The 72,089-nt window shown below is 35.7% G+C and overlaps 3 protein-coding genes and 1 non-coding gene across 4 annotated transcripts; 1 reads left to right on the top strand and 3 right to left on the bottom strand.

Annotated features, from left to right (window-relative positions):
- Nucleotides 1-25,532: 25,532 nt before the first annotated feature.
- On the bottom strand, nt 25,533-27,242 carry LOC132623314 (probable carbohydrate esterase At4g34215). Its single transcript, XM_060338053.1, has 2 exons — nt 26,512-27,242; nt 25,533-25,860 (listed from the first exon to the last, which is right to left on the bottom strand). Exons 1-2 carry the CDS (start codon nt 27,169-27,171, stop codon nt 25,600-25,602), a joined length of 921 nt encoding a protein of 306 aa, XP_060194036.1. The 5' UTR covers nt 27,172-27,242; the 3' UTR covers nt 25,533-25,599.
- Nucleotides 27,243-34,581: 7,339 nt separating this feature from the next.
- On the bottom strand, nt 34,582-34,653 carry TRNAP-UGG (transfer RNA proline (anticodon UGG)). The gene has a single exon. It is a non-coding gene; the product is annotated as a tRNA-Pro (tRNA).
- A 13,833-nt stretch (nt 34,654-48,486) lies between these two features.
- On the top strand, nt 48,487-49,919 carry LOC132627816 (transcription factor MYB44-like). The gene has a single exon (XM_060343403.1). It carries the CDS (start codon nt 48,604-48,606, stop codon nt 49,543-49,545), a length of 942 nt encoding a protein of 313 aa, XP_060199386.1. The 5' UTR covers nt 48,487-48,603; the 3' UTR covers nt 49,546-49,919.
- Nucleotides 49,920-60,366: 10,447 nt separating this feature from the next.
- On the bottom strand, nt 60,367-63,530 carry LOC132627815 (putative receptor protein kinase ZmPK1). Its single transcript, XM_060343402.1, has 2 exons — nt 62,634-63,530; nt 60,367-62,268 (listed from the first exon to the last, which is right to left on the bottom strand). Exons 1-2 carry the CDS (start codon nt 63,274-63,276, stop codon nt 60,506-60,508), a joined length of 2,406 nt encoding a protein of 801 aa, XP_060199385.1. The 5' UTR covers nt 63,277-63,530; the 3' UTR covers nt 60,367-60,505.
- Between the last annotated feature and the right edge of the window lie 8,559 nt (nt 63,531-72,089).

The following is a 72,089-nucleotide window of genomic DNA, read 5'->3' as shown; positions in this document are numbered from 1 at the left end:
ACTAAAGTATACTGGATCGGATCCAGTGCATGAAGAGGATGACTTCGGGATGCCCAGATCCTTTGTCATGCCGGATGACTCGGACGCGACCAAGTCAACTATGGAGGAGCTGGAGCAGATCATCTTGTTCGAGTTCTTACCGGACAGAAAGGTATACCTGGGCACGTGGCTTACCCCGGAGCTCAGGCATAAATTAATTGAGTTTCTTCAAGCTAACGCCGATTGCTTTGCATGGTCACATATAGACATGACAGGTATATCATCGGAAATAGCGTCACACAAACTCAGCTTGGACGGAAAATTTCCCCCGGTGAAGCAAAAAAGAAGGCCCATGGCAGAGCCAAAACACGTTTTCATGAAAGACGAGGTAACAAAGCTTTTGAATATAGGTTCCATCCGGGAGGTGAAATACCCGGATTGGCTCGCTAACGTGGTGGTGGTGCCCAAGAAAGGTAATAAATTTCGAATGTGTGTCGATTATAAGGATTTAAACAAGGCATGCTCGAAGGATTCATTTCCATTGCCTCATATCGATAGAATGATCGATGCGACGGCCAGACATGAAATGTTAAGTTTCCTCGATGCTTACTCCGGGTACAACCAAATCCGGATGCACCCGGAGGATCAACAGAAAAAGTCCTTCATCACCCGTTATGGGACTTACTGTTATAACGTCATGCCTTTCGGGTTAAAAAATGCCGGTGCAACTTACCAACGCCTAGTTAATGGGATGTTCGAAGAACAAATAGGGAAAACAATGGAAGTTTATGTTGACGACATGGTTGTTAAGTCCCTGGAAACAGAGGACCATTTAAAACATTTGCAGGAAACCTTCGATGTGCTTCGTAGATACAACATGAAGCTCAACCCGGAAAAGTGTGCTTTCGGGGTGAAGTCCGGTAAATTTCTGGGTTTCATGGTGTCGAACCGGGGAATTGAGATCAACCCGGACAAGATCAAGGCCATTGAGGATATCGAGGTCGTGAACAACATAAAGGGGGTACAGAAGCTCACCGGGAGGATAGCGGCGCTGAGCCGTTTCATATCGATATCCTCGGACAAGAGCCACCGGTTCTTCTCTTTGCTCAGAAAGAAGAACGACTTCGTTTGGACACCAGAGTGCCAAGAAGCCCTAAGGGAGTTGAAGAAGTATTTGTCCAGCCCCCTTTTGCTACACACACCGAAGACCGATGAGCCACGTTTCCTCTACCTAGCAGTCTCCGAAATGGCGGTAAGCGGAGTTTTGGTCCGAGAAGAATCAGGTACGCAATTCCCTATCTATTATGTAAGTAGAACTTTGGGGGATGCGGAGACCCGTTATCCCCATTTGGAGAAGTTGGCATTAGCACTGGTAAGCGCTTCCAGAAAGTTCAAACCCTATTTTCAATGCCACCCCATATGTGTAGTAACCACTTACCCTTTAAAAAACATCATGCATAAACCAGAGTTATCCGGTAGATTAACAAAATGGGCTGTAGAAATTAGCGGGTACGACATCGAGTACAAGCCTCGGACGACCATCAAATCCCAAATCTTGGCTGATTTTGTGACAGACTTTACCCCGACCATGGTCCCCGAGGTCGAGAAGGAACTTTTGCTGACCTCGGGAAAGACCACGGGCATTTGGTCTTTACACACGGACGGGGCCTCGAATCTTAGAGGTTCCGGACTAGGGATCGTCCTTAGGACCCCGGCCGGGGATGTCATCCGACAGTCCGTTAGAACTGCTAGATTGACTAACAATGAAGCCGAGTATGAGGCTGTGATTGCAGGTTTGGAGTTGGCTCGAAGCATGGGGTCCGAAACGATCGAGGCAAAGTGCGACTCGCTTTTGGTCGTGAACCAGGTGAGCGGCATATTCGAGGTAAAGGATGAACGGATGCAGCGGTACCGCGAAAAAACTCAAGTGGTACTTCATTAATTTAAAGGACTGACCATGCAGCACATACCGTGGGAACAGAACAGCGAACCCGATGCACTAGCAAACATGGGATCCTCGGTCGAGGGGGAGGAAATCAGCCTCGGGGCAACGGTGCACTTATCAAACACGGCCATAGAAACCGGGCACGCCGAAATATACACGATGGGCTTGACCTGGGATTGGCGCAACAAGTACATTGACTACTTGCGTGATGGTAAACTCCCAAATGACCCGAAGGAGTCACAATCATTACGGACCAAGGCCGCTCGCTTTTGCTTGGTGGACGGTCAACTGTATCGACGATCTTTCCTCGGTCCTCTGGCTAAGTGTTTGGGCCCCGGTGAAACGGAATACGTGATAAGAGAGGTACACGAGGGAACCTGCGGCAACCACTCCGGTGCGGAAGCTTTGGTTCGAAAAATTATCAGGGCCGGTTATTACTGGAATCAGATGGACGAAGACGCGAAAAGTTTTGTATGAAGATGCGACGGGTGTCAGAAGCACGCTCCGATGATTCACCAGCCCGGGGAGTTGCTGCATTCGGTGACCTCACCTTGGCCTTTCATGAAGTGAGGAATGGACATTGTGGGTTCGTTGCCTCAAGCACCAGGTAAGGCCCGTTTTATTTTGTTTATGACTGACTATTTTTCTAAATGGGTTGAAGCGCAGGCTTTCGAAAAATATGGGATCACATCATCTGCCGTTTCGGCATCCCCTCCGAGATAACCTGTGATAATGGCCCCCAGTTTGTGGGTGGCAAGGTAAACAGTTTCCTCGAGGGGTTGATGTTGACACCCAATTTTGTCCCTCCTTTATTTAATTTACCCGGGTTTTTAAATTTACTAACGAGCTAAATACTTTATTTTTCGCGATATTTTCACTACTTTTATTTTCAATATTATGAGCATTACTTTATCACAAATTTTTAAAAACAGTTAGTCATTGTTTCGTTTTCGGGTTCCGATTCGTTAAATTAATTACAAGACAACACTTTGCAAAATATTTATTTTTTACATATTAATTATTTATTGTCTTTACATAATATATATTTTACCAGTTACTAAATTAGAAGCCCGAAGATAATTAAATAGCGGAGGAAGGACCAACAAATTAATGGCCCAAAATACCAATACAATATTATTCCCTATCCAAATAAATAACCTACATTTTTATACCCAACCCACATTTTAAACCCCACATTTTCAGACCATGTTTAAATTAATGGGCCAGCCCAAACGGACCAGCCCATTACCCGCGACCCGACCCAGTCCAATTCTCTTTTCTTTACCCTAATCCCATTTCTCCTTCTTTCTTTCGACTTCCGCCTCCTTCATCGTCTTCTCCCTTTTCTCTTTTCTCTCCGCCTCATCTCTCCCTTCATCTCTTTCGCCGCCGCTCCTCCTCTCTCCCCTTCCTCTCTCTTCATCGTCGTTCTCTTCCTCCCCTTCACCCTAAACCCTAGCCGCCGCACTCACACCCCATTGTTTTCTCCGTCACTTCTCCTTCTCTCTGACACCTCCACACGCCTGTTCCCCACGTTCTCCCCACCACACCTCTGCCATCCTCTCTGTCTCCATTTCACCTTGTCCCCCACGCTTCGTTCTGCCATCCCCACCCCTGTCCTTAATCTCTCTCATACGCTCCTCTCTTTCTTGAATACAAATGAAATCTATAAATACAAGGCAAGTGAATCGTTTAAAGGGGGGATTTTCTCAGGTTTCGGAGGAGACACAAGTTTCCTGTCCTTAAGTCTTGAGCTTCATTTCTACTCTAGTCTTGATTTTCTTTTAAAATCAGAAAAAAAAAACCTTTTTGTTGAAAATATAAGGATCTGGAACCCAAAATTCCCTACAACACAAGTTTTAATCGATAAAAAGCAGCCAACAATTTACTCCATTTTTTTATTTTGGAATTTTAGTTACTTTAATCGAGTTCGAATCGATTCATAACGAAAGAGTAGATTCGACGACCTCGACATCCCAGTTCATTGCGCACAAAACAGGTAAACTTCGATACCTTTATTACTTCGAGTCTTTAATTTCTGCTTTGGTTAAATTTTTAGCTGGTGCTGCTATTTTTATGTTATGTAGTTTCTTTGTCGTCATATTATTTTCTGATGTTTTGGGAGCTGTTAGGATAAAACGTTAATCGCCAAAATGAATTTGAAAGAGGTATACTGTAATTTGGATGTTTAGATTGAATTCCCAAAACTTAGAACCCACTTAGAACCAAATATACATATGGTATACAATGAGCTATCAAGATAAGGCGAAGGTATATATTCGATATACGTCTGATATACACACTATGGTGTGTATATCGTAGGTATATCACGTATACGACAAGAACAGGCTGACATTGTCTCTCTTTTACTCTATCTGTTCAAAGAATATATCCTGCCATGAATGTAATCTACTTTAAGTTAGCAGTTGCATTTCTTATTTAGTTATATATGTGGCATGTTCTGTTAGGTAAGTGTGATAGGCATCAACACATTTAGATACAATTCTTGTCTTAATAGGTATTGGAAATCAAATTGGTTAGTCTAGTATCATACTTAGATGGAAATCTGATTTAGCTGTTCAGATGATTGTCTCGGAATGATTGTTTGAGTATTGGTTTAGACTACATGGGTTGTTCGACATAACTGCCCCCCTAGACTAGGAGACTATGCAGAATGTCATTCGGATTACGTGCACTCTTAATGTGATCAGTGATGTTTAATAATCTAAAGGGACCTCCGAGGATTGTTATGATGGTTTTGTTTAGAATTATGATAGCTTGAATACTTTGATCACAGAATTTTGCTGACGCTGTTTAGGTAAACTGAAGTGCTCATGAAGAATTTAGCTTATAAAGTTTGGTTTCACTTGTTCTTGAATACCCTGATCTGAAACTTATCTGCACTGTTCTTAGCTTAACACTGCCTATTTCACTATCATGTTAATTTGTATGAACTATTGCTGAGCTAAATAAGGAAGTTGGATTAGGATGAATCTAGATTTAGTAAAGTCTGAGGCCTGCTTGCAAAAGTCTTATAATGTGACTAGGTTGTTTGGATGTGACTAAATAAGGCTTAACTGGTTTCAAAGCACATGCTAGTTTATCTTAGTAAGTCGGCATCTGAGTCTAATAAGGTGAAAAGGTCTGAATGAGTTAGGATACCATCCTAATATGTACCATGTTTGAGCTTCTACTGAAATAGTCAAGAAAGGAAACCACTTAGGTTAATATGAACCTTGTATGCATTAGGTGATTGAAAGGGTTGAACCCTGATAATTCAAATCGAAATCTGAATGATTGACTTGGAACTTATATGTGAGCATGAACATCCAGTTGTCTCTCTATATGTATGCTTGTGTTAGAGCTCATCTAATGTTGGTATTCTGCTTCTGAGAATCTGACCATACTGGACTGAAGTTTAAAGGGTCAGTACTGCAAAAAATGAATTCATAATTAAGTTTTTTTTTTACTGTTGTTCTGTGTGTGTTCCTCCTAGAAGTAGCATCTAAACCTTACATGATTCCTCTGTTTCCAGCCCCTTTAACTGAATGGATAACTATGCTTCTGTCCAATAATTGATCAGTGAGGTGTGGCTAAATAAATATACTCAATTTTGATACATATAGAATGCCACCGTATATAGCTTTCTTCCTGTAAGCAAATTTAATACTCTAAATGGGTAAATGGTTGATTTTTGCCTCTCTCTGTTAATGGTTTGAGGTTCGTTTGACTATATTCATATATCGTTATCCTGGAAACTGGATTTACTCTACTATTTTGGTTGCTTAAACATAATTTTAAGCCTGGACTTGTTTCCTCTTAACTGTTTTTATTGGTATTGAGCCGTATTGCTCATTTTATATATCTCTATCTGCCACCAGTTCGGCAACGAGGTTATTTTGGGCTACCATTATTTACGCAATGTTTTCCTTGGTCTCTTCACATGCTTGCTTATTCGGTCGTCATGTTGTCTTAACGGAACAGTTGCACCCCACCTAGACTACCACTCTAAGTATTCGTTTCGTTGATAGTATGTAAAGTACACCTAGTATACACAAATGTACTCGATCTACATGGTCCACTGGTCTGTTTGAATTTGCATTATACATGTTGGGTCTTATTTGTTAGTTATATACTAATACCTTTTTCTTTTTTCTTTTTTATGCATGATATCTCGAGTCAAAGGGGACTCGTCACCTCCCGCATTTGGCATTGGGCTAAAAGCCCAACACCCCTCCTCTCGAATCAGCCCATAACAGCAGTCAATCCGCAGCCAACAGGGGAAATAAAAATCTGGGCCTAAGCCCAATAACGTGAACAACTCCAGCAGTTGGGCCCTAATAAATAGGCCAATCCCATTTGTTCCTTTACTCTCTTCCTTAATTTTATTGTTGTGTATTTTGTTTGATTTGTATGACTAACATTCTGTTTATTAATTTAAATAAACTTTAGCAAATTAGTGAGTTTAGTTTAATAATGGGTAGTTAATTCAAAGAGAAAACTAACAATTAACTCCATTAGTCTATGTCGAAATTATTTACTATCCATAATATTTATCTTTTAGAATAATTGATTTTCAAAGTATCGTGACTATAGATTTCGACTAAGGGGATCAAATTACACTTACTATTCTAGAAGTTTAAAACGCTCCAAATTTTACACTAACTTAGCTTATTCTAAGAAATAAAAGGGAAAATTAGTTTCAACGGATAACTTTCCACTTTAATTCCTTCCAAACACTTGAAATACGTATTTGTCTAAAACAAACTTTAAAACTTTTATTAAATAACCTTTTTTAAATTTTAGTCATTTTCTTCAAACACTTATAAACATTACATGTCTCGTTTTCTTTTAGTTTATTTTTTTACTAGAACTCTTTTATGCAACTATTACCTTTCCACAAGTATTACACTTTCGTTTAAAATTTTAACAACATTTATAAATCGTATTTCAAAATAGTATTAAAAGTATTCTTTTATACAAATTATTATTATTTTACAAGTTCTATTTTAAATAGCATTTTTACATATTTATCTATAACTTTAGCCATACTTACAAAATTACCTTCCTTTTCTATAATACTATATTTACATCTAGCCTAATTAATTTTAAGTCCGGTCGGTTAACCATTGTTAATGGGTCTTAAAGGGTGCCTAATACCTTCCCTTTAGACTAATTGAACCCTTACCCATAATCTTAAGTTTCGCAGACCTTAAACAGAGTTAACTTTAAACATAACTTTAATAAACTTTGGGTGTCCTAATTCACCATAAATAATTAGGTGGCGACTCCTTAAAACAAACACAAAAAACAGGAATCTCCAATATGTCGTACTTCTACTTTAACTCCCGGGTTAAAAAGGGGTGTGACAGCTTGGCGACTCTGCTGGGGAATCACTTAGGTTCTAACCATAACAGACTTAGTTTAAATAGGCTTTGTGTGTTTATTTGGAATCACTTTATTTATTTGTTAACTATTTTTTACATGCTATTAATTGTTGGTTTGATATAAACTATTTCTTTTGATATAAACTGTTTATGTGTTACTGCTTCGATAAATTGTCATTCCGTTCATATTTCCTCCACTTTTGGAAATCTCACACTATCACACGTACACGCGAGGTGTGCTTAGCGCACCCGCAAATTTCTTCGTAGAATCCAAATCTTAGGAGAGTTGGCGCGTGCGCGGGGGTGCCCGAGTAACGGGGACCGCGTAGCCTTCTCACTCGAGTTGTCCGCTCGGGAACCTTGCGTCTAGTGAACCCACTCCTAGTCAACCTAGGATAGAGCTAAACCAACACCTTTATTTAAGAGCATACATTTCATATCCTAGGAGGTTTAATGCCCTTGGTGTATTAAGCCCATTAGACGACTTTACCCAAACGTCCAAGCGGGTTCACGACCCCGAGCGACACACCAATCATACTTTATGCGCATGTTTGAAGGATAACTGTGCCTAAATATTGACTATTTGCTCTAATTAATTAAACTTTAGAAAGGAGGGGGTGACTAACATTTCTATGACAGGTATGCATCGGAATATAACAAATGACGAAGATCAAGGGTATCACAAATGGAGCTAGAAGTTAGACATAGAAATTTTATTTACTTTATTTAGATTAGGAAATACTTTATGTTGTATTCATTTGACATGTAATAAATATTACATTATCTTGTACTTTATTTTGGGAAATAGGATTCGTTTAATCAAAGCAACGGGATGACGTATTATGGTACACTTTACCCTTCAAACAAACGTTAGGCCTACCTCTGGCACAAAGAGGTCACATGCATGTTAGGACACGTTGTTGCTTGATATGCTTGTTTGACAACTTGTTTGACTCCATTTGATGAATTATTTGCTACATGACTTACTTGACTTTACGTGATAATGACTTTACCTAAATATGTTCATGAGATTAACATCGTTTATACTGTATGTCTATTTTATCTTATTCCCGAACAGAGAGTTGATTCGTGTTGACGCTCGATGGCCGACCATCCTTACATCACGAGGTCAAAGACGTCATCGTTACCTGAACGTAGTTGGGCTGTCCAAGGAAATGAAATTACTATGTCTGATCCGGCCGCATCTGTTCCAACTGGTGTAGAAAACCTCGTGATCGCTAGCGATCCGCCTGAAACTTCTGAACATGGAACTGCTATTCAACGGGATGAACATATCGCCCGCCTGACTCAAGAAATTGAGAATCTACGTGGAGAACTAAATCGGGTTAGGGACTTGACCAATTTATCCATCACGCTCCAAAATTCACCTTCTGAACCTAGCAATACTGCACCAGAACCACCTCGTTTCCCATCACTCGAATCCCCAGTTCCTGAGCATTTTCCTCCCCAAAACAATGCACCTACCAACAACAACTTACCTCCGATCACCCCCGCAAATCCACAAAATCCAACATCCGTCTATACTCCCCCACAAAGTCAACCAACCACTTACACTAGCTATACTCCTCCACAAAATCAACCACCCACCTACACTACCTATGCTACTCATAATCCACCACCCGTCAACCCACCAAGTCAATCGCTAGTTCATACTCCCTATGTTCCTTTACCCACCAACACTAATCCACTACCCACGACCACTCCTCTAAACCCACCAAATCAACCACCTATAAACACCAATTATAACACACCACCTCTTGTCCAAAACACCCCCATCGTCCAAACTTATCCAACCCAGCATATACACGGGGCACACTTTGTCACCCCTAATGCACAATGCGTTCCTCCGGTATATGCCGCAGAAACACAAGCCTTTACCAATCCAATAACGGTCAGGTTCCAACCCGAGGTAGATCAATACGAGGAAATGGAAAAGGATGCAAAGGCAGGGGCAGATAACATACTGCTAAAAGAAATCCACAGTCTCAAAGAAGCAATGAGGAACCTTCAAGTCGCTAGAGGAACTAAGAGTGTAGAATATGAGGATCTCTGTGTCCAACCTGACGTCGATTTACCCGTAGGCTACAAACCGCCAAAATTTGATACATTCAATGGAACAGGCGACCCTCATACACACTTAAGGGCTTATTGTGACAAACTGGTTGGAGTGGGCAGAGACCAGAGCATAAGGATGAAGCTCTTCATAAGAAGCTTATCTGGCGAAGCACTTACTTGGTATACACAACAGGATGTCCGTAAATGGCGTGGTTGGAGTGACATGGCGCAAGACTTTATGGACAGGTTCAGTTTTAACACCGATATCACACCAGATAGAGTTTACATGACTAAGTTAACCAGGAAGTCAACTGAGACGTTCCGCGAATATGCGTTACGTTGGAGGTCAGAAGCAGCCAGGGTTCAACCTCCGATGAATGATAGGGAAATGACTGCTACCTTCATTGAATGCCAGGCTGGCATATTTTACGAGAAAATGATAGGTATGATGGGACAAAAATTCACAGAAGTTGTTCGAATGGGAGAAGCCTTGGAAGAAGGAATCAAATCGGGGAAAATTCAAGATCTTATTGCTTTACAAGCAATGAACAAAGCTATACAATCTGGTTCTATCAACGGGATTAAAAAGAAGAAGGAAGATGTCGCTGCAGTCATGAACGCTCAAGGACATGAGCCGAGCCAAGCCATTCCATACTTTAACCACCCACAACAAACTTTCTACCCTTACCACTACCCTGAACACTACCAAGCTCCACTACCTCCTTACCCCGTTTACAACACCCAAGCAAACTACTACCAACCCCGAGCGCCTCCGCATCAAAACCCACGCCCGTATCAACCCAACCAAGCTCCAACTTACCAAAATCGACCACATACTATACCTAGAGCCCGTCCAAACCCTGACACCAAAAACACCCGTAATTACACTCAGATCGCTGAACCCTTGGCTCAATTGTTCGAAAGAATGAAAGCAGCAGGCATAATACAACCGATTGAAGGAAAAATTCCCGAGCCTATCCCAAAATGGTTTGATGGTTCCAAAAGCTGCGCATACCACTCTGGAGTTGTTGGGCACGCCACTGAAGATTGCTATGGGCTTAAAAACAAAATCGAAGCCCTGATTAAGGAAGGAGTAATTCAGCTCGCTGAAGCTAAGCCCAATGTGGTCAACAATCCTTTGCCTGCTCACGGAAATGCCAAGATTTAGAGGAGTCCAGTGCGGAAAGAGTCAGATCAACAACTTTGTCGCTCTCGTGGGAACAATCCAATACAACTACTCGCAACACCAAGGCACTGACAATATGGGGCGCCGAACCAGGAAAGACTCTGAAGAATTGGACTTGTACTCCGTCCTCGATCCGTCGGGAGCCTTGGTAGCATGAACATGTAGTGAACTTGTTTTCTTTTATTGATGCTTGAACCGTACTCAAAATTTTGTTTGTTTTGCTTCACCTTGTGGAAGCTTGAATTGCAAAACTATGAATGCATTTCTGATTTTTCTTAATCATCTATTTTCTACTTTATTTATCAAAACTGTCAACTCTACGATTGTGACATGAAATGTACGAATAGACAACACATATTCCGAGAGAGTAACAAAGAAACTAGGGGGACAAGACAAGATTCCACTCACAAGAATTGAAATAGCCGATAGGTGATAACATAAGCCTAAAAGCTAGCAATTCAAGAAGAAATCAAAGTACGACATTAGGTTAGACAACCTAGTTTGCAACCTTTCCTTTAGGTGCGAACTACGCTTGACCTGATTCCTCGGTGGATACGTAGGCAGCCCACATAGGGACTCGGTCATACTAGGTTAGAATGTTTGCCTATTTACATGCGTACGAACTACGTTCTGACCTGATTCTCATGGTGAGATACGTAGGCAGCCCACATAGGGTTCGGTTGTGCTATAACAGAAAAATCAAAAAAAAAATCCTTATACAAGGAGAACTATGCTTAGCCTGATTCCCTCGGTGGGATTCGTAGACTATTAACATACAGATCCGCCACACCTAGATATAAAATCCAACAAATCTTTTACCATTTATATAATAGAACTACGCTGACCTGATTCCCTTGGTGGGATACGTAGGCAATCCATATCGGGTTCGGTCCCTTTATTAGAAAACTCAGACCACTTTATGTATTTTACGAACTACGTTCTGACCTGATTCCTCAGCGGATACGTAGGCAACCCATATAAGGTTCGGTCACACCGCAACATAAATTTAGTACACCCTTCAGAACCAAAACTGGGGCATATTTTTTTGAAAAAAAATATAGACGAAAGAACGGTTGGACATCGACAAGATTAAGGCTATCAGACAGGAAGTATTACAGACCAATTACTTTAGAAGCGTCACAATCTAAAGTTGGCAGAATATTTTACAACTTACATATGTATACGTTTACATATATATCTTTCCTTACATACATACATTTACATATACATATTTCACAACCTATATACATATAGTCACATTTCCTTATACATATACCTACATATCGACCTTTCAAATCAAATACTTTCTTGCAATTGATTCACTACTGTTCACCTACCGAGGCTTGAATGGAGATCACAAGATCCAAACAAACAAGACGAATGGAGCGCCAACCACGTCAAGCTTCGAGTCAACACGAATCAACTTCCCCCCTCCCAAACTAAGAATTTTTCTTTGAGTGCAGGAATTAAAAGACCGTGAGATCAACAGTCAAGTCTATCACGACCGAAAAGCATCATCTGGCTCAATATGGCCTCGCCTCAAAAGCCAAACGGCTTTATTTCTAAACTCTATTTTTAATTTTATTTTATCAGAACAACTTTATGACTTCATTAACGAATATACCTGTTTTGTAGGTTAAAGACGAATCAAATCAGGATTACGCGTCATTAATTCAGCCTGTTGCGATAGCGTCGACTTCATCAGCCAAACGGCTATGCTATCACTTTACTACATACTCTATTACCTTCTTTATCTGCTTTAACCATTTTGCCTGAACTTTACAGGAATCAACATTGAGTCTCCGAAGACAACCGGAGGGATTTACCATCAAATCTCCGAAGACAACCGGAGACATCACATGGCTATACGGCCTCATACGCACAAGCCGGACGGCTACACTATGACTTTACCCTCTATTTTATCATTTACTCTACCAACTTTAACAACTTTACCCTGAACTTTACAGGAATTATCATTGGGTCCCCGAAGACAACCGGAGACACAACATCAAGTCCCCGAAGACAACCGGAGACACAACATCAAGTCCCCGAAGACAACTGGAGACATAGCATCAAGTCCCCGAAGACAACCGGGGGCATCATTCGGCTATACAGCCTTACATGCATAAGCCAGACGGCTACACTATGACTTTACTCTCTACTTTATCATTCACTTTACCAACTTTAACGATTTTACCCTGAACTTTACAGGAATTATCATTGGAGCCTCCGAAGACAACCGGAGACATCATCCACTTTACAACTTTATCCTGGACTTTACGGGAATCATCATCAAATCTCTGAAGACAACCAGAGACATCGCATGGCCACACGGCCTCATACGCATAAGCCAGACGGCTACACTTTGACTTTACTCTCTACTTTATCATTTACTTTACCAACTTTAACAATTTTACCCTGAACTTTACAGGAATTATCATTGAGCCTCCGAAGACAACCGGAGACATCGTTTGGCTATACAGCCTCATCAGCATATCATTGAGTCCCGACAACCATCGGAGACATCACCCGGCTATACGGCCTCACCCGCATAAGCCAAACGGCTACACGCTTATTTTACTCCTTACTTCATTCCTTTATTTCATCATCTACCTTACCACTTTAATGAATTTACCTTAAAATTCGCAGATATCATTTAACATCGAGTCCCGGAAGACAGCCGGAGACCTTATCACTATCATCTGCAAATGCAACTGGAAATATTATCACATCCTCAGCATACGCATCACGCATTCATTCAAGTCCCTGAAGACAATCAGAGACAACATTAGCCACACGGCTTCACTTTCATTCCCACACTCATATTTACTATCATTTTACACTCTTTACAGTTTTACACTTTCAACTCTATTACTAATTTTGACATGAATTTCAGTTTTGGCAGAAAACACAGCCTGCAGGGACGCAACACAACGTGGAACTTTATCTTACGCAGTGAACTGGGGCAAATTTGCTGAAAGAGGAATATCAAACTCATAAGCAAGGGTCACGAATCTACTCTCGAACTCAATTCCGCCTATGTCCACAAACACGTGATACGTAGGTTAATTTCTCTTTCACATCTCCTGCTAAAACTCTACTAAATCTACTCTTTTCACATTCTCATATTCCTTTCTACACCCCCAGCGTTTCCATAACTCAACACTGGGGCATCTTTGAAGAATTTACGCCGTGTCTAGTAGAGTCCTGCTTATGGGCGTATTGCACGCCACGTTTATAATTAAGATACTATAAGCCTATGTTCCGTTCTCGTCACCTGTGCACTACCCTTACAAAGTTATAAATCCATTCTCTCTACAGGTTTGGCCACGATTCTTTCCATACCATCATATTTTCCATCAATTTTCCTAAACCGTACTTTCTTACAAACTCATATTCGTCAGTCCAAACAAAATTGGCTACTACGTCAACTTCTTCGCCCGAAGACTCTTACATCATCTCCGGTCGAAGAGGGGCATCTGTTGACACCCAATTTTGTCCCTCCTTTATTTAATTTACCCGGGTTTTTAAATTTACTAACGAGCTAAATACTTTATTTTTCGCGATATTTTCACTACTTTTATTTTCAATATTATGAGCATTACTTTATCACAAATTTTTAAAAACAGTTAGTCATTGTTTCGTTTTCGGGTTCCGATTCGTTAAATTAATTACAAGACAACACTTTGCAAAATATTTATTTTTTACATATTAATTATTTATTGTCTTTACATAATATATATTTTACCAGTTACTAAATTAGAAGCCCGAAGATAATTAAATAGCGGAGGAAGGACCAACAAATTAATGGCCCAAAATACCAATACAATATTATTCCCTATCCAAATAAATAACCTACATTTTTATACCCAACCCACATTTTAAACCCCACATTTTCAGACCATGTTTAAATTAATGGGCCAGCCCAAACGGACCAGCCCATTACCCGCGACCCGACCCAGTCCAATTCTCTTTTCTTTACCCTAATCCCATTTCTCCTTCTTTCTTTCGACTTCCGCCTCCTTCATCGTCTTCTCCCTTTTCTCTTTTCTCTCCGCCTCATCTCTCCCTTCATCTCTTTCGCCGCCGCTCCTCCTCTCTCCCCTTCCTCTCTCTTCATCGTCGTTCTCTTCCTCCCCTTCACCCTAAACCCTAGCCGCCGCACTCACACCCCATTGTTTTCTCCGTCACTTCTCCTTCTCTCTGACACCTCCACACGCCTGTTCCCCACGTTCTCCCCACCACACCTCTGCCATCCTCTCTGTCTCCATTTCACCTTGTCCCCCACGCTTCGTTCTGCCATCCCCACCCCTGTCCTTAATCTCTCTCATACGCTCCTCTCTTTCTTGAATACAAATGAAATCTATAAATACAAGGCAAGTGAATCGTTTAAAGGGGGGATTTTCTCAGGTTTCGGAGGAGACACAAGTTTCCTGTCCTTAAGTCTTGAGCTTCATTTCTACTCTAGTCTTGATTTTCTTTTAAAATCAGAAAAAAAAAACCTTTTTGTTGAAAATATAAGGATCTGGAACCCAAAATTCCCTACAACACAAGTTTTAATCGATAAAAAGCAGCCAACAATTTACTCCATTTTTTTATTTTGGAATTTTAGTTACTTTAATCGAGTTCGAATCGATTCATAACGAAAGAGTAGATTCGACGACCTCGACATCCCAGTTCATTGCGCACAAAACAGGTAAACTTCGATACCTTTATTACTTCGAGTCTTTAATTTCTGCTTTGGTTAAATTTTTAGCTGGTGCTGCTATTTTTATGTTATGTAGTTTCTTTGTCGTCATATTATTTTCTGATGTTTTGGGAGCTGTTAGGATAAAACGTTAATCGCCAAAATGAATTTGAAAGAGGTATACTGTAATTTGGATGTTTAGATTGAATTCCCAAAACTTAGAACCCACTTAGAACCAAATATACATATGGTATACAATGAGCTATCAAGATAAGGCGAAGGTATATATTCGATATACGTCTGATATACACACTATGGTGTGTATATCGTAGGTATATCACGTATACGACAAGAACAGGCTGACATTGTCTCTCTTTTACTCTATCTGTTCAAAGAATATATCCTGCCATGAATGTAATCTACTTTAAGTTAGCAGTTGCATTTCTTATTTAGTTATATATGTGGCATGTTCTGTTAGGTAAGTGTGATAGGCATCAACACATTTAGATACAATTCTTGTCTTAATAGGTATTGGAAATCAAATTGGTTAGTCTAGTATCATACTTAGATGGAAATCTGATTTAGCTGTTCAGATGATTGTCTCGGAATGATTGTTTGAGTATTGGTTTAGACTACATGGGTTGTTCGACATAACTGCCCCCCTAGACTAGGAGACTATGCAGAATGTCATTCGGATTACGTGCACTCTTAATGTGATCAGTGATGTTTAATAATCTAAAGGGACCTCCGAGGATTGTTATGATGGTTTTGTTTAGAATTATGATAGCTTGAATACTTTGATCACAGAATTTTGCTGACGCTGTTTAGGTAAACTGAAGTGCTCATGAAGAATTTAGCTTATAAAGTTTGGTTTCACTTGTTCTTGAATACCCTGATCTGAAACTTATCTGCACTGTTCTTAGCTTAACACTGCCTATTTCACTATCATGTTAATTTGTATGAACTATTGCTGAGCTAAATAAGGAAGTTGGATTAGGATGAATCTAGATTTAGTAAAGTCTGAGGCCTGCTTGCAAAAGTCTTATAATGTGACTAGGTTGTTTGGATGTGACTAAATAAGGCTTAACTGGTTTCAAAGCACATGCTAGTTTATCTTAGTAAGTCGGCATCTGAGTCTAATAAGGTGAAAAGGTCTGAATGAGTTAGGATACCATCCTAATATGTACCATGTTTGAGCTTCTACTGAAATAGTCAAGAAAGGAAACCACTTAGGTTAATATGAACCTTGTATGCATTAGGTGATTGAAAGGGTTGAACCCTGATAATTCAAATCGAAATCTGAATGATTGACTTGGAACTTATATGTGAGCATGAACATCCAGTTGTCTCTCTATATGTATGCTTGTGTTAGAGCTCATCTAATGTTGGTATTCTGCTTCTGAGAATCTGACCATACTGGACTGAAGTTTAAAGGGTCAGTACTGCAAAAAATGAATTCATAATTAAGTTTTTTTTTTACTGTTGTTCTGTGTGTGTTCCTCCTAGAAGTAGCATCTAAACCTTACATGATTCCTCTGTTTCCAGCCCCTTTAACTGAATGGATAACTATGCTTCTGTCCAATAATTGATCAGTGAGGTGTGGCTAAATAAATATACTCAATTTTGATACATATAGAATGCCACCGTATATAGCTTTCTTCCTGTAAGCAAATTTAATACTCTAAATGGGTAAATGGTTGATTTTTGCCTCTCTCTGTTAATGGTTTGAGGTTCGTTTGACTATATTCATATATCGTTATCCTGGAAACTGGATTTACTCTACTATTTTGGTTGCTTAAACATAATTTTAAGCCTGGACTTGTTTCCTCTTAACTGTTTTTATTGGTATTGAGCCGTATTGCTCATTTTATATATCTCTATCTGCCACCAGTTCGGCAACGAGGTTATTTTGGGCTACCATTATTTACGCAATGTTTTCCTTGGTCTCTTCACATGCTTGCTTATTCGGTCGTCATGTTGTCTTAACGGAACAGTTGCACCCCACCTAGACTACCACTCTAAGTATTCGTTTCGTTGATAGTATGTAAAGTACACCTAGTATACACAAATGTACTCGATCTACATGGTCCACTGGTCTGTTTGAATTTGCATTATACATGTTGGGTCTTATTTGTTAGTTATATACTAATACCTTTTTCTTTTTTCTTTTTTATGCATGATATCTCGAGTCAAAGGGGACTCGTCACCTCCCGCATTTGGCATTGGGCTAAAAGCCCAACACCCCTCCTCTCGAATCAGCCCATAACAGCAGTCAATCCGCAGCCAACAGGGGAAATAAAAATCTGGGCCTAAGCCCAATAACGTGAACAACTCCAGCAGTTGGGCCCTAATAAATAGGCCAATCCCATTTGTTCCTTTACTCTCTTCCTTAATTTTATTGTTGTGTATTTTGTTTGATTTGTATGACTAACATTCTGTTTATTAATTTAAATAAACTTTAGCAAATTAGTGAGTTTAGTTTAATAATGGGTAGTTAATTCAAAGAGAAAACTAACAATTAACTCCATTAGTCTATGTCGAAATTATTTACTATCCATAATATTTATCTTTTAGAATAATTGATTTTCAAAGTATCGTGACTATAGATTTCGACTAAGGGGATCAAATTACACTTACTATTCTAGAAGTTTAAAACGCTCCAAATTTTACACTAACTTAGCTTATTCTAAGAAATAAAAGGGAAAATTAGTTTCAACGGATAACTTTCCACTTTAATTCCTTCCAAACACTTGAAATACGTATTTGTCTAAAACAAACTTTAAAACTTTTATTAAATAACCTTTTTTAAATTTTAGTCATTTTCTTCAAACACTTATAAACATTACATGTCTCGTTTTCTTTTAGTTTATTTTTTTACTAGAACTCTTTTATGCAACTATTACCTTTCCACAAGTATTACACTTTCGTTTAAAATTTTAACAACATTTATAAATCGTATTTCAAAATAGTATTAAAAGTATTCTTTTATACAAATTATTATTATTTTACAAGTTCTATTTTAAATAGCATTTTTACATATTTATCTATAACTTTAGCCATACTTACAAAATTACCTTCCTTTTCTATAATACTATATTTACATCTAGCCTAATTAATTTTAAGTCCGGTCGGTTAACCATTGTTAATGGGTCTTAAAGGGTGCCTAATACCTTCCCTTTAGACTAATTGAACCCTTACCCATAATCTTAAGTTTCGCAGACCTTAAACAGAGTTAACTTTAAACATAACTTTAATAAACTTTGGGTGTCCTAATTCACCATAAATAATTAGGTGGCGACTCCTTAAAACAAACACAAAAAACAGGAATCTCCAATATGTCGTACTTCTACTTTAACTCCCGGGTTAAAAAGGGGTGTGACAGTTGAAGATCAAGAAAATTGTGTCGACCCCATATCACCCGTGTGCGAACGGACAGGCAGAATCAACGAACAAAACAATAATCCAAAATCTAAGGAAGAGACTTGAAGCATCGAAGCATCGTTGGAGGGAGATACTCCCGGAGGTATTGTGGGCTTACAGAACCACATCCAAGTCGAGCACGGGGGAAACCCCGTTCTCGTTGGTTTACAGAGCCGAAGCCCTCATCCCCGTGGAAGTTGGCGAACCGACCCTCCGTTTCAGGTATACCACCGAAGAGTCAAACGGGGAGGCCATGGTCGTGAAGCTCGACCTCGCGGATGAACTGCGCGAAAGAGCGGCGGTCCGCATAGCGGCCCAGAAACAGAGGATGGAAAGATATTACAACCGAAGAGCCAACTTTCGGCACTTCCAAGTTGGGGATTTAGTACTTCGAAAAGTTACCTTGCACACCAAGAACCCCAACGAGGGAAAGCTGGGTCTGAACTGGGAAGGCCCGTACAAGATAACCGGTATAACGGGCAAAGGGTCGTATCAGTTGGAGTCCATGGACGAGCAACGTCTGCGTAATAACTGGAACATGGCCCACCTAAAGAGATACTACTGCTAAGGTATGGACTCCCCGTATTCTCTTATCAACTTTTCTCCTTTTGCAGGAAGGCAAGTGAGGGACAAAACTAGAGCCCAGATCTGAAAACACGTGTTGCACTCTTTTCCTTAGTACGGTTTTGTCCCAAAATGGGTTTTCCGACAAGGTTTTTAATGAGGCAACGAGTACAACGTGTTACTTGACGAATACGAAGGGCAAGTACCCGGTAACCCGGTGTCGCATCCTCCGATAGGGACATAATAGCACTCACCCGACCTTGGAGATCGGATAAGTGCTAGGGGAGTACCATGCCACACCAAAGATGACACCGGTTAAAACAAACGGAGAAGCTCAACATTTGCTACGGCAAAACTAAGGCCCGACCACCGGCCATAGCCTCCGATGTAAGGACCAAACGATCATAATGAATCGTGTCCCATTTTACATTTGCTACAGCAAAACTAAGGCCCGGCCACCGGCCATAGCTTCCGATGTAAGGACCAAACGATCATAATGAATCGTGTCCCATTTTACATTTGCTACGGGTAAGGAAGGAGTTAAAATTCTCATATTTACAAACATTTTTGCAAACACAAGTTACCAAAACTTGGGATAACAACTCTATGATTAAATATACTTTGCCCAGTTGATAACCGTCGTATATCGGCGCTGCCTCGTTCGCATACCCTACACCGGGTACCTTGGTCGGAATTCGGCAAGGGAAACGAGATCACTATGATCCAAGCCAAAATTTGATAAGCCACCGGCCCCAAAATATCGGATAAGACCGGCGGGTATGAACTGGTCTTAGAACGAACCAACTATAGCAAAAGCAGCAAGCAAACATTCAAACGAAGAAGCAGAAAGATGCATTTTTCATTTATACAACGGATGTCTCTTACATCAAAAGAAAAACAAAGTCCTACAAAGGCAAAAAACAAAAACAAAAAGCAAGGCATAAGCCTCATATTATCCGGCATGACTGGAGGTGGATGAGTGCTCGGACACAGTTCGCTCGGAGTCGTCTGACTCGGACCCGAGGACACGATTGGCTTCTTCCTCCATCCTCTTGGCCTCAAGTATCAGGGCCGGAAGATCCGAGAGACCATGCTCGGCTTGCTCGAGGGTGATTCGCCGAGACTTCCACTTCTCATACTCGGCAACAATAGCAGTATGAGCCTCGGCCGCCTCAACACTTCTCCATGTTTCATCCAAGTCAGCCTTGGCCAGTTTTGCTTCTAAATCGGCCTGGTCCCCCTCAAGGACACTTATCCTACCAGTAGCTCCATCCAGCTCGGCCTTAAAGGCATTGTTGGCAATAGCCGCCTCCTCGAGCTCGGTTCTTAGGCCTTGGCATATCCGAGATCGCTCCTCGGCTTTCTCTTCGAACACCCTCCTCCGCTCGTCGGACAAAGAAGCCTCGGACTCGAGCCGCCGGTTCCTCTCAGCTAGGGTTGTTGCATCAGCATTCACCGAGTCCAGCTCCCCCGGAGTCGGGAAACCGTGGTCTCCAGCTCATCTAGCCTCGAAGAAAACTGGGCTTTATCCCGGCTAAGGCCAATTTTTTCAGCCTCAAGGCTCCGGTTATAGTCGGTCATAGCGACCAGCTCACCCTTCAAACGACGGTTTTCGTCCTTAGCCGCATCGAGCTCGGGACGAAGGTTGGCCAGCACGGCCGCCCGATTCAACTCTTCCTCCTTCTCCTGAAGGAGATGCCGGTATTTCTCCGTTTCACGGCCTTGGGCATCCAGTTGGCCTCGGAGATCATCTACCTCATGTTGGGCACGGATGAAAGCTTCGTTAACCAACACCACACTCTACAGGTAAAACAAGTCAGAAGACTTAGGCGAAATGCGGATAAAATCCATCGATAAACTGTACAAGGATGACAGAAGAGCTTACCCGGTTGCTTGCATGCATACCCTCGTTAATGAGGCACTGCCAAGTGAGCCCGGTCATTTTGCGCTTGTCCGAGTCCGAAATAAGGGACCGCAAATAGCTCGCTACGTCCACCGGGCGCGACAGAAAGCTGCAGTCCTCGGGTACGGTGACTACGGCTGATCTGGTTCTCCTTGGCTCCACGCTCGGGGTCGGGAAGATGTTTACCAAGCTGTCCCTGGCCCCTGACTCGGAGATCCGGTTGGCCGGCCTCGTGTGCTCGAGAACATATCATCAAAATCATCCACCCGCCTAGCCGGAGTAGATGAACTTGGAGCAGCCTCAATAATTTCGGCAAAGGCCGAGGGCTCCACAGTTGCAGCAGGCTCGTGCTCGGGTGGCGGGCGAGCGCCTGTGGGGGTTTCGCACTCCGGCACTGGGGCAGTCCTTATATCGGCTTCAACAACAACCGCTCCCCCGGACCTTTTTCTTTGAACGGGAGCATCTTCCGACGAAGTTTCACCTGAAATGTCGACAAAGTCAATCGACCGAAGAGGAGCTGGTGAAAGTATATCTTCTGCACCTGAATGTGGAGCAGGAACCAAGAGGCCTTCGCCGACGGAAGGAAGGGGCGGAACGGAGACCGCCTCCTCCGGTATTGAAGCCACGGTGGGAACGGAGCCGACTCTCCGAACAATGATGTCAGGCTCTGTCTCTTCCCTCGAAGGACGAGCAACACTCCTTGCCTTCTTCCTTTTCGACGACTGCCCCCTTTTCGGAGGGCCGCTTTCTTTTTGCAGCATCGGAGAGGACACGGGAAGAACCCGCTGTGTCGAATTCGGGCGCCGGTGCCGGAGGGGCGGTCCCCGACTCCGATCTAGTTGCTACCGAGCCCTTAGGCAAACCTAAAAAGACAAAATGTTAGCAAAGGTCAAGGGACGAAACGAATAAAGAGGAATGCAACAGAATAAAAAATAGAAGGTTACCGTGATTTTGGGCAATCCATCGGCCACGAGACAGGTGAGCCCATGTCCGGTCGTCGTAGGGATGCTGGGCGAGGAGCACGGTGACCCAATCGTTCAGATTCCGGATGGCCGGAGGAACGTACCCATTGGCTGGCAAAAGTAAGAAAGAAACGGTGAGAAAGCAGAAATGAAATTTGACGAAGCAATACTAACGCAATTGTTCGAGACTTCGAGCTTACGCTTGTTATTCCACTTCTCCGGGAAGGGCATGTGCTCGGCTGGAATTATGTCCTCGGTCTTCACCCGGACATATCGCTCCAACCATCCCCAGTCTCATTACACCACCCCGGAACAGCCTCGGGGAGTAAAGGCGAATCATATGGGCCAGTGTGAACTCCTCATCGGCGTTGTTGGCCAACATCCGGAGGCACGCTACGACCCTCCAAACGTTTGGGCCGATCTGAGCCAATGTAACGCCGTAAACCCGGCACATGTCGAGAATGACCGGGTCCACCGGGGGGTCGAGTTTGAGAGTGAAGGGGTATGTATAAATATACAAAAACCCTTCACGATGGTCGGTAACGGATTCATCTGGCCCGGGGGCGAAAATCCGAACCGGACGGGTGTCCCACCCGCAATCGGCCCGGACTATGTCGAGCCTCTCCTCGGTGATAGATGAGGGATACCGCCCCATGTCAAATCCCCTGTCTGAAACGGAGGAAGGTTTCTCGACCTCAAGGTCCTTGTTAAAGTTGAATTTAGCCGGTATGATATCCGAGGCCGTGGGTTCGAATTTAACCGGGGTCGCAGGCTCGGCCCCTGGGGACAATACCGGTGGAGCATCATGAGAAGTGGATTCAGACATCGTGATGACGAGAAAGAAGGAAGGACCAAGAGAGGGATTTAAGAAAGATGAAGAGACTAGTAATGACTAAAAGCAAGGGGAGCAGAATTGGTTCTTTTTGCACGCTGTGCGAATCAATGAAACAGCAGCAGATCAAATGAGAAGTTAATTGTGTGTGGTGAAGATGAAAAGGTGCAGAAAATGGAGTGGAGTTGAAGGAAAGCAAGTGCGTGAAAATGGAAAAATGAGGAGGTGAAGGGCCTTATATAGGCAAAGAAGAGGAGCAGTTACCAAGGACGGTCAATCAAGGGGCGCCACGTGTCCCGTCATTAATTTGAAGTGACTTGAAACGATGTGAAAAAGGCGGTTGACAGAGACGAGCCATCCGGAGCGGGACACGTGGCCGATAAAAGGGGACGCATTACGCAACCGTTCCCGCCAAAATAAGAAGACAATGACGAGCTGCCGGAACCACCGGTTTTCGGAAATTATCCACTTCCCGTTTCTCCGATAGATCGCAGATCCGGGAAGTGTGGGGCTATCTGTATACGGTAAAAGCCGGATGTGAGCCAAACCGGTGGAACGGGAACCGGAGGAAGGAACAATGATGCGCCCGAGGCTACTCGCCCTTGACCGAAACAGTGCCCGGGCCGAAGCCGAGCAAGGGCACCGACTGATCTGCCCTCTGCATCGTTGAAACGGCCAAGCCCGAGGACTCGGGCTTTCATGGCCGTTGGTTCGCATGACCGTTAGCCCGAGTGACCGTTTGTCCGTGTGGCCGTTGCAGACGGGTCACGCGCCAGTAACGTCCAGTCATGGTCAACTACCTACCATGCGTGTGTCAGGTGGCGCCGTCAGTCTAATCCCACCAAATCCGTGCAGAGCAGTCCTTTCTATTATTATTTTATTAACTCATATTGTATGAAAACCATGGGGGTGCCACTATAAATAGGGCATGTCCCCTTCCTTTAAAGGGGTTGGTCACTTTTATTTTCCAAGAACACTTGTAGTAGAAGAATTCATAAATACAATCTCTCCCATTGTTTGATTCGGCCAAGGCCACCAGTTGTTATCATTATTGCATTCCATCCATCTAATATCATACTTTGTTCACTAACACTCGTATCACTAGCAAACTATCGTCACTAGCCGTTTCACGAAGGAGCTCCCAAATACTTGTTTTTCCCCCTTAACACACATCAAGAACAAAGCACATATCCTATACCCATTCACAAATTTAATTGATTATCCAAATCCGGGGTAAACACAATTACCTCATGTATTACCAACTCTGGGAAAGATAGTTACTCTCATATGTTATACACACACTTTTATCACTTAATGGTTAATTAAGATATATTCTTACCTAACTTAATCATAATAAATTAATTTTTTGTTTCAATGTAAGTTCTTTTGCTATTTTTGCTTTCCATATTTCTGCCTATTCACTATGTTGGATGGACATGTTCGTCATTTTGGTTTCAGAATACGTTCTTAATTATAATCTGTCTATTAAATAAAACTGCAAACTCCAGTTCCAGAGAAACACATGAGACAAAGTTTTGTAAAGGCTCATTAATTCTCCCTAATTTTCTCCTATTTATCGATCAGTAGAGAGAATAATCAATATAACTTCACTTAAGGTTTTGCTTTTACATAGGTATCAATCCAGTGTAATTCAAATGGTTGTTTAAATCATAAGTTCGGCAAATATTGATTCTTGCGTATACCATTTCTCAATTGATTTGATGACTTATATTAGGTTTACGCGAAGAAAATAAAGACAAATTTTCATTGGTCCAAGTGAAACTTTTACGTTCGTTGGTGCTTGCAATTGGCGCTAGTCGTTACTCTCATGATCAATAAGTATTACTCCTTCTGTCTCATAACAAGTGTCACCTTAGTTAAAAAAAAAATTATCTCATTATAAGTGTCACCTTAGAAAATCAAGATATAAATTGGCTAGTTTTTTTCAACTCTACCCCTAGACAAAAACTTACAAGTTAAAGTAACATCTAAATGATGATTGGAAAAGCCACATAGTTATTTGATATTATTAGATTCCCAATGTCGAAAGGATTACTACTCATGCATTTTCTAATCAAGAGGAAAAAATAATTTATTTTTATATATAAGGGTAATTTAGTACTTCACATTACATTACTGTTTTCTTAATAGGTGTGTTTTTGCTAAGGTGACACTTATTATGAGACAGAGGGAATAGTTAACAAAGGCAGATGGGGGATTTAAAATTAGTGGGTTCAAAGTTAAGGCTGTTAGCAGCAAAATCCTTAAACTTTTAAAATTATGAGCTTAGATTTGGATTTGTTGAAATTTTAGTGAGTTATGTCTATATCTATGATCCACGATGAAAACAGTCATGAGATAAGCTAACAAATATTAAAACAAGAAAACAAAAGGCGATTAAGTTGTAATTAGCCTAAGAGCAATTGTACTCTTCATAACACGTCAATTATTTCCACGATTAACCAAACGATCATCCTTTTACTGTGTAATTTTGTCAGACTCGGAATCCATTAAGGAACAATTGATACGTGATGAATGATCATATGGAAATCAAATACATAAATAAGAAACCAGTGAGTTAAAATCAAACACATTATATATGAAAGTGGTACGAAAGTTCATTTAAGACCTATAGTTATACAAGGATCAACAGAAAATCTAAGAGAATATATTAGAAGGGAAAAACTTGTAGAAACTAAAAGTTGAAGATGTGAAATTCTTTAGGCTCAAAAAAGCATTAGCATACATATGACCAAGTTGAACTTGTGCTGGTGTAGTGAGATGAATGCCATCTGACCCAATTTCTAGTCCCTCAGCATCGAACTTTATCACATTTGAGATGTTAATTCCCAATTGAGCTGCTCTCACCACTTCTATATATGGCCCTTCAAATGGCTTTTTCGGGTATGGTAGGACTGCCTGTCATATAATTAAAAATGAGTGTAAGATCTACTATATTGAAAAAAAGGTAAAAGGCAGTTCCGTGCATAAAGCATCCTCGTTAGTATATTGACGTTATAGAAAATATTATAGCACACAAAAGTAAATTATAAAGTACAACTAACCAACCATGCATCACTATTCAAACTACACGACTAACAGGGTAAAAAACTTTGCACACCAAGTGTATATAACTTAAATTCTTAAACGATATTACATTAAAGAAAAAGTCCTTGTTGAGTTGAACTTTGAAATGTCCCACAAACTCTGAATCACGAGTTAAAATCTACATATCATATCAGAGAACCGTCAAGTTCATCATGAGTGGGTTCGATTCCTATTTCTTGCCCTTCCCCCGTTTCTCCTTCCCTAACCCCCCAATATAATAAAGAAAATCAAAATAATCACATATCTATTGATCAAACATTATATTAACATGAATTGAGGGCTAGCTCAACTAAATTAACTCTCTGTCTTTCACAGTTGAGGTGAAGGGTTCAAATCTCATCATTAGCACAATATTCCTACCCTTTCCCCTTCCTCTCTGGCCTCACCAGATATAATAAAAATAAAAAATAAAAGCATATTAACATAGCACTATAATCAGGATATTAAGAAAGACGTGTGTACCAGCAAAATGGGGAGGTTAGGAGAATTCAAATCAATACGCAAGTCATGAACAAATTTCTCAAATTTGGCCTTGTACGAACTTGATCCATTAATTGTTCTTGTATCTCCCTCACCATGATACCAAAGTAACCCCCTGATAGTTCCTCCATCTTTTAAAGCAAATTTTGCTCTTTTAATTAAGTCATCATAAGCATAAGATCCACGAATCCATCTATACAAACCAGTCCCTCCTCTAGCACAAGGTACTAAACCAATGACCCCAAAATTTGAGTCTCTTTTAAGAACTTCATTAGCAAATGCCATTCCAGGGCCAACTCCACAACGTTCAAAACAATCCATCCCATAATTTAGAGGCTCATGTGCTTCTTCCCATTTTTGATCTGCATTAAATCGTATAATTTTTCGATTTGGTTTACATTCTTGAGGCACGAAACCATCCCAGATATCTGTAACGTTTCCTCTAACAATTTTTCTACTTATTCCGCCACGTCCTGACATGTTGCTCTGTCCTGCTAACAGGAAAATTTGTACATTCTTCTTGCTACTATTAGTAGTGTTACATTCCTTCACTCTCTTTGGACTCATCAACCAACATAAGTTTGAGACAAGTAAAAGAAATGTTAAGACCAAAATAATTTCATCACTTTTGTGCTTCGACATATTGTAATGTCTCTCTTTGGAGGTGAAATTGAACTAAGCAAACAAATATAGTACCTTTTTGTTTAGGAGGATTTGAATATGCACACGTTCTATGTATAATGCTAATTGTAATATTATATATTTCACTTCCTTTATTTAGGGAATGCACTTAATCTCATCACTTCCATCAGTAATGGGTGAATGAAATGCATAGCTTAAATGCTTTCTCTAAAAAGCAGCTATATTAAATATTGAATTGCTATATGAGCAAAAAGTTTATTACATTTTTTTTATTTTAAAATGTGGTGAAAGCTAAAGATAGAAAAGAGATATTGATGAAAATCAATCATGTAGCAGGAGATATTAAGCACAATACCAGAATGGATTCATTGCATTTATCATCTTCTAGAAGGTAGTATATACAAAATAAGGAGATTATTTCAAGCACATGATTGGCACAATGAAGTGAGAAATGATTCTTTCGTTTATTTTTCTTTTTTGTATTTTTTTATGTAAAATTTACTTGCCATAGCTACCCTTAAGACTTAATTATGGATAGTAACTATCTTTTTTAATATTTAAATTTAGTAGCTATAATATTCAAAATTTATATTTCATAGCTAACCATTTTTTTTAATTAACTGTGTTGCCCCATAATCCCTAAATACACGCCGCATTACTATCTCTCTCCCTAAATACATGGTAATTGTTCCATTTTTTTCAAATCATAATTAAAAATGATCTCCAGCCAATATGACTTCATATACGAAGAGTTAATTAATGGCATCAACTAGTAAACTTGAAAACAAAAAGATCAATGGCAGTGTTGTCCTTACCAAAAAGAGAGCTTTAGAGCTTGTTCCATCTGAAGTGGTTCAACGACTAGTTTATGATATTTTTGAGCATATCCTGCAGCTTATCAGTTCTGTTAATGGAGATTCAGGTGATTACATTCATAACAATTCGTTTGCTAAATCTCCATGAATGGGCCAAAAGAAGAGGAAAATCCTTCTTATGTTTGCTGATCATGTGGTGTTGTTTATCTTATGAGTGATGAAGAATAGTATTGATTATAGCAATATAATATTATAGAATCATCTAGGAGCAAGAGAATAGGTTGTTGGTGTAGAGATATATCATTGAAGAGAGCTGTGGAGCTTTATGCCCACCAAGTGTTTGATAAAATGTTTCAGTATATTTCAGTGTATTTCTATGTATTAGCAAACAATATATTTAATTTTCAATATATTTCAGTGTATTGTTTTTACCATTGACTATGTGTATTTTAATATATTTCAGTGTATTTTTGTTTATATTTAATTTTCTTTGCCATTGATTATGTATATTTCACTATGTTTTATCTAATTTCAGTATATTTCAGTGATGTTATGGAACCTCATACGTTTTGCGTGATACATGAAAGCATTAATACTAATTACCATTTAAATCGAAAGAAGATATTTATTTCCTTAAATACAACCGTTTTTTACTCAACAGCGATTTTATATTTCGTTGTATTTCGAAAACGCGAAGATATTTATTTCCTTAAATACAACTATTTTTTTACTGAACAACGATTTTGTATTTTGTTGTATTTCTAAAATGCGAAAATGACCAGAAATACAACAAAAGCAGTTACAAATTGTAATTTTGCAACTTGTAGCTATAAATTGTTAGAACCTATAAAAAAGGTAGTTATTTGTGTAAGTTTTACTTTTTTTTTTATTGTGAAGAGTAAAGCGTTCTCTACCATCTTTATGGGATGATACAAGATAATTTCGAAAATAAGAAAATATTAGGAGAAATAGTTCATTAATCTGATCCTGCAATTTACATTTGGGCCTAACTAAAACATGTCCTCTAAAGGTTCATGTGATACAACACTTTGAGATGTTCGGTTTGGTGTCATTTGCACTTTTGTCCCTGTTTGTGCTGGTCTTTAGTTTTGCCCCTTATAACAAACAACTTTCTCGCGGGGTATAAGCTTATATTTACCCATCATAATATCCTACAAGTTATGCCCCGCGCTCTTAAATAATTTACGCCCGCTAGGCATAATTTCTACTTTGAAGGACAGAAATTGAAGATCAAAGATCAGTCCATTTGAAGGGAAAACCGTGCAATTTCTTCGTTGTGGTTGGAATTCGATGGGCCAAAGAGCCCATTCCTCAAGCATTGAGTTATACGCAGTCGAGGGATTGGGCCTTGAGTGAAATGGCGGCCTATTAAGTTTGCAAAATAATCCAAGGTAATGACTTATGAGTGCGAATTGCCCTTCCTTTGGGATGGTCTTTAGTTTTTGCCCCTCAAAATGTTGGTCTTTAATTTTTGCCCTTCGCGTTGCAATCCTGAGCTTCACGTAGAAATCATAAGGTTCGGGGTTCGAACGCCCGCTCAGGCATAAATTAAAAAAAAAATCGCAAAGCAAGGCTTGGGTCACGTGTATGCGGACTCGGCATACACTTCTTAAGGAATAACTAAAGTTATGCCAAACCCAGCATAACTATAAGTAACCCTTATAAGGCAAAGTTTATGCCTTAAGAAAAAGTTCCGCCTTAGGGGCATACTTTTAGTTTTGCCTTAACTAAAAGTCTGCCCCATGAGGCATAACTAAACTATGTCTTAAAGAAAAGTTATGCCTTAGGGCAAACTTTTAGTCAAGGCTTAACTAAAAGTCTGCCCATAAGACATAAGTATGCTGGGTCCGGCATAACTTTGGTTATTCCTTAACAAGTGTATGCCGACCCAAGCCTTGTCTTGTTATTTTTTTTTTAATTTATGCCTGAGCGGGGGTTCGAACCCAAAACCTCAGAGATAAGGCCATTTTTCAAGTGAGGGGCAAAGCTTAAAGACCAGAAATATGAGGGGCAACATTTAAAGACCACCCAAAAAAAGGGCAATCTGTGCAATTTTTTGTATGAGTGATACGTTATGCAGCCGGCAACAACAAGACATTTGTTCAAATAGCTATTTTAACGCCATTATTAGATCAGCGGCCTAATAGCCTGTTTGCCTAAGTTTCTAAAATGAGCTTATTTCGAATAGTGCTTTTTTTTTTAAAAGTGTTTTTCAAAAAAATACTTTTGGTGAAAACCAGTTTGTGTTTGGCCAATTAATTTAAAAAGCACTTTTGAGCAGCAATTAGTATTTGGCCCAGCTTTTAAAGGGTGCTTCTAAGCGTATTTTTCTCAAAAGTGCTTTTGGGGAAATGCTACTTTTTTTAGCTTCTGAAAACAGCTTTTGCTACTCCCCCAAAACACCTATTTTCTCCCAAAAGCTTGATCAAACACCTCACTTTTTAAAATAAGCACTTTTGTGCGAAGTTAGGCTTGCTAAGGCCTAACTTCAAACAAAATGTCGGAAGTTTGGCGTATTGACTATACAAGCAAACTTCACGTCCTAAGTGGCGAAGGTGGCTATGCATAATACTTACTACTCCCTACGTCCCAAAAAGATTGACACTTTTCGCTTTTCAAGAGTCAAACGAGTTGTTCTTTGACGGTAATTTTCTCATATGTCTTTTAAATATTTTAAATTATTAATTATGGTGACTTATACTATTTTTTACTTAATTTTCAACTATGTAAATTTTATTTTGAAAAAATAAAAGATCCTATGTTAAATCACACGATCAAAATTAAAAAGTTTAACTTTCGAAAAGCGAAAAGTGTCAATCTTTTTGGGACAGAGGGAGTATTAGTTATTGTAAGTTTGAATTGAAGTTGTTTCTGGACAGAGAGTTAAGTTTGAGGTTGAAGCATCTTTTGTGTATTTACTTTTTTTCTTATCTGTGCAAAGAAGTGCATAAGAAGAAGAAGAATAAGTGGACATCAGTACTTTTCTATGTTCTGGTTCTCTGATATACATTGCATTCGAAGGCTACATTTTAAGCAGCAGCCTGAAAGTGGGATTCTCTCCAGTTTATTTGAATTTTTGTCACATATACTACATTTGAGGCAAAACTATTGAATTCGAATGAACTTATATGACATACTCGACGTCCCACAATAAAATGATGACCTATATCTTTGATTAGATTAAGTTCCAAATTATTGAATCAGCTATTGGGACGCAGGAAACGGGATAAACTCGATGAACCTTTGAGGGTGAAAATGGATTTGTTACTTTTTAACCTTAAATACATCTTGATATTATTATGATTTTATATATCTGTTCTATGTCTGGAAAGGAATCGGACTAACGTTCATGTAGCAGGCTTTGATAGTTAAATGAAAGAGAAAAATTAAGATACATAAATTTAAATAATTTACATATAAAAATTATGCACGTCAAAATAAGCAATTGAAGGAAAATACACAGAGGAGGAGTCAATTCAAGGGCCGGTGCCTATCATTCCAAATGAAAAATCATTTGGAAATAATAGAAGCCATCTGTTGAAACACCAATATCTTACCAGCATTATATACGTCCAACTTTGTGATTGAAAACGAATGGGTTATTATTGTGGACCCTTAAATGTATTGGGCCCTTGAAAAGAGAATAATTGGAGTGAGTAGTAGAAGTGGATCTCATGAATGGACAATATACAACCAGATGGCCCATTTTCCAGAAATGCAAAACAAAACAACAAAATATAACAAACCAACTTTGCTCTAAGCTTCGAAAAGTCAATGTCCACTGCCTCCAAAAAAATTTGATCTCTGGAATTATGCGAGGCAAGATGATAAGGTTTTTAGTCCTTTTATTAAAATGTCAAATTCACAATTTGATAAATGTTCCATAAATTTTCAACACATCAATATCACTTCCCATTCTAATCTTGCTGACTCATTGCCCATTTTTTGTCCTAAAATTGTCCTCCAATTACCTCATGTGTGACCAATTCCAAAAATAAATGTATACATGGATAGTGTTTATACCAAACTAAAAAGTAGATAAAATGAATTTTTACATACACTATATAGAAAATTACTCCCTACGTCTCAAAATAAGTGTCATCTTAGCAAAAATCACGTATTAAGAAATCAATGTGGTGTTTACTAATCTAGCCCTATTTAGCAGATGTTTTCTTTAGAATTGAGCAATGTTAAAGAAAATTACTTCTTTAATGCTAAGGGTATAGTTAGATATAGTTTGCCAATTTTATTGAATTTCTAAGGTTACACTTATTTTGGGATAATTTTGTTTTGGTTAAGATGACACTTATATTGAGACGGAGAGAGTAACATATATTCTTATTTACTTAATCATGATGACTTCATATAGTTTAGTGTAATTACAAGAATTAGATAAACGTTCCTTTAAATCCAGCTGCTTTAATTCAGACATCATATATTTCATAGAGAAGTTAAGGTGATGACAAGTGTCTTGACAAATCTAAGGGCGTTGATCTTGTCTAGTACATAGTGGACCAACCTATTTATTCACCTTCAAAATAGGTTTGAACTAATCAAAATGATTACATAAATTGTTATTATTTAGTGATTATTATTTGAGATCATACAGAAAAAATTAAAATGGTTTTAACTTTGGATGTAAAATCAGAAACAAGGTGCGCTTAAATATTTTTCCGAAAAAATAGTTTTGGGTGTTAGAAGAATTGTTTCAATAGAGCGGATTTTTCAGTAGAGCAGATTTAAACTGAATGTGTTCGTTGGCGTTATAGGTATGGTTTTATATGTGATTTGACTTTAATTTGATTGGATGCATTTTATTAGATTATTTTCTTGTGGAGAAACCTCTCCCTTTGTTAGTTTATTATTAAATAATATAATATGGAAATTAATCTCTCATTGGAGGATACCATGAAATTGGTTATTGGTTATTGGTTATAGTCATACTATCGTAGAGACACTACTTGTCAATTTTATAAGAGAGACATTGTTTTTCAAAGTAAATACGCTTACCACTTTAAACCTTACATGATAAAGGGAAAAAGAAAAGAAAAACTCTTCATGAAGCGAAGTATGAATAACACAACATTAGACACATCTCTACATTAGGTAAGACTAGTAATTGAAACTTTTATATGTTTATACCTTAGTCTTAATGTCTTATATTAACCGTCGGTCCATTAAGACAAAATTTTGCTCGCCGTAGATATCATTTCTCTTCGTCTTGTATATAATTATAAGTAGTATTCTACGCTATCAGTAAACATTGAACATATATAATTTTATTTATATAAGGCATACAGAGATAACTGCCTCCTTTTTTGTGGTTCAATATTCGGTGTTTCGTACCCGCTTTGTCGTTCTATTAATTCGAATTTATGTTAGTAATTTTTTATTTCAGGGGTAAAACGCTATCTAATAAAGAAGACTGCATTCCAAGAGCTCGTATCCAAAATCTCTTTTTAGCGGTGAAGAGGTTCTTACCATCCTGCGATAACCTTTGATGATTCTTATTAACATATTATCTATTTTAGAACGTCCAAACAGTTTGACACCACTTTTAGTAATATAACTGTTTACAAATTTTATAATTGTCTTGAATTAAAATTTATTGTATTAATCAAAATTAGTTGTATTATTACTACTATTTTTTTATTATTCTAAATTAAATTAATTAGCCACTATTAATTGGCAGTAGTAACTATTCGGAGTAAAATATCAAGTGGCCAACTAGCACTATGAGAAGCCAAATGTGACCAAGTCAAACACGTAGGTTTTCACATCAACACGTTTACTATGCATTTTGCTTTGTTGCTCTGCAGTCTGCTGTATTTTTCAATTTAAAAGGGCAAACTCTATCATCCAATTGATCATTGATAAAATATTGACTGAATAATTCAATTTTACCATTATAGTAAATCCAATAACTCATGAACAAGAATAGAACCTTTGCTTTTCTAAGCTACTTTTAATATTTATCAAAACAAAAGATTGTGATGTATCCAATTTTGTTTGTTTCCATCAAATCATTATAATATTCACAACTTTAGTAAATATTTAATCATTAAAAATCCAACTTGAGTTCTTGCTAGTTGTATCACACTTGTTGACTTTTAATATATTTTTTCTTCTCATGCATGGTGTATAAATTAATCAAACTTCTTTTTTGTAAAAGGCCACAAGTTGGGACCTTGGGATAAATTAGTAAAAGACGGAAAGACCTAAAAAAATATACTTGCGGCTGTGAACGGCGGATACCGTCAACTACAGCCATTTCTTGGGAGGGTTTCTTTTGATTTTTCATAAATAAAATTAAGATAAGTTAATTAATATAATTGATGGGCCCAATTTTTTTTATTTTTTTTCAGGATATTACTTGCAGAACTGGGAAAAGTTAAAAAGGCAATTATCCCACGAGAAGCATGCCATTCACACACATTTGTGCATGTCACTTTCGTAAATGGGTGGAACATCCTTTAAAAAAAAAAACAATATGGAGCTTAGATTATAAAATTGATAGACACAACGTATATCAAAAACTAGTCAGAATCTCAGATTAAAATTAAAAAAAATGATTGGGGCATTCCGAGAATCGAACTCGGGACCTCTCGCACCCAAAGCGAGAATCATACCACTAGACCAAATGCCCTCATGCTTTTTAGTTTCTCTTATATAATTTCATAACTTATTGTCTTATATTCAGACATTGACAAATTTATCGCCAAGTTTTCACTTATTTTCCTTTGAATTTTCTAATAAGTTAGAAAATACAAAAAAATGTAACGGGCACAGAACTAAAGATGGACAAGAAATTAGCAGTAGGATGAAAGGAAAAGAGGAAAACATATAAATAAATGAGGAGAAACAAAAATGTTAGAACTAGACAAAGACAAATAGGAGGAAAAAACGTTTTTATGATGAATATGTAGAACGATTAAGTTTTAACAGATTAGCCAGTAAAAACACAAAAAGGAGAGAAGTTGTACAACTACACATAGAGGAGAATAAAACTTTTGGAAGATAAAGCTAATAAAATGTAGTTTCATAATATGGATTAGAACAACGCTTGCACAGTTGCACTTAACGCGATGCACAATATTCCCAATTTCTAATGAGAAGAACCTGAAAAAAAAAAAAAAATCACGTTCTTTTATGGCTCCAATATAAACTAATCGGTCTATAAATTTAGCATAGCAAGTTAAATTGCTAGTCAAAAATAATGTGAACAATACAAGTCTTATCGATCGGTTAATTTCACGTTCTTTTGCTTCGCATGTAAGAAATGAAAAGTGTGTCGATAAGTATTCCAACTGTATGTTCTTATTAATGCATCTTCACCTTCTTTTCTCCCACTATTGACTATTCCACCGACTCTCCTTTAAAATTTAAATTCACTTTAGAACAATCAAAAATTCGTTTCCAACTATTTTTTCCTCCTAACAACATACTAGAAAGATCAGTTATTCAACTTCCTATTTACCGTTGTTCGCAAACGCTCTATCATTTGGAAAAAGTTTTATTCCTCATTCTTTTACAACTAAAGATGATAAATAGGCGCTCCCCCAAAAAGCTTGACAAGATCACTTTCTTTTCTTCTATTTTTTTTTTTTTTTTTGGCCAAGAAATATGATGATTAATTGATAACACTTAAATAATATAATCCTTATCAATAAGAAGGAAGATGTAAAAACTAAGCTAGCGTTTGGCCATAAATTTTAAATCATATTTTGGAAATATATTTTCAAATATCTGTTTGGCCAAAAAATTTGATCAGATTTTGAAAATCTATTTTCAAAATATTTTCAAGTTCCAAAAGCTAGCTTAGACCAATTTTTGGGTGGATTTTCACTTCCACTCAAAAAACAGTAAATTTTTTTCAAGTAAAATGCATGTCCAAATGCAACTTCAATTTCTTAAAATCGCAACTTCAAACCTCAAATTTTCAACTTCAAAATTTATGTCAAACAGGAGCTAAGACTTCCTTCCTTTCTAAATTTGAAATCAGCTATATAAAATTCATAATTCATTAATTCCTCAAAAAGAGGGGGAAAAAAAGGAGAAAGGTGAGCGTTGAGGAAAATAGTACTGTAGGTGGTACGTTATGGTACAATAAGGGGTGCATGCAGCGGAGAATCACATTGGAGTGTGGACCCCACCACTTCCCTCTTAACAAAAAAACAAATGAAAAAGGGAATAAAAACAATAAATAAACAGAAGAAAAAAACTCATTTATGGGAACTCGTGAAAGAAGTGGGTTATAGCTGGCAAAGAGTATAAACATTGGACGTCAGTTTATTTATTTTTAAAATTGTTTTTGTTGGTTTTTTCAAAAGTTGCAGTTAGGCCCGTTAAAGACAGTGCACACGTCACTAGCAAACTGACAATTGACTTGTCTTAGGTGGTCCCACCTAACAAACTTCTTACGTGGCTAGATAGAAGTCATGATTTGAGCTGTAACTTGTCGGCCGTTTGCTCATCAAAGGAGCGTTATCTACGTGGCACTTATTTTGGGTCCTACATTCACAACTGTCCGTCCTAGAGGGAATTCGGCGCCATTTTTTATGGCTTTGGGTTTTGTTGAGGAACACCAATAATTCATGTGAGAGAAAAAGATAGCCATTGGACAAGGAACCATTAACATTAGAAATGATGATTTTTTTTTTTCATTAATTATAAGGTTAGACTGCTATTATGTTTTTGTTAGGTCACTGATTCTAATGCAACTACTTTTCTCTTTGGATTTGTCTTACATTTTTCTACCCCTTTGTATTTGCTATGGCATGAAGAGAAATATCACATTTGTTTAGGTGGCTACATGTCTCTTGGAAGTTAGATTATACAGTAGACTAGATAAAATTAACTTGAGCGCCTCAATTTATGCTAGTGTTTACTTCATTAACGACGTACAATCTGAATTATTTTATTTAATGAGAGCCTTGCTCACAAGAAAAAGAGAATGTAGATAGGTTTCTTGAATCGAGTCTTGACTTTGCAATTGTATGTTGTTAGTAGTCCTACCTTGGGTGGATGATAATCTATCTCCTTATATGATCTTATTATCACTATTTGACCTAGTTTTTGTGATTGAATTTGGCACAAAGTCCTTTTTTTTTTAATCATAATTTCAGATTCAGACCTACTCAGTTATTATTTTATCAAATATAAGTCACCCATATTATCTTGTCCACACTCTAGTTGTCAAGCCTATGCGTGTCACATTGATAGGTGCTATGACAATTTGTCTCTTTATATGACCTTGAACTAACTTCTTAGATCGAGTTTGGTCCAAAATTTATTTTCGAATCATTTGTAATAAACGACAATATTCATTGCGTTTAGGATTTTGAAGAAAATGAGATCGCTGTGGAGTCTATCATTGAATTTAAGCCTTTTAAGTTGGGGGTGGGGGGTGGAGGGAATAATGGATTGAATACTTTTTTTTTTTTTTTTGAAAACAGAGTTACATAAGTTAATTTAAGTCTACAAAGTTAAATAATCGGATTAATTAGCCAGTGACAATGTGAAAACAATTCGTCATGGAGGCTCTCACAAGAATAAGGCTTAAAGGTAAATTAGAAAATTTTAGCCATCCAATGATGTGGTATAGCTAAGGGTGAGCTCTAATCATATCTACAAGTGCCAAATATGATTATTGGAACATCTGCCTACAAACAATTGGTCGATCCAAACGATATTTGTCCACAGTGATTCCTCTGTGGTCCATATAGTGTGACGTCGTCGAGGCTCGTACATATAATTGATCACATTGGAGTATTAAATAAGAATTCTGTCCCAGGTATTATTATAAGGAATGAGTGTACTTTAGGGGAAGAAAAGTATCTTCCCATTATCTTTTGCTTTATTGTATGGAGTTGCTTGTTATGTCCTACTAGTAGAAATCAGTTAAGAGAACCTTTTTTGTTTTCAAATTCTTGTTATACGTTACTCAAGAAGATTTTTATTGGTTTATTTTAATTCAGCAAAGTCCACAAGAGGACACATCCTCGACTACTTCTTAGCAGTACAGTGGGGGGGGGGGGGGGGGGGCGGAGTACAGTAGGGAAAAGTCTGATTTAAGGAAAAAGGACGACCACCCAATTAATGAGTGTGGTCTTGCTAGCATAGTAAAAAACTACTTGATTCTGAGTGAGTAGTTAATTTGAAGGAAAAAGGACACTCTGCGGAGTTAAGGCGCTTGTTTGAAATTTGCAAACTCAATTTTTGAGTTGTTGCGAATATTTGTTTGTTTACTTTGTTTACGCAAAAAAGAAAGTGGAGTAACTTTTCTTTTTCAAACTCAATTTTTCGAATGTTTCAAAAACACAAAAACTAGTTTTCCCTAAAAGAACAACACAAATTTGGAAAACAAAAGGCCGAAACTTACAAACTTCATTAGGAGTCTAAAAGTACCAAAATTTCAAAAATAAGCTTAAATGTTTTGAATTACATATACGATATGATATGAGGTGGGTCTTGGGCATAACTCAACTATAATTTTAGGTAAAATTTACTTGGCATAGCTTACATTATTACTTATTTATGGAACATAATTAAACTTTACAATAATTATATTTAGTAGCTAAAATATAACATATTTACTTCCTATAGCTACTACTTTTTTACCACTCATCTGATAAATTCCCACACCCCTAAATTTAAGCAAAAAAAAAAAAAAAAAGTCCCTCTCTCCTATCCCCCTAAATACACGCCATTATGCCCAATATCCCTTAATTTCCTCCAATTTCAAATCAGTTTTACAATAGTTCATCTTCCTTGTTTATCTCTAATTAACTACTCATTAATTACACTCATAATTCAAATCTAATTCCCAAAAAAGGTAAGATTCTATACTGATTTTTACGTTTCACCGTGTATTTAACCTATATATTTATGTTATATGTTCAGTATATTTCAGTTCGTTTGTATTTTTTAGTTCAGTATTACAGATCTGTGACTTAACCAGATCTATATTTTATGTGCATTTTAAGTATATTTTGTATTGTTTATTTTTTTTCACATGTTTCTTCAGTTAATTCGTGTTTATTGTTCTTCACCATAACTGTAATTTTTTGTAGTATATTTAATCATTTAAATACAGTCTAAATATACAGCAAATATAACTTAGATATATTCCATAAGTCCACTTTTAATGTACAGTGTGTTACAGAAGTTAAAATTCCATCTAAATACACTCCCAATATATGTAAAATATATATAAAATATAGTTAACAGTAAACCAGAATAAGTAGTATCAAACAGATCAATCAAAATGAAACTAAAATATAACCAAAATATATACGAAATACAACTATTAAAACATGAATCCAAAACAAAAAGTCAAATCAATTTATATAGAGTATACTTTTCAAATCTTAGTAAACCACCAATATAACATAACATCTTGTTAGTTGTTTGAATGAGATATGAGATCAAATATGGAATGGGAGGATATTTGCGTGAATCATGAAACATTAAAAATTGATTTTAATTTAAATTGGAATAGTTTTTGTTTCCATAAATATAGCACTTTCAGTTTTCTCAGCGTGTGTTTTTCCGTTATGTTTATCCTATATTTAAGTCGACGTGTCTACTAGCTAAATATAGGGTCCTCCAGGTACGAATTGTAAATGTAGAATATGTAGTTATAGGTTGTGAGAAGGAGCTAAAAGGTCGTTATTTGTGAAAATTTTGTTAATTTTAGCTTAGCGGAAAATTACTCAAGACCATTAAGGAGACCAATTTTCCATTATATTATCACCAATGTGAAACTCAACACCCTTGTATATCAAGACCCCCCAATTAAAATGTGGACAATAAACAAAAAATTGAAATGAATCTAATATTAATTCCACATTAAGAAATGTTACGTTGGGTCTAATCCAAAAACTAACTTGTTAGTTGAGGATTGCCAAGAGCACACAAGGAGGTCAAGTCCCGCGTCCCACCACCTATATGGGACTCAACACTGTAAATTACATATTTATTAATAGTATATTACTACATAGAGAGTGGACTAATATTTGTTTAAATCGGCTATACTTTATTCGGAAAAGCTCAAATATGCCATTGAGCTATTGGAAATGGCTCATTTATGCCACTCGTCAATAGTTTGGCTCGTTTATGCCATCGAACTATCGGAAATGACTCATTTATGTCACTCATCAATAGTTTGGCTCATTTATGCCATCACTCGCTACCAAAATGACTCATCCATCCATTTTTTGTTGACGCCAGTTTTATAATACCATATATGAATCGTGGCCTCCAATTAGAGGCAATGGCGGAGCCACAGTGTCGAAGACGGGTTCGGCCGACCCCACAAGCTTTTGTTCAAACCTTATATTTGCTTTAAGAAATTTGTGTAATATGTATAAATTAGTAATTTAGAACCTAGTAACTTAAAGATTTGAATTCGGAACCTACAAACCTCAAATTGTAGCTCAGCCTATGGTTAGATGTCTACGTCGTTTAATTAAACCGGCCCAATTTTTACTCCCAAATTAATAAAAAATACGACCCATACACGCGACCCACCCACAACCATAATCTAGTTGGAGGTCACGTATCATATTTGGTATTGTAAAACCACCGTTAATGAAAAATGACATGGATGAGTCATTTTGATAACGAGTGATGACATAAATGAGTCAAACTATTGATGAGTGGCATAAATGAGTCATTTCTGATAGTTCGATGACATAAATGAGCCAAACTATTGATGAGTGGCATAAATGAGTCATTTCTGATAGTTCGATGGCATATTTGAGCCTTTTCGATACTTTATTTTTGTTTCCCTTTTTAGTGGAAAGAGTTACTATTGTATTGATGAGAAAATTGTTCCTTTCTTGTGGTGCCGGGCTAAAAGCAGAGCATTGGCAGGTTAAAAGCCAATACGCCTAACTTGCTTGAGCAATACAGTTAGGACACAGAGGATAGAGACCTGACTTTCATGTGTTTATTAAAGTAATGTACGTAGCATCTAACACTTTGGTCTCGCAAAAGTTACACATTGTTCAAGCAAAGCATGCCTAATATCTTCTCCTTTATATTACAATAACCGTGGCTGAATATTAATTGAGAAAAAAATTCACAATATAGTGTCATTCGAATTTCATGCGTATCAAACGGACTTGGAAAATATCGAGTACAAGTATATAAATTCTAACACAGAAAAAAACTTACTAGGTGATAAACCATTGTTATTTTGTTTGGCATGTATATAGTCTTGGGTCACCACTCTTTTGAGTATGGCAAAGTAAAAGGAGACAAGATTATATTCACCTCCCTCTACTTTGTCAATCACAACATTCGTCTAATCTAATTCTCGATAAACATGTAGACATAAGGTTTCAATTATTTCAATTTTGGTGGACAAAGTTATCTAATACATATGCTAAAAACAGGTAGTATTACGTTTTTGAAAGATATCATTTCCTCTTATTGAAAGAGGCGTACAATAATGAATTTTTTTGAAATATAAAAGTGTGTTTTGAACTGTCTATTTTTAAAAAGAAAATTAGACAAGGAAATTGAGGGAGATGTGCACTCGTGTGGGCTGTGGTTTTTAGACACGTGACAAGGTGGCGTAATGGAGGAAGGGACGGTGCGGAGTACGGGCAAAGGACAGAAGAAGTTGGTGAGGAAGGCACATCACACATGTGAGTTGTATTACTTTAGATTTCTATCGCATCTGTGACTTATTCCTACTACTCCTAACTTTTACTACCCCACCCCCAACCCCAAGTGCTGTCTTCAGTTTCTTCTTATTTTTCTGCAAAAAGTATTCAAATTTTATTAAAAAGCAGTATTCAATTTTTTTAATGTTATAATTTGATAAGACATAATGTAGGACTTATAAACACAAGATGACACAAATGCTATGTAGAAACACAATCCACCAGTTAGGTCTGTTTGGAATTCATTGTGTAATTAGCTGGTGTTGTAATTAATAAGGTAGCAATTACAAAGTCAAAGTAAGTACACATTATACTTCTTTCATTTCGAAATTAACAGTATCTTTAGCTTACAAAAAAGTCACAAAATAATTATCATTTTAGAAATTTAAGATCAAATTGACAATTGTTTCCAATTATATTCACCATCACAAGTAACATCGCCGACAACTAATGACATCAACCAACTCTAGAATCACAACACATACCGCAACCATCACAAGTCACAACTATCACCACCACCGATACTAGCCACTAGCACCAATCATCACAACCGCTACCACTACAAAGCTTCTCCACCATCACTCGCGAACATAAATGTTTTATTTATCAAATAATGATTCTATTTTACTGAATTTGTACTTTAATATTTAATGATTGTTTATTTGAATTATATATTTATTATATTTAAAAATAAATAAATTATGCACAATCAAATGTTAAAAAATAAATAAATTTAATCATTCAGTGTTCAGATCTTAGATACAATATCTTAAATTATTTTGATGTGTACAAATTTACAAGTTTTAATTTTAACGCAAACAAATGGGGCCTAGCATTTATATCCCAACACGACAATTATGCGAAAATAAGTTAGTTATCAGTCTACGGATGCTGACTTTATTTGTAGCATTTGAAAAATACTGGTAAACATTACTATCAAGGAAAATACTTACATCTTCCATCAAACAAGTAAATACCGTGACATTTTTGGTGTATTACTTAAACATATGTTATTTCATTATGGTTGATTCACGCGTATTGTGCGCATGATATCAAATAATTATATTAAAATGAAAAAATAAAAATGAATATTTATTTACTTTTATACTCCGTGGAACTAACGACTATTAATAAAACAATTTAAACTCCTTATAATGGTCATAATTAAAGGAAAATCTATATAAATAAAAACAAATTTAGCTCACTTCATGCTTTAGCAACGCTGCTTTAGAATTAAAATAACAACAACAACAATAACATACCCAGTGAAATTCACAATGTGGGGTCTGGGGAGGGTAAAGTGTATACAGACCTTACTCCTATCTTGGAAGATAGGGGGCTGTTTTCGAAAGACCCTCGGCTCAAGAGAAAACACAACAAGAAAGGTTAGATAAGCACAAGCAGTTCAAAGCAAAATGCAAATGAAACTAAAGAAAGCGAATTAGTCAAGATAGAGCTGTCTGGAAAAAAAAAAAACATTAGCTACCACAAATAAATAAGATAATCGAAGCACAAGAAACAACATATAGTAGCAAGAATCAAAGGACAATAGATTATAGATCGAAACAGCGACTACTTACTAGCCTTCTATCCTAATTTGAGTCCTCCATAACCTCATATTTAAGGTCATGTCCTCGGTAAGCTGAAACTGCGCCATGTCCTGTCTCAGCACCTCTCCCTAATACTTTTTCGGCCTACCCTTAGCTCTTCTGAAACCATCCATAGCTAACCTCTTACACCTCCGCATTGGGGCATCTGTGCCTCGTCTCCTCACATGCCCAAACCATCTCAGTCTCACTTCTCTCATCTTGTCCTCTACTGATGTTACTCCAACCTTATCCCGGATATCTTCATTCCTAATCCTATCTCGCCTGGTGTGCCCACACATCCATCACAACATTTTCATTTCTGCAAATTTCAACTTTTGGACGTGAGAGCTCTTGACTGCCCAGCACTCTGCCCCGTACAACAAAGTCGGTCTCACAACCACTTTGTAGAACCTGCCTTTAAGTTTTGGTGGCACCTTCTTATCACACAACACTCCTGAAGCAAGCCTCTATTTCATCAACCCTGCACCAATAGGATGTGAGACATCATCGTTAATATCCCCATTTTCTTGTATAATGACCCAAGATATTTGAAACTTCCTTTCTTTGGGATGGCCTGGGTACCAAGCCTCACTTCCACGCCAGGCTCATGTGTTACGTCACTGAACTTGCACTCCATGTACTCTGTCTTGGTCCTACTCAACTTGAACTCTTTAGACTCCAGAGTTTGTCTCCAAACCTCCAGCTTGACGTTCACTCCGCTACGAGTCTCGTCAATCAAGACTATTTCATCCGCAAATAACATACACCATGGCACCTCGCCTTAAATTTGCCGCGTCAAACAATCCATCACTAAGGCAAATAAAAATGGGTTAAGAGCTGATCCCTTGTGCAACCCCATCTCCACTGGGAAGTGCTTCGAGTCTCCTCCCACTGTCCTTACCCTGGTCTTGGCTCCCTCATACATGTCTTTGATTGCCCTAATGTACGCTACAGGTACACCTTTGGCCTCTAAGCATCTCTATAAAACCTCTCTTGACACTTTGTCGTAAGCCTTTTCTAGGTCGATAAAAATCATGTGCAAGTCCTTCTTCCTCTCCCTATACTGCTCCACCAGTCTCTTCACAAGATGGATGGCTTCTGTAGTCGAGCGTCCCGGCATAAATCCGAACTGATTCTTTGAAATGGACACGCCTCTTCTCAAAGCTTTTACCTATTATAAATTTGATGTCAATGTTTATTCAAACATTGCTACCCAAAAAAATGTTTTTACTTGCATTATTTTCTTGTTTTGCGTTAAAAGTGCACAATTCAATTTCGCTCATTCACAAAGTTACCGTAAGTGTTAGTCATTCCATACTTATCATCATGTGCTGTGTAAATTTTGTATTCTTACACGTTATTTGACGATAATGTAATTATATAAATAGTCAAATAACATGTTACATATCAACATAGATATTTTAATTAATCCAAAATTAAATATTCTCGTCATATCACAAACGCTAAAAACAAAATTTACTCATGGAACCAAAAAGGTTAATGGCTATAGGTAGCATAAGCAAAGTCTTTATTAATTGAAAGAGAAAGAAAGAGTCTTTAATTGAATCCAAACACTTGGTAGACAGGTATTCGGCAAAGGTACATTCGGAAACGACAACACACAGCCCATATTCATTGCATGAAAGCTGAAATGAGTGCCGATAAATTTGTGGCTTTCAATGATCCAAGATACTATCTCATTCACCCCATTTAAAACACATTGGTAATAGTGCTAAGTGCTACAACAACTAGTGACCGCTTAAACACAAATGATTTTTTTTTTTTTGTAACGAGAATAAAATTACATAAATATAATGAATCGCATATTTTCGCGATGGTTGTTTAACCCGAAGGTAGAACTAGATGTGCAACTATCGATTTAACTAAATCGAATTGAAAAAAAAGGTTACTTACTGAGGGTTATTGATGTAATTGTTTTGTGTTTTTAATTGATCTATCGATATATTAGTTTTTTAAAATTTACTTAACGGTTAAATTGATAACCCAATGAAGTCCTGCTAAATTTACCTTTTTTATTTATGATTATATAACAGTGACTCTAGAATTAGAAAGCTTATACCTAATTTTCTATTTCTCTTTGCCAAAGTTTTGTTAGCTTGACTATAATATATCGGAAAAGGTCCAAAAATACCCCTGAACTATTGAAAAAAACTCATAAATACCCTCCTTCCACCTTTTGGTCTAAAAATACCCTTCCATCCACCTTTTAGGTCTAAAAATACCCTTAAGGTTTGTTTTTGGCTCAAATATACCCCTCAAACTAACAAGTTAAAATTAACTCTTTTAAAAAGCCAAATGGCAATTTGTAATTGGTCCATAATAAAATTCCGTAATTTAAAAAAAAAATCCAAATTTTTTTTAAAAAATTGCCAATAATAAAATTCCGTAATTTACATATTTTAAAAAAAAAAAATTGTGTGGAAACTTAAAAATTAAAAACTAAAAAATTTAAAAATATGAACGAAACTGTTTTTTTTTTTTTGCATTTCGTGAATTAATCAACGAAATATGTTTTTTTTTTGCATTTCGTGAATAAAAAAATGAAATAGGAAATTATATTTTTTTTTTTGCATTTCGTGTATTAAAAAACGAAATAGGATAAAAAATAATTATTTTCGTTCATATAAAAACGAAATTGGAAAATTGGACAAAATATATTTTCCAATTTTGTTTTTATATGAACAAAACTATTTTTTTTATCCTATTTCATTTTTCAATACACGAAATGCAAAAAAAAATTATAATTTCCTATTTCGTTTTTTTATTCACGAAATGCAAAAAAAAAACATATTTCATTGATTAATTCACAAAATGCAAAAAAAAAATCAGTTTTGTTCATATTTTTTTAATTTTTAAATTAAATAATATATGTGTCCAATCACAAAATGCCATTTAGCTTTTTAAAAGAGTTAACTTTAACTTTGTTAGTTTGAGGGGTATATTTGAGCCAAAAATAAACCTTAAGGGTATTTTTAGACCAAAAGGTGGAAGAAGGGTATTTATGAGCCTTTTTCAATAGTTCAGGGGTATTTTTGGACCTTTTCCGTAATATATTGGAGTTTGTTATAACTAAACATATTTATGGTTCATAACTAATCTGCATTTTTACTGAGTGAATGATTATATTATTATCTCTTCAATAAAAGGTAAGTGAAATCCGCCCTACTATGTCCCATCCATTTAGTAGCACTAAACTTTCTGATACAGCCTCAACTAAACGAAAGAAAAATTAAGGAAGGAGCTTAGCCTAGGTTAACGGTAAAAGGTTGTGATTTTGTATTAGTTGTTTGTTGCAGTAACACATGCTACTGTGGATGTCTAAGACAATAAATTTGTCTTAGAGGTTACTATTACTATTATAGAAGAAAGTGCATATTAACAAACGAAACAAGAAGAGAAAGGAAAAATATCTAAAGGAGCAGGTTGGCTTCTAGAAGGCATCTTTTTATATGTTACACTGATAACCAAAATCGTTAAGAACTAATTAATAGATAACCGATAATGAATATCTTAATAGTTTGGTTGTCGATTTAACTAGTATACAACTCGATAATCGATAAATTGAACCGATAACATACAAAATTAAAACGAACCAAGCCGGCTGATAAGTTGCCTAAGTAGAAAAGCAAGAGGAGATTTTTTTTAAGAACAATCTTAAATTAAGATAAAATATGCTAATATCACCAAATTCCGTACTAGAGGTAGATCGTGTGGCGGAACTATTCTAGTCCAAGGAATGTCAAGTGACATTCTTCATTTAGAAAAATTACAATAGGTAGATAGATAATCATTTTTAATGTACATATATTATATGTTGAACTTCTTTGTATGTTTACTTTTTATATTATGATAACCGGTAAAAAATTTGACACCCGTTCAACTGCACCTTTATAAGAAAGAATAAAGTTGGTATATTGGTCAACTTCTTTTAAACTAGATTAACATCTCAAAGAAAATAAGTTAGAAAAAAAAAACTAAGAAACACGAGCCAGCAAAAATGATTGTGACTCAAACACTATCAACGATTAATGAAAATGAACGCCGCTTCTTGATTTTATGGTATATTATATTACCATCACACATTGATTAAGATTGCAATTTTAAAGGAAAAGCCACTACCTTTGAAGCAAGTTTGTTGAAACTCCATCTATAAATCCGCTCATTGATTAAACAAAAGTGGAGAAACAATCTTTCGGTTACCATATAAGTTGCGTGACATGTTTCTTCCTAAATCTAGGTAACAACAGTAATCAAATTAATTAATTACACAAAATCTAATCTGATCTCATTAATTAAAAAATCAAAGAAAACGTTAAAGTCGGTTACAGGCAGTTCAAACTGTGTGACTGGCACGTGGAGGTAGGTGGGCACGAAGGCCGTTATGATGGGTCAGGTTTTACAGCCTGGCTTCATCCTCCTATTCTGCTTCGGTTATTTGTCGTTTAGTGCCAGCTCATCACCACCAAAAACTTTTAAAAAAATACTCTAGTAAACCTACTAAAAGTAGGAAAATATCAACGCCCATGAAAATGCTCTCCAGCCTGGCTTTAGTCAAAGCCCATCCACTCATCATCTCTTCACCGTACGTACACTTCATAAAAATAAATAAATAAATTATTATTAACTTCCAAAACGGTCGGTGATTTGAAATTTTATTTTCCATAAATCTCACTAAAATACATTTAAAACCAACTACTACTCCTGCTCCTTAAGGGGTCCTTTGGTAATTAGCTAGAGTTACGCAAATATTAATTGTGTAATTTTTATATATTATTTTTTACAGAGATTAATTCTGCAGGATTAATTGTTCATGAAATAATAATTTTATTTTTTACTTTGCATAAAATAACACATAGTTCTCCACAAACATAGCATTACCCTTATACATGAAACTAGCCTTCTAAGTTCTAACCATCTTTCAAACTTGGTAGTATTAACCATACAACATTTAATATACAAATAACTTAGCCTCGTAACAAGCTACCAAACCATTCCAAAATATCCCAAAACTAACCGAGATTTTAGAAGCGTGATTCAAATAGGTGTGTATTTAACCGTCTCATCATGTGACACGCGTCCCTTGCGAGCTGTATACTTGTAACTGCCTTTGCTTCTCTGTAACCGGTCACTTGCACCTCCTCAACCAGTCATCCCTATCCTCTTTCCCTTGTCATACTATATAAACCCCTCTCTCTCCCCCACAAGTTCCAGTTCAGTAAAAGGCGAGGCTCCGCCTCCCACCACCCCTCAAAATTTGTAAATATTTTCACGAGAAATCACCTTTTCTTCCGGTTTATCAGTTACTATTCCCTTATGGCTGCAATTATACAGAGAAAAGATTCGGATCGGATCAAAGGTCCATGGAGCCCCGAAGAAGACGAACTGTTACAAACACTGGTTGAAAAACATGGGCCCAGAAACTGGTCTTTGATAAGCAAATCGGTTCCGGGTCGATCCGGAAAATCATGTAGGCTTCGTTGGTGTAACCAACTTTCACCTCAAGTTGAACATCGTGCTTTTACGCCTGAAGAAGATGATACCATTATTCGGGCCCATGCTAAGTTCGGTAACAAATGGGCTACGATAGCCCGTTTACTATCGGGTCGAACAGATAATGCTATTAAGAACCATTGGAACTCTACTTTAAAACGTAAGTGTTGTTCTATGTCTGAAGATTTAAGCTTTGATACGCCTCAACAGCCTTTAAAAAGATCTTCTAGTGTAGGGATGAATCCCGGTAGTCCATCTGGATCCGACTTGAGTGATTCAAGTCTTTCGGGTTCGGGTTTTCCTCAACCTCTTGTTTATAGACCCGTTCCCCGACCCGGTGGGATTTTCCCTCTTCCTCCAACTCCCGTTCATCAGATCGAAACTGCTCCAACTGTACCCGTACCCGTATCCGACCCTCCCACTTCTCTTTGCCTTTCCTTACCCGGATCCGGATCCAATGAAACCTCAAATCAGTCAACCCAAGTTGATAAACCGGTACCCGTACCCGAACCGGTGCCAATTGCTTGTTTACCATCGTCTTTTATGGCTCAGATTCCTCAAACGCAGCAAAGTTATGATTTTGGTGCACAAAAATCAGGAGAGAAACAGTTTTTTACGCCAGAGTTTTTATCAGTTCTGCAAGATATGATAAGAAAGGAAGTGAAGAGTTATATGTCAGGGTTTGAAAAGAATGGTGTTTGCATGCAAACTGATGCAATAAGGAATGCAGTCATTAAACGTATGGGCATTAGCAAGATTGAGTGAATTAATCAGTGATTACAGATTTAATCAGGCAACAATGGCAGCAGCAAAGCAAAATGAGGTTGAAATGTGATGGAGGAAACAATGGATGGAAGATCCTGTCTTTTTTTTTTTGCTTAAATCTTTTTTTTTATGCCTTTCGTAGAATTCATGGTTCTACAAAAAAATAATTTTGCAGTAGTGTACAGATGGAAGGGAGAGAAGAAAAAGAAAAGAAATTGGAAAACGTATCTGTTGTTCAGGGAAAAATGCATGGAAAAAAAATATCCTGTGGACCAACCAACCAGAAAAAAAAAATTGAGAATCTCATTGCCGTGTCTGTTGGATGAACTGCTGCCCTAAATTGATAATATTTGACTAGTAATTAATTTAACAAATGTTGAGTACTATTATTAAGAGGATTTTCCTTTAGATCTTTGCTAAAATAATACTATTTCATGAATTTTAGAAGGGCGTTTTACATAAATGACTAAGGTTTAGTGGTTTAAAATTGGGCATAGTTACATTTACATGACATAGCTTTTTTTTTTGCTTTATTCATTTTTTTTTTGTTGTATTCATTTTTTACAGCGAGTAAAATTGAATACATAATAATATAGATATATACAAAAAATTAACAAATACACTTAAAAAAATATGAATATAATCTAAAAAATTAACAAAAAAAGAGAATACAATCGCTGCATTCGTGAATATATACAACACCAATCACTAAATTTCGGTTAGATCTGTCGGAAATTTCATAACAACACCAACAACAGCACTTATGGTGGCATTTCCGGCCATATTTGTTGATAATTTTCGGCGTGTTTGTGGCGGCATGGTGGGTAGCCGGAGCTCGTTCGCTCGAGCTTCAGCGGCTAACCACCACAACAACAGCCACTTATGGCGCGTTTTCGGCCAGAGATCTGACGATTTTCAGCGTGTTTGTGGCGACAGCGTGATTGGTGGCCGGAGCTCCGGTGGCTGAGCAGAAAAAGCAATCAAGAAATTTTTTTTATAAATAATAAAAATAAAATATTCTACTTTTAAATATATATATATATATATGTAGTTAGTAATTATATTTAACATATTATTTTTAGATATATAATGTAATTAATTTAAACTATAGTTATTAAATATAAATTGTATTAGTAGTGAGTTATGACATGTAGATTTTCCATTTTAGAAGGGAAAAACGTGTTTCTTTAGGAAGACTATCTAAACGACATTGAATTATCGACGGAATGGATATAATAACGTCGAACTTCGATATGTATAATTCATGTGGTCGGCGTAATTTTAGGATTGAGTTACAAAGTTGCAAATAATTCGAAGATTGAAAAATCCATAATGGAAAGTAATGAGAATTTTGCTAAGTGGTGGTGGTTGTTTGGATTATTCAGTTTTAGGGTCAGCAATTGGACATGAGATTAGATTGGGTAGAAGCCAAGTCGGTCTAGTTTTGAATGATATTTTGTTTTGTTTGCAGCTAACACCCAGTGTTTTTAAAAGGCAATTTCAAGATATGTCTCGGGGCGAGGCACAGGTAAAACGCCCCGGGACTCACGTGCGGGATTTAGTTTTGGTGAAGCTTACGTCATAAGCGTCTGACTGTACGTCCTAAACATGTCTAACGGCCAACGCTCGGAACTCACCTAATAGTTCTTGCACAAATTATATATTAAATTCTTTAATTAAAATCGTTGACCCTCATAATTCTTTAACAAATCAATGATACTTAGTAGTTTTTCATCTATAGAAATAAGAAGATTGAGTGTAACTAAAATAACTAGTCGTAGTATTGCATATTTACTATTAGAGAACATCGTGAGGGTGAATATCACTTAATATTTCTTTTAAAAATACATAGCCGATTTGTACATTTTCACTTGTCATTGTCTTTTGTCTTATGTATTAAAATTATCATATTTCACTATTTGAAAGTAATTTTAATTTTATTCATGAAGGAATTACATTTTAATTATAATACTGATAAAGTTTATTGATATAAAATTAATAGTATGATAGTAATATTGTTTTAAGAAATTGTGATTTTTTTACTATTTTAAAGCTAAGATGTTAGAGTTGATTTGTATTCCATAATAGATTTTATTTCATTGTATTGTTTATAATTGTAAAATTATGTTATATATAATTACAAGTTATAAGCAGGTGTGACTCAAGGGTGAGACTAGTAAAGCTTTTGTCTTAGGCCTTCAAACTTTTGAGGCCCCAAAAAATTTTACTGATGAATTTTGTGATTTAAGTTTCTCTTAGATAATATTGAAGATTGTAAAAGAAGTACAAAATATATATAAAACAAAAGAAAGAAAAAAAACTATCTAAGTTTTAAGAGTAATATTTTAAAACTTTGAACTAAACTACTCAAATCTTCATATAATTAAATAAAGTTTTCACAATAACATCCTAGGTAATGTCTTTAAAACGCATGACTAATATTTTATTGACTTGAATTGATCCTCACTAATATAAATACTAATGTTACTATATGTCATTTATTTACAGTTTTCTTTTAAATTTAATGTAATTTTATCTATTTAAAAATATTTATTGTAATTACAATATTTTATGAAATACTAAAAATAAATATTCATGGGGCTTACGCCTAGTGCCTCGAGGTTTACGCTTCGCCAAGGCAAATGTAAAACGCCCTTGCCTTTTGAAACACTGCTAACACCTACAATAGATTCACTTACAATTAATTAATGAATGTGGAGACAGTTGTGCATGACTTGAAGATTGTGGTGCTAACTGAAATTGTTTAATCAGTTGCTGATCTCCAGCTAATAGCAGCCTGTTAATGCGTTATTAGTCAAAGAACTTGCTTAAGGCGCTTAGTTTGTGATATGATGGTTAGGCAAATGCTCATTATAGTCGGTTAAAATCACCCTTTTTGTTGGTGGTGGATGCACTATGTGTTACACATGGTACAAGTGTTTTAATAAAATATCAGTGGAACCTAATCTAGTTGTGAAAAGGAACATTCGAGAAAACATGTGGAGCTGTTGAAATTTATGTGAGAAAAAAGGATTTTAATTATTGGTTAGCAATATTATTTCACATGCTTAATGTTACGTGATGATTTCTTAAAATGTCTTGAAAGGACGATATTGGGGCCATCCTATTAGCGTAGAGTGACTACAGACCCTCCTTTTGCATCACATTAAGTTAAGATAGATTGCTAATAGCAGCTAGTCAAGTAAACAATATGCACAAAAGAATTAAAAGAAAACTTGCTTGTATCTACAAGCAGGGGCGGATGTACCAAGAGCCCAGGTGTTCACCCGAACACCCTGGATAAAAAATTACAGTGTATATATAGGATAAATTTTATGTGTTTATGTACATATATTAACTTTTGAACACCCTGAACATATATTACAGTATATATTTAGGTTCAATTATTTTTTCGAACACCCTGAGTGAAAATCCTAAATCCGCCACCGTCTACAAGTCCAATTATTGCTAGCAATTATGTCTTTCATGTTTAATCTTACCCGATGCTTTTTTAAAGTATCTTGGAAGGACGATTTAGTGGGCATACTTGGTGGACCACAGACCCTCCCTTGGCATAACATTAGCTCTGAGGTATGTTACAAATGAGTTTTAATTCAATTCTTTTCTTGTACACTGTTCAGTTAAGATGTAGTGTTACTTGGCTGGCAAAAAATAACCAGAGACATCGATTGCTTTGTTTTACATTGCCCCTTCCAAGACACTTTAAGACGGCGCAGATTAATTATGCTTTATTTCGACAAACGCAGAATTTATGCTATGATGGCTTGCATTCATTTTTTCTCCGTTTAGGACAGAAGATTCTTTTTGGTTTAAATTTTTGCCCTTTCATCTTCTCTCAATTGTTCATTTCTACTCCACATTCGGTTTGGCTGGGGAGTAGATGCATGTTAGGTATTGGCCTGAGATACTAGCTGACGAACTTTCTTAAACGTTTCTGATCCGTAGGCTCATTGGTTTGGTGGTTGCTTTCTGATTTCTGGGGACCATATAGGGCTGGGCCTGAAAGTTTTAGCACATGAGAATTTCTCTGATTGGTCTAATTATAAAAGGCACTGGATTTTGTTTCACTTGAGTGCAATTAGATGAAGAAATTGCACGATTCCTCCTTCAAATGGGCTGGTCTTTAATTTTTGCTCTTTAGCAATCTAACTTATGCCTAGTGGGACATGATTTCTTTTGTCACGCGAGACATAAGTTGCGGAATATTATGATAAGAAAATATAAACTTATGCCTCGCGAAAAAGTTGTTTGTTATGAGGGACAGAATTAAAGACCAACACAAAATAGGGTAAGCCTGGCTACCGGTTCAAACCGGACCGGACCGATAACCGGTTAATAAACCGGCCGGTTTCCGGTCTAAAAACCGGAACCGACCACTGGTTCCAGTTTACCGGTTTTAAACCGGAAACCGGACCGGTCCGGTTTGAAACGTTAGAAAACCCTTTTTTGTTTTTGTTTTTTGTATAGTATATATATATATTATAGTATTTATTAGTATATTGTAGGTATATTTACATACTAGTTATGTGAGGCCCGTGGTAAGCCCGGGTCCAAACTCAAGATATAAAAATAAATATTTTAATTAAAGAAATATAATTTGTGTTAGTACAAGTGTACAACAACAATAACCATATACCCATTGTAGTCCCACAAGTGGGTAATTACGTTAGTAATAATTAAATTTCATATAAGTATATTTTCAATATATGAAAGCAAAACTTTCATTCCACTCCTTTAATATTTTAACTTTCATTTTGATGAAATTATTTACTTCAAATCAAATGCGGAGCCAGAATTTGATATTTATAAGTTATGTATCCTAATTTTCTGAAGTTATTTAGTTCTAAATAAATAATCTATACATAGTTAATGAACTTTTAAGACAAATACATAATTTAACTTGTGCAGCGGATGGAGTTGGTCCTCCCTTAATTAGGGATTAGGGGTTCGAACGTGGATATGGAAAAAATCTTTGGAGGGGGCGCTTCCCCTGAATGAGCGCGATACAGTGCGAATTATCTGGATTAATTGGGCTCAAATGCGGATATCGAGCACCAAACAGAAAATCAAAGAACATGAAAAATGAGATAGGAGGTTCGATAGCTTTTGAAAAGTAGACCTTGAAAACAAAAACAAAAAAATGACTTAAATAAATAAGATTAGGACCTAAAAGTAATTAATCAAAAAGTTTAAAAAAAATTTGGAAATTCTTGTGAGGACTACAAAAGTCCCTAAGTTTGCCCTTATATATAGTAGTAATGTTATATAAGTTTATAAGTAAAATTTATATATAAGTAAAAATATTTTTACTTAATATAAGTAAAAATATTTTTACTTATATTAAGTTAGGAATATACCTAAAATATACTTATAATATACATCTACTTAAATTAAAAATTAGAAAGTTATATACTTGAAAAATAACTAAACTATACTAAGAATATACTTATAATATAAATATACTTAATTTATAAACTTAGAAAAAACTTAAGCTATAAATAACTTAAGTTATAATATATAAGTTATAAGTATACATATAACTTAACCATATATATATATATATATATATATATATATATATATACACACACGTATATACGAATTTATAAACTTTGAAAAAATTTAAGCTATAAATAACTTAAGTTATAATATATAAGTTATATAGCCTAAGTATATTGATATATATAAGTATATTCTTAGTATATTTTAGGTATATGTAGTATAACTTAAGCATATAACTTAATATATATATACACGTATATGCTGTATTGCTGACTTGCTGTTAGCCTGTTAGTCAGTAAATATATAAACTTTACTTATAAACTTATATAACATATGTAAATATACCTACAATATACTAATAAATACTATAATATATATATATATACTATACAAAAAAAAAAGGTTTTGGGCATGTTCGAACCGGACCGATCCTGTTTCGATTTTTTAACCGGTGGCCGGTTCCGGTTTGTTAACCGGTTACCGGTCCGGTCCGGTTCGAACCAGTTAATAGGTTTGCAAGTAGGTCCAGTTTTGAATGGTTTTTTGTTTGGTTTACAACTAACACCCAGTGTTTTAAAAGACAATTTCAAGACATGCCTCGGGGCGAGACACTGGTAAAATGCCTCAGGACTGACATGCGAGGCTTAGTTTCTGTGAGGCTTACGCCCTAAGCGCCTGACTGTACGCCCTAAACATGTCTAACGCCCAATACTCGGGGCTCGCCTAATAGTTCTTACACAAATTATATGTTAAACTCCTTAATTAAAATCGTTGACCCTCATAATTCTTTAACAAATGAATGATACTTAATAATTTTTTATTTGTCGAAATAAGAAGATTGAGTATAACTGAAATAACAAGTCGTAGTATTGCATATTTACTATTTGAGAACATTGTGAGGGTGAATATCACTTAATATTTCTTTTAAAAATACATAGCTGATTTGTACATTTTCACTTGTCATTGGTCTTATGTATCAAAATTATCATATTTCACTATTTGAAAGTAATTTTAATTTTATTCATGAAGGAATTACATTTTAATTATAATACTGATAAAGTTTATTAATATAGAATTAATAGTATGATAGTAATATTGTTTTAAGAAATTGTGATTTTTTCATTGTTTTAAAGTTAAGATGTTAGAGTTGATTTGTATTCCATAATAACTTTTATTTCATTATATTGTTTATAATTGTAAAAAAGTATGTTATATATAATTACAAGTTATAAGCAGGGGTGACTTAAGGGTGAGGCTAGTAAAGCTTTTGTGTTAGGCCCTCAAACTTTTGAGGCCCCAAAAAATTTTACCGATGAATTTTATGGTTTAAGTTTCTCTTAGATAATATTGAAGATTGTAAAAGAAGTACAAAATATATATATAACAAAAGAAAGAAAAACACTATCTAAAGAAAAAACACTATCTAAGTTGTAAGAGCAATATTTTAAAACTTTGAACTAAACTACTCAAATCTTTATATAATTAAATAAAGTTTTCACAATAACATCCTAGGTAATGTCTTTAAAACGCATGGCTAATATTTTATTCACTTGAATTGATCCTCACTAATATAAATACTAATGTTACTATATGTCATTTATTTACAGTTTTCTTTTATTTTTAATGTAATTTTACCTATTTAAAAATATTTATTGTAATTACAATATTTTATGAAATACTAAAATATTTTTATGTTTCACTTGAGTGCAATTAGATGAAGAAATTGCACGATTCCTCCTTCAAATGGGCTGGTCTTTAATTTTTGCTCTTTAGCAATCTAATTTATGTCTAGTGGGACATGATTTCTTTTGTCATGCGAGACATAAGTTGTGGAATATTATGATAAGAAAATATGAACTTATGCCTCGTGAAAAAGTTGTTTGTTACGAGGGACAGAATTAAAGACCAACGCAAAATAGGGGCATTCCCAGTTAAACTATTTAGAAAGCTACCCCGGAATTTGTCCTTGTTCCATAGAAGCCTGCAGCTTGGCCTCGTTAAATTTTATGGCTCTTTCATTTTTGTAGGACAAGTTGGAGAATTTAGTAGGCGTTTGGCCATGCGATATGAACATGATTTCAAATCAGCGTTTGTTTATATAATTCGCACAAATTTTTAACTTCAACTTTATATCATGATTTAAAATCCCAAATTGTCCAAAAAAGTATGATTTGGGATTCCAAATCATGATTTCAAATTATTTTAAATGTAAAACTTGACTCATACATTTATATTTTGTAAAAAAAGATCCATAAGTTGGTAGATGTATTTACCAACCATTTATATCAAATATTAAGAGATCTGTAAGTTGGTAGTATATTTATAACAAATTTACTCTTACCAACCATTTACCAACTGCATTTACTTATACAACTCATGTTAAAATTTTCTTTGTATTGAACTAAAGTTCGATCACTTGACCTTGTATTATTTAGAAAGGCTTTCTAGTAGCGTATTAATTTTTTTATGAATTATGATTTGCTCATTTGGTAAGTTTGTATAAGAATTGAGAAAGTTTTGATGATTTTCACAACTTGTGGGGGGTTTTTATGTCTGTGAGAAAAAATACAACTTAAGAAATTCAAATTGCATGTTCAAACAAAACTTAAACTTCAAATGATCATGATTTAAAATCATTGATTTCATATCATGTCCAAACGGCTCCTTGTTGCAAAAATTAACATGGCCTCAACAGTACACAAAGATAAGAGAATACCAATAAGCATTGTTTAAGAAATTCTGGAAACATGTCAATCAACTGAATTAGTTTCAGTCTCTCCGAATCCTTTGAATAGCTAATATTGAATACTTGATGTTAACTAATTAAAGATTGAAATACAGTAAATGGATTAAAAAAACTAACATGTTGCGAGAAATAATGAGAACATAGCCAGTAGTCGTTCTTGTGATTATTGAGTATTACGGTAAGCAATTGGACCTGGGATTATATTGGCTAAGCTTGGATACGAGTAGGACCGATTTGAATGATTTTGTTAGGTTATCAACTAACACCAATTACAGATTCATTTAATAATTATTGACTATGAGACAGTTTATCATGACTTGAAGATTTTTATAACTGAATTTGTTAGCACAGCTGCTGATCTCTCCAGAAAATGGGTAGCCTGCTAATTAGGTTTTGGTCAAACACATGCCAAATTTGCTTAGCATGTGATATGATGGTTTGGCGCAAATGGTTAATACTACCCATAATTGTTGGCATGCACTATTTGTTAGACTGGTCCTGACTGAAGGATTGCCCCAATAGGACTCTGATTTGTCTAATAGTGTTATCACTTTTTTTTAACCACCGGGTATTTGGAACTCACAGACCCGACTATTCAAGATTTGTGCCCTATAAAGCCATTTAAGAGGGACGTATTCTCTACCAAAAATTTCTCCAGTACGAGGAGTCAAGGACTCGAACCCAAGTTGCCTGGTTAAGGATGGAAGAATCTCTTCCATCCATCACATCGCTTGGTGGTAGTTATAGTTATTACTCCCTCCGGATAAAAAAAGAGTTTACTTAGCCATTTGCACACCCCTTAAGAAACTATTCACTCCAAGAAAAAAATATGTAAATTGACTAAACTTCCCTTAATTAAATAGGCATTCGGATTTGGTCACATTACTATTATATATAAGGGACGACAAAAGGGCTTTTGTAGTCCTCACAAAACTTTCGCAAAAAATGTCAAACTTTTCAATTATTTACTTTTAGTCCTAACCTTATTTTTTAAAGTCAAATTTATTTTTTGTTCTTATGATCTACTTTTTAAAAGTTGTCGAACATTTTGCCTTATTTACCTGTTTTCTATCCGGTATCTAGTACCCATTTTGGAACTCGCCTAATCCAGATTCGTGTCGCATAGAGCCCAATCAGGGAAGCGCTCCCTATTAAGGATTTTTTTCATACCTAGGCTCGACCCCGTGACCCTTGGGTAAGGGAGGAACAACCCCATCCGCTGCACTTTATTTTTCATGTTGTTTTTTTCTATTGATCTTATCTATTAACCTAAAAAATAATCATTTATTCGCTAGATATTCTTGCTTCTTGTTGCTCTTTGTTTTCTTCGTTTTCATTTGTTGCTTATTATAGATTTTAGATGTAAGTATTTCTTTTACTTTATATTTATACTTTAATGAGCTCATATGTGTTTACCAAGATTAGTATAAAAAATGATTTTCAGATAGTGTTGAAAATTATTAAATGATGCCATATCATGTTAAAATAAAGACAATATGATCACTTAAAATAGGGTTATCTTTAAAATCTCTTGTTTGGTTAACTAAAATTAATCTTTTAAACACAAAGTGAGCTTGAAATAGGGTGGAATTAGAGTGTCAGCTACCGATTTGATCGGATTCGGTAGCTCCTTGGTCCAAATTTTGTATTTGTCTTAAAAGTTCATTAAATATATACAAATTATTAATTTAGAACTAAATAACTTAAAAAAATAAGATTTGAAACTCATATATTTCAAATATGGCTCTGCATTTAATTTGAAGTAAATAATTTCATCAAAATGAAAGTTAAGATATTAAAGGAATGAAATGAAAGTTTTGCTTTTATATATTGAAAATATACTTATTTGAAGTTTAATTATTAGCAACATAAATTATATTTCTTGAATTAAAATATTACTTTTTATAAGCCCGGGCCTCGTGAAACTAGTAACACTTAATAGGGGTAAATCTGAAAAGATAAGGTTAATTGTTTCTTGATTTAATAAGTGGATACTTTTTTTGATCCAAGAAAAAAAGGCTAAGTGAACATTTGTTTTTTATCCGAAGGGAGAACTTGATTTCATTTCTTTCTTCCGTCCTCTTTTATTAAGTGGCTCTTCCTTATCTGCGGACTAAATGTGCTTTCTGCTTTGCTATTTTGGTTTGTAATATGCTATTCTTCTAGCAAGAGCCAGAATATCAAATTTTCTGTTGTGATTTTAGAATTTGTGTTCCAGTTTTACATTATCTTTGTTTAACGATCTTTATTGATTCAAGCTTTGTTCGTGAAATTAAGCCCTGTCAAAATATTCAGGCCAGCTAAATAGGTATTGGTTAAGTATCCTCATATGTACTGAGATTATGTTATGCCAACTTAAGTTCATAATAGGTGGATTTTTCAATCAGTTTTGAAACCCAAAGAAGATGATTAGTGAAAATCTAAATAGCAGAACTTCTAGAGCTATTGAATGAGCACATTTGAACAGGGAAAACTTGCGATTTTAGCTGTTGACCATCTTAATGATGCCACAATTTCCCTCTAGCAATGGGCCACAACACCATAACAGTTGCTACTGCACAAGATTGTTAATAAACTATGTCATTACCTAAGGAGTTAATTACATTAAAAAATTTAATAGTACTTGCATTTCAAGCCACTTTACACATAAAGCTCTAAGAACAACTTTGGCAAGATTTAAAATTTGAGAAACTAGACTAACGTGTCTATTTTTAACTCGAGATTTTCTGGATGAACCATTTTATCCACCACCTCGCTCATTGTAGGTCTTGCATCTCGGTCTTCCGCTGAACACTGCAAAGCTAACTTCAATAGAATCTCCATTTTCTCCGGGTCAAATTCACCATCCAAAGCTGGATCCACAATTTCTTGAATCCATGATTTCCCTTCACTGGATTCGCGCATTTTCTCTCTAATCCAAGTGACCAACTTCCCTAGTCCCATAGAATCATCATGTCCGGAGCCACTATGAGCACAAACTTCTGGACTCTTTCCCGTGATCATTTCCAATAAAACAATGCCATAACTATAGACATCAACTTTGGATGTAATAGGCATCTTAAAAACCCATTCGGGAGCCATATATCCTCTCGTCCCCCTTATCGTGGAAAAGCTTGAATTATCCAAGCCCCCTCTGTTTAATATCTTTGAAAGCCCAAAATCAGCAACCTTTGGCTTGTAATTGGAATCTAGAAGTATGTTCTCAGGCTTTACATCACAATGCAAGACCCATTCTAAGCACTCTTCATGCAAGTATGCAAGTCCTTTGGCTGTTCCCAAAGCAATTTCAAACCTTTTTTCCCAATCAAGATTGTTGGCATGCAAATTATCTGACAAAGAACCATATTCCATATACTCATAAACTAAAAGCCTGTGGTTTCCCTCAGCACAATATCCCCATAACTCTATCAAATTCATGTGATTAAGGTTCCCTATAGTGCTCACTTCTGCTAAAAATTCAGCCTCTCCTTGGTAGTTGGAACAATTCAGAGACTTTATAGCTGCAACTCTGTCATCAGATAATTTCCCTTTGTACACAATGCCACCGCCTCCTCGGCCTATTTCTTCGCTGAAATTGGAAGAGGCCTTCTTAAGCTCAGCATAGGTGAATTTCTTGAATCTTGTTGAAAGTTGAAGGTACCCTTGATTGGTTTGATATGAATGTTGTCTGGTTTTAATAAAGTAAGTGAGAATACAGAGAATCTCAAAGACTCCAGCTACAACGACTGACCAAATGAACGACTTTATCCATCCATATTGTCCTTTTCTTCTATAAGCTCTATCCAACATCACTTTTTTATCGTCACATTGGAGGTTTCCTTCATTCTTTTCCTGCCAGGCGTGTGCTGATTTAGGCACTTTCAGGTAAACAAAATCAGGCCAACTAGGCTGAACATAGCCATTGAACAGATGCGTTTTCGGGTAACAACCATAGGTACCATTACCCTCAACATACTTGTATTCAAAACCTTTGCAGTCGCAACTTTTCAAGCACAAATTTTTGCATTCTTGCAAGGTTTTATTGCGATAATATGCAATATCATACCCGTAAAACTCAACATGGCGAAGGGGAATGAAATCCAAGGAACTTGTATCATTGCATGAAATCTCGAAATCTGGTTCACAACCATACGACCAATCTTTGGGATTTCTCATCTTGTATCCTGGTATACAAGAGCATTTTCTGCCAGAGATAGGATCATAGGAACACAAACTGTTCAATCCACAAGCTCCATGAACCCTACAAGCTGCTAAAAATAACTGCCAAGAAACTTTCCAAGTGTTACCCAGCTTATCTAGACTGTACAATCGAAGGTTGCCATCTACGTCAAGGCTAAATCTTCTTTGCAATTCCACACCATGATCAGCAGATTGGAATTCAAATAGATCACTCGACCTAAACTTGCCAAAACGGTCAAGAACTGCATTTTTGCTGTCATTGTAGGTGGACCGACCTGCAGATGCGGATGGAGTATATAAGCAATGAGTTCAACTAAACCAATATTTTCGATACATAACATACATATACATGAAAATCACTAAAATTTCAACAAGTATTAAATTCTGAACCCATAATTTTTATAAGAGTTGTCCTAAATATTGAACTAGCTAAATTTAAATCTTGAATCCGTCGTTACTGACCTATAGACTCCAATGAAATACTTATATAAGCAATGATATCAACTACAGCCAGTATTTTCCATGCATACATAGATGTTTATATATGTAAAATATCACTTAAATTTCGTCAAATATTATTCTTAACCATAATTTCAAAGTGCAGTAAGTAAATTTTAATTCTGAATTCGTCTTTACTGACCTGCATCCCAAACGATTAACCACGGACTAGGCCAGAAAACACTTGTCATCTCTATGCCATCAAAGACTAGATGTAGGACATTATCTTCATTAAAATGTAACTGGTAAAACCCTGAAGAGAAATTGGTGGGGCTTCTACGTGACACAAGCTTTGAGGTTTTTATTAGTGGTTGTTCAGGAAGAAGTGTATCCGTAGGTGAATCAAAGCTTTGCCATAATCTTTGACCTTCAGAAGTCACAAGAACAAGGTTGCCATTATCCAGCAACATTAACTCGACAGAAGAACTTGATGATTGTGTTCCAGATTCCCAAACATTGATCTGATTCGCATCGATAAGTACCAGGTTGCCTGATTTGAGCAGTGAAAGATGTGATTTTTGTCCGTTGATCGGTTGATCACGGTTAGCCATCCAAACAACAGTGTTGGTTCCATCAGCCAATTGCTTAGTGAACCATATTGCAAAGAAGTAAGCATTATCACCAACAGAGTAAAATCCAGCAGTGAATTTTCTATTTGGAGATGAAATGGAATCTTGTGGAGCTGAAAGTGAACCTTCAGATAAACTAAAGAGTGTTGAGGAATAAGATGAAATTGAGAATGTAACAAGTGAAGCCAAAACAAGAATCAAAATTGGTACCTCCATGTTATACTATGATATTCTAATTAAAACTAAAGTTTTGGAATATATAAATCTGAAAGAAGACAGAGGAGCTGTATTATAGAAGGCGGCTAATAGCAAAATATTAAATAGGTGGTTGAAGACTGCCTCAGTGACTCAAGTGCCGTTCTAACCGGGGCAAAGTCTCTGATAGTTCATTCGTGCCGTTCTAACTGGGGCGAAGTCTCTGATAGTTCATTCGTTATTAATTTAAGAACATCAATTATCATTCTCCTCTAAGATTTGTTTGGTCTATATTCCAACAGTCATAGTCATAAAATGTATTTTTTTCATCACATTAATATGAGAAAAATGGCATCTTACATTACTTTTCGTATAGTTTTTGAATATCTAAATTTTAACTTTAAAATATTGAGTTAATATAATCGAATTTAACTTCAAATATTAGTTAAATTGACTCTCGATAAGTAAAAATGTCTCATAAATTGAGACTGAGGGGATAGTTACAAGTAATAGCATTGCAAAAATATCATTTTCTGGCGGCTGCTCAATTGGAGCTGTCACTTTTATATTATTTTTGGGGTCTATTTCTTTATATCATACTGTTATATTATGAACAAATAATCCTTTGGGCTTATCTAAGTTCAATAATACAAATTTTAATCATTAAGTTGGCAATAATCAACATATTTTTATGAGCACTATTTATTGAGAACAGAATGAGACCAACTTCAAATTTCAGTTTTCTTTTCTCAAAATGAGGATTAAATATAGCATTAATAAAAGTTCTCGTCATGCACCAAACATTGCTTTAAATTCTCCAATAAAATAGTTAGTACGGACACAAACCCAGTGACCTTAATTTTTTTATTTTAAAAGTCATGTACCAAAAAAGATCTTGACTTTCAAAACCCAAAATAGGAGAAATATTTATTGGCATTCGGTTTTTTTTTTTTTTGGAGCGTGGGGGGGGGGGGGGGGGGGGGTGAGGTGCCCCCACCATCCCAAAAAATGAATCATCTCTTCAATCCATCCCAAAGTTCCAGGTTTATTTGGAACTGTCCACATCACAGTAATCATCTTCTAGAAATATTCTAGTCCGGGGTACCTTTTTATTCTCATAACTTTTAATTTCACAAGGAAATTAGACACAGGAAGAAGTCCAGGTAGAGAAGTCTTATTGACATTATTAGAAATGACAAGACTTAACTGAACCAAATAATTTACAATTTATAGTTTATTGATCCTGTTAAAAATCCAAGCATAGTTAACTATTTATTGTTGTGCATCCCTAGATATATTTTCCCCTTTTTAGCTCATGAACAAAATATCCTTTAAGAATCGAAATTGGCATATACATTCCTTAAATATTGAGTTGTTTGGTTCAAAACAATGTAATCTCAATTATAGTCCTTGATTTTTACCAAAATTTTGGAATTATCTATTATTTTATATAAAATAAGGAATAATAATCCTAGAGTTACAATTGAAATAACCTCATTTTGATTTTTCGAACCAAAAACCCGAGAGCTTTGAAATATATAAATTCTGAAAGAGGCACTGAACCCATTTGCTGTCGAAGGCAGCTAGTGGGGCGGCTAGTGAGGAAGGGGGTTTGAAAATTTGATGAAACATAAAATAATTCTCTTTAAATTATTTCTCTTTGCACACGTAATTTCTTTTTCATGACTTCTCTGTTGCTTGTCATAGTACATACTCCACATAATGGGAACTAGCTTTTTTTAAGGAGTCCCACCACCTTAACAGTCCACGAAATGTTTTTACAGATTCATGTATATACTTATACATGACATCGTCATTTAAGGACGGATACTTACTACCCTAGCAATACTTTTGGAGTTATAACCGACTTGACATTAATTAAAAAATAACGGAGAAGGTACTACTATATGTCTCTTATTTTTCTTTTATCTTGCTACTTTGTTGTCATATTTTTTCTTGATGTCATGCTTCTTTTTTCCTTTTATCTTGCTTTCTTCTCTTGAGTCGAGGGTCTACTGGAAACAGCATTCCTACCCCAAAAAGTAGGGATAAGGTCTGCGTACATCCTACCTTCTCCAGACCTCACTTGTGGAAATACACCGGGTATGTTGTTGTTGATATTTGGTCCGATTATATGCTAAAGGACTACGTCAATGTCGCGCAATGCCTTGTTCTAGCCGGAGCAAATTCCACCTCATTATTAGATTGAAAACCAACAATTGTTCTCGTCTTAAGGACTGATTGGTTTAAGTTATGGGACCGTCATGATTATTAAAAAAAGATGTTTAATGAGTATTCATTAAGAACTTCCATTAACTATGTGGATATTAGTTAAAAATTAATAATTGTATCGTGCAATGAATGTATTCTGATTAATTGAACTGAATTAATTAGAGAAAAGTGATTAATTGGGTGGTTGAAGAAAAAAACTTAATCAAACAAACTCTACTTTTTTACTCCACATAAGGTAGGGAGTCTTATTGACATTATTAGGAATGATTAAACTCAACTGAACCACAAAATTTAACTACAATTTGTAGTTTATTGATTATTGGGCTATCCTGTTGAGAATCCAAGCACAGTTTATTATTTAATGTTGTTAATCCCCTAGACATGTTTTCCCTTTTTTAGCTCATGAACAAAATACCCCATATGGCCATATAAAAATTGAAGTTGGCATATACATGCTTAAATATTTTATGTTGTTTGGTTCAAAACAAGGTAATCTCAATTATAATCCCTGATTTTTATCAAAATTTTGGAATTATCTAATATTTCATATAAAAGAAGGGATTATAATCCCAGAATTATAATTGGAATAACCTCATTTTAATTTTTTGAACCAAAAAACCTGAGAGCTTTGAAATATATAAATTCTGAAAGAGACATTGAACCCATTTGCTGTAGAAGGCAGCTAGTAAGGCGGCTAGTGAGGAAGGGGCTTTAAAAATTTGATGAAACATAAAATAATTCTCTTTAAATTATTTTTCTTTGCACACGTAATTTCTTTTTCACGATTTCTCTGTTGCTTGTCATAGTACATACTCCACATAATGGGAACTAGTTTTTTTTTAAGGATCGCTACCACCTTAACAGTCAACAAAATCATTTTACACATTCATGTATATACTTATACATGACATCGTCACTTAAGGACTGGTCCAATTTTACTCACAACTAGTGTTCGATATCTGCTTTGAACCGATTAAATAAAATTTGCTTCGGAAGTCTACTAAAACCTCCCTACAAAAGACGATTCAACTCCCTAGACTTGAACCTAAAATTTCTGGTTAAGAATATATGAACGGATACTTACTACCCTAATAATACTGTTGGAGTTTTTTTTTTTTTTTTTTTTTTTTGTGTTAATAACCAACTAGACATTAATAAAAAATAACGGAGAAGGATATTTGTCCTATTATATGATAAAGGACTACGTCAATATAATGGTGCAATGCCTTGTTTTAACCGGAGCTGATTCCACCTCATTATTACTTTGAAAACCAACAATTGTTCTCGTCTTAAGGATTAATTGGTTTAAGTTATGAGACCATCATGATTATTAAAAAAAAAAGATATTTAATGAGTAATCATTAAGCACTTCCATGGAGTATGTGGATAATAGTTAAAATTATTAATTGTATCGTGATTAGAGAAACGTGATTAATTGGGGTGAAGAAAAAACTTAATCAAACAAATTATACTTTTTTACTTCACAAACTAGAGAGATACGAGTTTCAATTCTAACCCGATGCCCACATTTCTGTTCCTCCTATAGATTAGACTTCGACCCAGAAGTGATACGTTATAAACATCAAAAACTCAAATTACTTTTGTGACTCCACAATGGCAATTAATACTCATACATGTCAACAATCCTAACATTATAGTCTTCTTTTTAATCTGATTAGAGCATTTCAAAGTGAGCTCGGAGCCAAAATGGGTATTTTTTGCATACATTGGACAAAAATGGTATGTTTTTTTTTTTATATACCAAAATGGGCAGTTCGTGCTTCAATCCACGAAATAGGTGATATTTTTATTTATTTTTTACTTTTTTGCAATTCGTGGTGAAATAAATGAAAGAAACTTTTTTTTTTTGGCATTTCGTTGGATGATTCACGAAATAGCCTCTTTTTTTTTTCAATTCTTGAATTAAAGAAACAAACTGTTTTTTTTTTATTTTGTTTTTTTTTTGCATTTCGCACCACAATTCACGAAATGCCATCTTTTTTTTTTTTTAATTTTTTTTATCTCCTGAATAAAAAAGAAAGTAATTTGTAATTTTTTTTTTTTTTTTTTTGCATTTCGTGACACAAATCACGAAATAGTTTTTTTTTTATTTTTTTGAAATACGTGAAATATAAATCAAAGAAACATTTTTTTTTGGCATTTCGTTGGATGATTCACGAAATAGCCCCTTTTTTTTTTTTCAAACAAACTGTTTTTTTTTTTGCATTTCGCACCACAATTCACGAAATGCCATCTTTTATTTTTTTATCTCCTGAATAAATAAGAAAGTAATTTGTAATTTTTTTTTAATTTTTTTTTTGCATTTCGTGACACAAATCACGAAATAGGTTTTTTTAGTTTTTTTTTTTTGAAATACGTGAAATATAAATGAAAGAAACTTTTTTTTTTTTGGCATTTCGTTGGATGATTCACGAAATAGACCTTTTTTTTTTTTTTTTTTTTTTTGCCATTCTTGAAATTAAAGAAAGAAACTGTTTTTCTTTTTATTTTGTTTTGCATTTCGTACCACATTTCACGAAATAGCCTTTTTTTTTTTTTTTTAATTTCATGAATATTAATTAACTTTTTTTTTTTTAGCATTTCGTGACATAGTCAACGAAATGGGGTTTTTTTTTTTTTAATCACGAAATAGCCTTTTTTTTTTTTTTTTTTTTATTTAGTGCATATTAATTAACTTACCTGTTTTTTTTTTTAGCATTTCGTGAAATAGTCAACGAAATGGGTGCTTTTTTTTTTTATTATTATTTCTTGAATAAAAAAAGAAATAGGAAATTATATATATATTTTTTTTTGCATTTCGTGTATTAAAAAACGAAATAGGATAAATTTTTTTTTTATTTCTTTCATATAAAAAGGAAATTAGAAAATATATATTTTTTTTTTTTGCATTTCGTGTATTAATGAACGAAATAGGTTTATTTTATTTTTTTATTTTTTTTGTATTTCGTGTATTAATGAAGGAAACTGATTTTTTTTTTGCATTTCGTAATCTAATGAAAGAAATTGTTTTTTTTTTGTATTTCGTGAATAAAAAAACGAAATAGGAAATTATATATATATATATATATATATATATATATATATATATTTTTTTTTTTTTTTCATTTCGTGTATTAAAAAACGAAATAGGAAAATAATTTTAAAATAGGAATACATATCTTTGAATACTTGTCAAAATAATATCTTTTACATTTCGTGACTTAATTTGCGAATTTTTTTACTTTTCTTCATTTATAAATATTGTCCTATCTTTACTTATGATATATCCTTAGTCTTTCAATTTTCTTTTATCCATCTCATATCTTTAATCTATTGTTTTCTTTTATCTGTTTCATATCCTTCAACTTTTATTTTTTCTCTCATATATTTCATAAAAGATGACGGAAACTCATGTTAAAGTGTATTTATTTTGGGGTGGTGAAGTTGTGTATGAAGCTGGTTCGGTTAGATACAACCGTGGTCCTGAAATAGGGCAAAGGTTTCCAATTTCCCTAAAATATGATCGTCTACAACGCGTCTTAAGGAGTAAAATGTTCGTAAATGATCCTGAACTATCGGTGGTTATAACCGGACGATGTCCAAGTTCATTTACAGCCGATGGTTCACCAATTTATGGTGAGATGCCAATTACGGACGATGAATCTTTATCGTCATTTCTTCGTTGTCCTGAGATTTTTAAAAATCACATATGCATAGCGGCGCTTGACATGTATGCCACAGTTCAACGCTCTACCCAGGTCGAAGTACCGACCGACAATGAGTTCGATTTTGGAGGTACTACCTATCTCCCAAGTTTGAATATTGGTTTTTCAAGGGGTGTAGTTCAACAACAAACAATTGTAGGATTTGGTAGTCAGTCAAATGATACAACTAATTATGGTACACAGTATGATGATATGGCATCAACGCATGATCATAACTTTGATTGGAGTGGACAGAATCGGGAGACGGGTGGACCAAATAATGCTACTACGCAGTTGCATAATTTGAATTATAATGTACGACACCCTTCGTATCCTGGTCCAAGTGAATTGGACAGTGATAGGTAAATATAATCTTATTTTATTCACTTTATTCATGGATTGTATAATTGTATTTGACTCGTAAATTCTATGAATTTTTCTTATTTATAGGCATAACGATTTTGAAGATAACCCCACATTGACTCAACTCACACAAATTGTGAGCAATAACGATTTAGCTAATGATATAATAAATGAGTCGGATAGCGATAGTCCATTAGATCATGACGGGACGGACGATGATCAATCGTCTGCTGACGGTGACGATTCTGATGAAGATGTTGCGGCCCCCAGTAATGTTAGTGATAATTATCATTCAAATGTGATCCCATATTTGGATAATACAGAAGAAGTAGAACCGGAAGATTTTGCATACATGAGAGATAACGGGTCTGTTCGGGCTGCACTTTGGAATTCTAGTAATCCTAAAGTTATCAAATCAGGTTAGTTTCGTGCGACTAATTTTTGTAATAATATATTATTTTTGAATTTTGTGATTTTAATTGGTGTAATTAGGAGTTGATATTTTTTCTTGGACGTGTAAATAGGTATGTTATTTCACAGCAAGAAGCAAATGAAAGGTGCAGTGAGGCTCTATAATATATCTCACAAAAAAGAATATAAAACAGATCAAGCCAAAGGTACATTTTGGAAGGTTATTTGCAAGCGGCATGAGGAAGGTTGTAGTTGGATGATCCGTTTTTCGTTGATCGGAAGTGGTATGTGGAAAGCAGGAAAAATGATTGAGCCACATAATTGTGATACGGATGATTATACAGAGGATCATTTCAATTTTAATAGCAACATGATTGCTACTTCGTTGATACCATATGTTATGATCAATGCACAAATCAGTATTAAGTTTGTTCAGGAAACTATAAAAGGCATCCATCACTATACTCCTAGTTATAGAAAAGCGCAAAAAGGGCGTAAGAAAGCTTTTGAGATGGTGTATGGTGATTTCGAAGGTTTTTTTAGGGCATTGCCTCGATACATGGCTGCCTTAGAACATTTCAATCCGGGCACTATTGTTGAGTGGACACACGAGTCAACTACAATGCAAGGCGAACACATCTTCAAGTATCTTTTCTAGGCCTTTAAACCAAGTATCGATGGATTCAAAAGTTGCAGGCCGGTCATCTCAATAGATGGCACCCATGTCTATGGTAAGTATGAGATGAAATTGTTGATTGCTGTTGGCATTGATGCAAACGGAAATATTTTTCCACTTGCATATGCTATAGTAGCACGTGAGACCTATGAGTCATGGACTTGGTTTCTCAGTTTATTATGGAGACATGTTGTTTGTCATAGAAAAGGCATTGGACTAATTTCTGACCGTCACCAAGGGATCTTGCAATGTGTAATGACACATGAATGGTTACAGCCACCCACCACACATCATAGATTTTGTGTTCGACATTTAAAAAGCAACTTTAACAAAAAGTTTCTTAACTCTGATCTTGAGAAGCTAATGTGGTTGGCTGCTACAGAGCACCAGAAGAAGAAATACCAAATGAGGATGCAACAAATCAAAACTTTGTCACCTGCAGCGCATATGTGGTTAAGCGAGGCATTGTTGCATCCTTCAGAGCAAGCTAAAAAGGAAGCTATTTAGTAGGTTTTGTACACTTTAAGAATTATTGTTGTTATATATCTTTTATATTTCGTTGCATACTTTGCGAAATGCAGGGACAATTTTTTTAGCATGGGCAAGTCAAATCCCAATTTTTTTTACACGGATTCCTTGGTCTTGACAGTTGAAAGAGCTAACATTTTCTTACAATTGCATTCATCCAATTTATAAACAATTGGACTACCTCTATTCTCCATTCTCCCTTCTCCATTTTCCGTTCTTCCTCTACCTCCATTCTTTCTCTTCTTCTGTTCTTGATTCTTTGCTTCTTCTTCTACTAATCCTATCACATGGATTTCTCAACTTTTGCTCCATAATCTTCTTCAAATTGAGGTAATTTATTAATTTTATAAGTTTTTACATATATTTTATGATTTAGTCATTATAAATTAGTTCACATTTATTTTTTTGATTTATTTATATGTTATACTTAGTGTAGTAGACTATAATAAAGAAAACAAAAGTTACAAGTTTAATTAATCAATAGTTGGTAATTTCAGTCGTTGCTTCAATTAAAAAAAGCTTTTAAAATATGTTAGTAGAGTTTATTGGTCAACGAACTACAATTAAAATACTTAAAAAATCGTTGAAGCTACTGATTAAAAAGGTATAAATTTATATTATAAAATGTTCTTTTAGTTAGTCATTTTCATAGAACAACAGTTAAAAAAAAGATGAAAAAATTGTGAGGAAAGTAAGATTGTTAAATATAACATAAAGATATTTGTATCATTTGTTGGGTCATTTTCTATGTTCAAATTGTGAGTAGTCGTTGGAGATTATTTTCTATTGATAAGCATGAAGAATTTTTAATTTTCAAATTAAAAGTATAAGATCAAGAAACTCTGAGGAAGTTGGAGTTGTTTTTGAAGCTAATAGACAAAAATAGCATGTCCTTTTTTTTTAATACCAAAATGGGTATT

Source organism: Lycium barbarum, chromosome 2 (genome assembly GCF_019175385.1).
Source record: "Lycium barbarum isolate Lr01 chromosome 2, ASM1917538v2, whole genome shotgun sequence".
Taxonomy (NCBI): Eukaryota; Viridiplantae; Streptophyta; class Magnoliopsida; order Solanales; family Solanaceae; genus Lycium; species Lycium barbarum.
The sequence above is the reverse complement of the archived record's forward strand: the minus strand, read 5'-3'. Positions and strand labels throughout refer to the sequence as shown.

What these genes read in the sequence shown, in the direction of transcription:
- LOC132623314 (XM_060338053.1), bottom strand. Translation starts at nt 27,171, where the DNA reads ATGTCGAAGCACAAAAGTGATGAAATTATTTTGGTCTTAACATTTCTT. An exon ending in CTAACCTCCCCATTTTGCTG is followed by an intron (nt 25,861 to 26,511) that starts GTACACACGTCT and finishes ATTATATGACAG; the next exon opens with GCAGTCCTACCATACCCGAA.
- LOC132627816 (XM_060343403.1), top strand. Translation starts at nt 48,604, where the DNA reads ATGGCTGCAATTATACAGAGAAAAGATTCGGATCGGATCAAAGGTCCA.
- LOC132627815 (XM_060343402.1), bottom strand. Translation starts at nt 63,276, where the DNA reads ATGGAGGTACCAATTTTGATTCTTGTTTTGGCTTCACTTGTTACATTC. An exon ending in GTTAATCGTTTGGGATGCAG is followed by an intron (nt 62,269 to 62,633) that starts GTCAGTAAAGAC and finishes CCGCATCTGCAG; the next exon opens with GTCGGTCCACCTACAATGAC.